Source organism: Schistocerca serialis, chromosome 3 (genome assembly GCF_023864345.2).
Source record: "Schistocerca serialis cubense isolate TAMUIC-IGC-003099 chromosome 3, iqSchSeri2.2, whole genome shotgun sequence".
Lineage (NCBI taxonomy): Eukaryota > Metazoa > Arthropoda > Insecta > Orthoptera > Acrididae > Schistocerca > Schistocerca serialis.
The window spans coordinates 736,334,326-736,406,414 of record NC_064640.1 but is presented as its reverse complement, the minus strand read 5'-3'; positions in this window follow the sequence as shown (position 1 = coordinate 736,406,414).

Sequence of the window (72,089 nt, the reverse complement as noted above, 5' to 3'; positions counted from 1 at the left end):
ACGGAATCGATCTGAAATCCCTTGTCGGTAGTACTCAGCACTTCATGCGAATAAAGAGCTAGTTTTCTTTCACAAGAACAATGTTTTCTAAATCCATGTTGACTGTGTGTCAATAGACCGTTTTCTTTGAGGTAATACAATGTATGTTCCAGAATCCTGCTACATATCGATGTTAATGATATGGGCCGGCAATTAAGTGGATTAGTCCCACTACCTTTCTTGAATATTAGTGTGACCGGGGCTACTTTCCAGTCTTTGGGTACGGATCTTTCGTTGGGCGAACGGTTGTATATGATTGTCAAATATGGAGCTAATGCATCAGCATACTCTGAAAGGAACGTAATTGGTATACAGTCTGGACCAGAAGACTTGCTTTTATTAAATTATTTAAGTTGCTTCATTACTCCGAGGATGTTTACTTCTACGTTACTCATGTTGTCAGCTGTTCTTGATTCGAATTCTGTGAAGGCTTTTTGGAAGGCTGTGTTTAGTAACTCTGCTTTGGCAGCACTGTCTTCGATAGCATCTCCACTGCTATCGCGCAGAGGACGCATTGATTGTTTCTTGCCACTATCATACTTCACATACGACCAGAATCACTTTGGATTTTCTGCCACATTTCGATACAAAGTTTCGTTGTGGAAACTATTATAAGCATATCGCGTTGAAGTCCGCGCTAAATTTCGAACTTCTGTAAAAGATTGCCAACCTTGGGGATTTTGCGCCTGTTTAAATTTGGCATGTTTGTTTCGTTGTTTCTGCAACAGTGTTCTGACCCGTTTTGTGTACCGAGGAGGATCAGCTCTGTTGTTCGTTAATTTATTTGGTATAAATCTCTCAATTGCTGCCGACACAATTTGTCAAAAAAAAAAATGGTTCAAATGGCTCTGAGCACTATGGGACTTATCATCTATGGTCATCAGTCCCCTAGAACTTAGAACTACTTAAACCTAACTAACCCAAGGACATCACACAACACCCAGTCAACACGAGGCAGAGAAAATCCCTGACCCCACCGGGAATCGAACCCGGGAATCCTGGCGTGGGAAGCGAGAATGCTACCGCACGACCACGAGCTGCGGACCACAATTTCTCCGAATTCAAACCACATCTGGTCTACTCCTATGTCATTAATTTGGAAGGAGTGGAGATTTTCTCTCAGGAAGACGTCAAGTGAATTTTTATCTACTTTTTTTTGAATAGGTATATTTTTCGTTTACTTTTGGAGGATTTGGGGGTTACAATATTCAATATCGCTACGACAACCCTGTGTTCACTAATCACTGTATCCGTTTTTATGCTCGTTATTACCTCAGGATTATTTGTTACTAACAGTTCAAGTGTGTTTTTACAACCGTTTACTATTCGCGTTGGCTCATGTACTAACTGATCGAAATAATTTTGAGAGTATGCGTTTAACACAATTTCGGATGATGGTTTTATGCGATCTCCGGAAATAAACATGTATTTTCGCCAACATATCGACAGGGAATTAAAGTCACCACCAACTATAATTGTATGAGTCGGGTACGTGTTTGAAATCAAACTCTAGTTTTCTTTTGAACCTTTCAGCAACTGTATCATTTGAATTTGGAGATTGGTAAAAGGATCAAATTATTATTTTATTCCGGTTGCCAACAATGACGTCTACCCATACTAACCCACAGGAACTATCTTCTTTAATTTCGCGACAAGATAAACTACTTCTAACAGCAACAAACACACCACCGCCAACCGTGTTCAGACTATCCTATCGCAACACCGTTAGGTGCTTCGCAAAAATTTCGGCTGAGCTTATCTCTGACTTTAGCCACCTTTCAGAGCCTATAACATTTGAGCATCAGTGCTTTCCATTAGCGCTTGGAGGTCTGGTACTTTCCCAACACCTAAATACCTAAAATACCTCCCAGTTCATGCCACACAGCCCCTGCTTCCGGTGTTGCCACCTCCTGCGTATAGTGGACACCTGAGGTATTCAGCGTAACCCGAGACCCAACCACCCTTTGGCGCAAGTCGAGGAACCTGCAGCCTACATGGTCGAAAAACCGTCTGAGTCTACACGGTCGCAGAAGCGTCTGAGGCTCTGATTGAGACCCTCCACTCGGCTCAATACCAGAGGTCCGAAGTAGACCCTGTCGACTATGCTGCCAATGGCAAAGTCTGTTTTCATCTTGCAAGCAAGACTGGCAGCCTTTACCACTTCTGTTAGCCGCTCGAAACCAGAGAGAATCTCTTCTGATCCAAAGAGATACACATCATTGGTACCGACGTGAGCCACCACCTGCAGTTGGCTGCACCCTGTGCTCTTCATGGCATCCAAAAGGACCCGTTCCACATGTGGAATGACTCCACCCGATATGCACACAGGGTGCACATTGCTTTTCTTTCCCTTATTGTCAACCAAGCCCCTAAGGGGCACCATAACGCGTCTAACGTGGGAGCTCCCAACTATCAATAATTCCATCCTGTGTGACTGTCCGAATCTTGCATGCTGAGAGGTTTCCTCTGAAACAGGACAGGCGACAGCATCTGGCTCTGCAACAGTGTCAGCCACAAACCTGTTTGTCAGACAAACTGAAGAGGAACTTTGAAACTTCCTGGCAGATTAAAACTGTGTGCCGGACCGAGACTCGAACTCGGGACCTTTGCCTTTCGCGGGCAAGTGCTCTACCAACTGAGCTACCCAAGCAGGACTCACGCTCCGTCCTCACAGCTTTACTTCTGCCAGTACCTCGTCTCCTACCTTCCAAACTTTACAGAAGCTCTTCTGCGAACCTTGCAGAACTAGAACTCAAGAAAGAAAGGATATTGCGGAGACATGGCTTAGCCACAGCCTGGGGAAAATTTCATTCTAGAAACTGGAGAGGCCTCGCGTTCGGCCGCCTTGGTAGTCTTCCGCCACCTGCTACGCCCTGGGGCGACCTCCTACTCGACTACAGGTGATGGGTCAACCTCAGTGCGAGCAGTAACTGGGCTGTCCACCGGTGAGAACCGATCGGAGGACTCGGACGTGCTTAACGTCCGTTGGATCCCAACGGCCGGCCCACAACGGTGGTGCCCATCAACTGCACCCTCAAGCTGTGTAACAAAAGCCATCAGAGCCCGAAGCTGAGAGCGAAGTTTCACCAACTCGGCTCGCATCCGCACACAACAGTCGCAGTCCCTGTCCATACTAACGACCGTGGAAAACTAAACTATGCAGATAAACGGACTATCGGCAGGTGCTGCGCAACTCTACTGTAGACCCTGACGAAATCGCAGGAACTGTGTCTAATAAATTAGATTATCATGCAGAGATTCATAAACCTATCTACCGAAACACTTAGGTGAAACTACACTCCTGGAAATGGAAATAAGAACACATTGACACCGGTGTGTCAGACCCACCATACTTGCTCCGGACACTGCGAGAGGGCTGTACAAGCAATGATCACACGCACGGCACAGCGGACACACCAGGAACCGCGGTGTTGGCCGTCGAATGGCGCTAGCTGCGCAGCATTTGTGCACCGCCGCCGTCATTGTCAGCCAGTTTGCAGTGGCATACGGAGCTCCATCGCAGTCTTTAACACTGGTAGCATGCCGCGACAGCGTGGACGTGGACCGTATGTGCAGTTGACGGACTTTGAGCGAGGGCTTATAGTGGGCATGCGGGAGGCCGGGTGGACGTACCGCCGAATTGCTCAACACGTGGGGCGTGAGGTCTCCACAGTACATCGATGTTGTCGCCAGTGGTCGGCGGAAGGTGCATGTGCCCGTCGACCTGGGACCGGACCGCAGCGACGCACGGATGCACGCCAAGACCGTAGGATCCTACGCAGTGCCGTAGGGGACCGCACCGCCACTTCCCAGCAAATTAGGGACAGTGTTGCTCCTGGGGTATCGGCGAGGACCATTCGCAACCGTCTCCATGAAGCTGGGCTACGGTCCCGCACACCGTTAGGCCGTCTTCCGCTCACGCCCCAACATCGTGCAGCCCGCCCCCAGTGGTGTCGCGACAGGCGTGAATGGAGGGACGAATGGAGACGTGTCGTCTTCAGCGATGAGAGTCGCTTCTGCCTTGGTGCCAATGATGGTCGTATGCGTGTTTGGCGCCGTGCAGGTGAGCGCCACAATCAGGACTGCATACGACCGAGGCACACAGGGCCAACACCCGGCATCATGGTGTGGGGAGCGATCTCCTACACTGGCCGTACACCACTGGTGATCGTCGAGGGGACACTGAATAGTGCACGGTACATCAAAACCATCATCGAACCCATCGTTCTACCATTCCTAGACCGGCAAGGGTACTTGCTGTTCCAACAGGACAATGCACGTCCGCATGTATCGCGTGCCACCCAACGTGCTCTAGAAGGTGTAAGTCAACTACCCTGGCCAGCAAGATCTCCGGATCTGTCCCCCATTGAGCATGTTTGGGACTGGATGAAGCGTCGTCTCACGCGGTCTGCACGTCCAGCACGAACGCTGGTCCAACTGAGGCGCCAGGTGGAAATGGCATGGCAAGCCGTTCCACAGGACTACATCCAGCATCTCTACGATCGTCTCCATGGGAGAATAGCAGCCTGCATTGCTGCGAAAGGTGGATATACACTGTACTAGTGCCGACATTGTGCATGCTCTGTTGCCTGTGTCTATGTGCCTGTGGTTCTGTCAGTGTGATCATGTGATGTATCTGACCCCAGGAATGTGTCAATAAAGGTTCCCCTTCCTGGGATAATGAATTCACGGTGTTCCTATTTCAATTTCCAGGAGTGTAAGTAACTCGCCCCTCATTAGGAAGTTGTAATATGTCTCAAAATCGATTTATTTTCCGACGCAAACGAAAACGCTAGAACTATGGGTATTAAATATTAAATAAACACACAGCAACTCAAGAAACTAAACTATTAAAGTACACAGATGATACTATAAAATTCGTTCCTGGTTAGGAACTCGTAAAAGTCATAAACTCGGCTACGTCCCTGTTTGACTCCTAAAGCCAAACAGATCGTCATCTAGCGCATCCTCAATTTTCTTTTCCATCCTTCTGTATATTATTCTTGTAATCAACTTGGAGGCATGAGCTGTTAAGCTGATTGTGCGATAAATCTCGTACTTGTCAGCTCGTGCCGTCTTCGGAATTGTGTGGATGGTGCTTTTCCGAAAGTCAGATGGTATGTCGCCAGACTCATACATTCTATACGCCAACGTCAATAGTCGTTTTGTTGCCACTTCTCCCAATGACTTTAGAAATTCTGATGGAATGTTATATATCCCTTCTGCATTATTTTCCTTAAGACCTCCAAAGCTCTTTTAAATTATGATTCTAATACTGGATCCCCTATCTCTTCCAGATCGCCTTCTGTTTCTTCTTCTATCACAACAGACAAATTTTCTCCCTCTTAGAGGCTTTCTATGTATTATTTTCACCTTTCTCCTCTTTCCTCTGCATTTATCAGTGGAATTCCCGTTGCATTCTTAACGTTACCACCCTTGCTTTTAATGCCACCGAAGGTTGGTTTGACTTTCATGTATGCTCTGTCCTTCCGACAGTCATTTCTTTTTCGATGTCATCACATTTTTTTCTGCAGTCATTTCTTCTTAGCTTCCCTGCACTTCGTATTTATTTCATTCCTAAGTGACTAGAATTTCTGTATTCCTGACATTCCCGGAACATTTTTGAACGTCCTCCTTTCATCAATCTTCTGTTATCCATAGTTTCTTCGCAGTTTCCTTCTTTGTACCTATGTTTTCATTCCCAACTTCTGTGATAGCCCTTTTCAGAGATATCCAATCCTCTTCAACTGTAGTAGCTACTGAGCTATTCCTTATTTCTGTATCTACAGCCTTAGAGAACTTCAAGCTTATCTCGTCATTCCACAGTACTTCCGTATCCCACTTATTTGCATATTGATTCTGCCTGACTAATGTCTTAAACTTCAGCCGCCTCTTCATCGCTACTATATTGTGATCTCAGTCTATATCTGCTCCTGGGTACGCCTTACAATCCAGTATCTGATTTCGGAGCTTTGGCCGAGCGGTTCTAGGCGCTTCAGTCCGGAACCGCGCTGCTGCTACGGTCGCAGGCTCGAATCCTGCCTCGGGCATGGATGTGTGTGATGTCCTTAGGTTAGTTAGGTTTAATTAGTTCTAAGTCTAGGTGACTGATGACCTCAGATGTTAAGTCCCATAGTGCTTAGAGCCATTTGAACCATTTCAACTATCTTACTTCGGAATCTCTGTCTGACCATTATGTAATCTAACTGATGTCTTCACGTATCACCCGGCCTTTTCCAAGTATACCTCCTCTTGTGATTCTTGAACAGGGTATTCGCTATTACTAGCTGAAACTTTTTTACAGAACTCAATTAGTCTTTCTCCTCTCTCATTCCTTGTCTCCTGTAACTTTTCGCTTACACCTTCCCCTACAACTGCATTCCAGTCCCCCATGATTATAACACTTTCATCCCTCTTTACATACTGTATTAACCTTTCAATATCCTGATACACTTTCTCTGTCTCTTCATCTTCAGCTTGCGACGTCGGCATGTATACCTGAACTATCGTTGTCGGTGATGGTTTGCTGTCGGTTCTAATAAGAACAACCCTGTCACTGAACTGTTAACAGTAACACACTCTCTGCCCTACCTTCCTGTTCATAACGAATCCTACTCCTGTTATGCCATTTTCTGCTGCTGTTGATATTATCCTATAATCATCTGACCAGACATCCTTGTCTTCTTTCCACTTCACTTCACTGACCCCCTCTATATCTAAATTGAGCCTTTGCATTTCCCTTTCGAGATTTTCTAGTTTCCCTACCACGTTCAACCTTCTAAAATTCCACTCCCCGACTCATAGAACGTTATCCTTCCGTTCCTTATTCAATCTCTTTCTCACGGTAACCTCTCCCTTGGCAGTGCCCTCCCGGAGATCCGAATGGGGGACTATTCCGAAATCTTTTGACAATGGAGAGATCATCATGACACTTCTTCAATTACAGGCCACATGTCCTGTGGAAACGCGTTACGTGTCTTTAATACGGTGGTTTGCATTGCTTTCTGCATACTCATGTCGTTGATCATTGCTGATTCCTCCGCCTCTAGGGGCAGTTTCCCATCCTTAGGACAAGAGGGTGCCCTGAACCTCTGTCCGCTCCTCCGCCCTCTTTGACAAGGCCGTTGGCAGAAAGAGGGTGACTTCTTATGCAGGAAGTCTTCGTCCGGAGAAGGGAATTCAATATTCCGAGACTCACCGTGTCAAAAGTGTAATGAGAATAACCAATTTCAGGCATTAGCTCTCACCACGGATAGCACAGTGGCCAACGACCTTCGCTTAGCGACCGACAGCAACGGCATTTGCGTAGAGTTGACAGTGCTAAGAGACAAGCGGAACTGCGTGAAATAACCTCAGAAATCATTGTGGGACATCCGGCGAACGTATCCGTTACGACATTGCTGCAAAATTTGATGTTAATGGGTTACGCCAGCAGACCACCGACTCGTGTGTCTTTGTTAACAGCACGACATAATCTGTAATGCCTCTCCTGAGCTCGGGACCACATCGGTTGGGTCCTAGACGACTGGAGAACCGTGATGTGGTCAGATGCGTCCCGATTTCAGTTGGTAAGAGCTGATGGTAAGATTCGAGTTTGGCGTAGACCCCACGCTAAGCCATGGACCCAAGTTGTCAACATGGCATTGTGAAAGGTGATGATGGCTCCATATTTGTGTGGGCCGTGGTAACGAGGAACGGACTGGGTCTTATGGTCCAACCGAACCGATCATTGACTGAAAATAATTATGTTCGGCTATATGAAGACCATTTGTAGCCATTCAACGATGGAATTTTTATAGATGACAGTGCGCCATATCACCGGGCCACAATTGTTCACAGATAGTTTGAGAAATATTATGAACTATTCGAAAGAAGGATTTTGTCGCCTAGATCACCCGACATGAAACGTATTGAACGTTTTTGGGACATAATCGAGAGGTCAGTTCGTGCAGAAAATTCTGCACCGACCAACTTCCGCAATTATGGTTGACTATAGAGACAGCATGGCTCAGTATTTCTGCAGGGGACTTCTAACGATTTCTTGAGTCCATACTAAGTCGAGTTGCTGCTCTACATCGTGCAAAAGAAGGTCCTACACGATATTGGGAGGTATGCCATGACTTTCTTAACCTCAGTATTCGTTGGTGAATTGTGACATGTACACTATACAGGGTATTTCAGAAGTCATGGTTAATATTCAGGGATATTATAAGAATGATCATTCGAAACGAAAAAGTCAATAAAAAATGGGCTCTTAAACATATACATTCAGTTCCACATGAAAGTGTACGCTGTTATCTGTATGAAATAAAAGACAATATTATAAATATATGTTTACATGGAAATACATGATATTACTAATGTCAATGACCTAATAGTTAATCGAATCGTCGCCATTATCGATTATAGCTTGTACCTTAGCCCTCCCTCCGGTAAATCATCCATGTTTCCTGTTGGATCTTTCCACTTGTCGCTTATAGTGTGCCTAAGGGATGTAGGGTTCTCGGAATGCTATACAACAATTCAAACAAATAACATTAGCAGTTTTATTTCCATTAAGCAAATTGACAATACTTAACACTGGAGTTACCTTGGTGTCGCAAGTGACATGCAAAACAATAATAGTCTTCGCTATAGACAAAGTCCAAGTAAGCACTTGATACGGATCACTACAATCTGTTCTGCGAGCGCCTTTCTACAACCGTCCACTAACGTCCGTATTCGGAGCCGATCTGAGCGGCCGAGGCCGGCAAGAGCGTCGCTTGTATTCACTTCTTGCAGATGTCGCTCCTGGCACCGGCCGCGGTGGCCAGTCTGCTCTAGGCGCTTCAGTCCGGAACCACGCGGCTGCTACGGTCGCAAGTTCGAATCCTGCCTCGGGCAGGCTTCAGGTTAGTTAGGTTTCAGTAGTTCTAAGTTTAGGGCCTCAGCTATTAAGTCCCATAGTGCTTAGAACCATATGAACCATTTTTTTCGCTCCTGGCGCGGCGCAGTCCTTGTCAGCGGGCTATTGGCTGACGTTTCCTCACCCCCTCCTCTGGTCTTGCGTTCTCCCTCTTCGTACCGGCGCTTGTGGTTACGTCAGAACATTTCCAACCTCTAAATATCGTTTGATCCACTTCACAACGAATATCTTTGACTTTCTAAGAAGTATAGCACCGTCTCCATATGAAAGCTTAGATCCCATTGGATAATTTACAAGGAACACTGCCTCGTGATGCTTCAGATATTTTGCACTCATTTTAAACTGCAATTGATAAAACAGAACAATCAACTCGCACACTGTTTATCTATACACTGTGCAAAAGCGCACTGATTACAGATTCTAGACCACTACCAGAGGTGTCTCTTCGGACGTGACATTTAAAATTATGGTGTACACCGTCTTGTGGAACTGAATGTACCTTAAGAGCTATCTACGAGCAATTCTTGATCTTAGATACTGTGAAAAAGTCTCTTCTACTGGAAACTTTTTGCTTTCCTTATTTAGGGAAGTGGTAGCATGAACGAAAACAAGAAAAATGTCCAATAAACATGTGCCCTAAAATGCATACCTTAAGAGCTATGAGCACTTGTTCATTACAGGGTTTGTGTTGTAAAGGAGCGAAGATGAACAAGTGCTTATAGCTCCTAAAGTACACATTTTAAAGCACATGTTTACTGGATTTTTTTTTTTTGTTTTGGCCCATACTACTACTTCCCAAAATATGGAAAGCAAACAGCTGGCAGCAGAAGAGATTTGTTTCACAGTATCGAAGATCAAGAATTTTTCATAGCTCTTAAGGTATGCGTTTTAGAGCCCATGTTTACTTGACTTCTTTGGTTCGAATGATCATTCCCTATATGTCCCTGAATATTGACCATCAATTGTGAAACACCCTGTATATTACGCATGATGGGTAGTTTTTAATAAAGCACTTGTTTTTCCTTTATATTTCAAAGACGCTGTGTTAATTTTAATTCCAAATCAAGTTGTAGTTTAAGGCTATTATTTTCTCTTACGGCACTCGATAGTTCCGTTACCGATACACTGTTATTTTAACTATCACTGCTTTTTCGGTCTTAAGTGCGTTTTGCGTTTATTTACGAATCATCTCCTGTGGTCGTTATGGAAATATGGATACACAACATGCCTGTACATTATGGTGTTTATATATTAAAAACAGCATTCCTTTATAAACTTGGTGTGCAATTTACAAAAAGTATTTCTACCTCTTGTTTGCATATTCTGCAAACCACTGCTTTTTCCTTTGTTGATAGCGATGGTTGAGGTCGAAGAATCTTGGCTGTACGTTACACTTCAAAGTTTTCTTCTTTGTCGAAATCAGTTTTCCTTAATCTTCATTGACATTATTTCCGCTCACCTCACTTTGTCGAACTTCCCAACAGAAATGAAACAGTAGTTACATGTGTTCTGTACGCAACACAGTGTTGAATGTACATGTGTGTGTGGGTGATTATGTGTGCACGGGTTGTGAGTGTCAGTTAGAGAATATGTGTTATATGCTGAGCAGAGTTGTGACTAGAACGTGGTGGTGTGGTGAAATAAGTTTTGGTGGTGGTGGATGAAATAGTGATTGTAGGGAAAGCAACTGGGAGTAGATGGCAGCGGCGAATGGTAACTGAATTGTGAATTGCAGTGAATGGGTGACTTATGTAAGGGTGTCGTCATATATCTATAAACACGGAGGAGACAAAAACATGGGATAGCGATAAGCACACATACAGATGTCCATAGTAACGCGTACACAAAGTATAAAAGGGAAGTACGTTGGTGGAGCTGTCTTTTGTGCTCAGGTGATTCACGTGAAAAGGTGTCCAGCGTGACTATGGCCACACAATGGGAATTAACAGACCTTGAACGCCGCCTGGTAGTTAGAGCTAGGCGTATGGGACATTCTATTTCGGAAATCGTTAGGGAATACAACGTTCCGAGACCACCGTCTCAAGAGTGTACCGAGAATACCACATTTCAGGCATTACCTCTCTCCAAGGACAAGTCAGTCTCCTACAGTGTTCACTTAACGACCGAGGGCAGCGGCGTTTCCACACAGTTGTCAGTGCTAACAGACAAGCAACATTGCGGGAAATAACCGCAGACATCAATGTGGCGAATTGTAGCGTTAATGGACTATGGTAGCACATGACGGAGGCGACCCTTTGCTAGCAGCAAATCATCGCCTGCAGCGCCTCTCCAGGGCTCGTGACCATATCGGTTGGAGTCTAGACGACTGGAAAACCGTGGCTTGGTTATATGAGTTACGATTTCAGTTGGTAAGGGCTGATTGCAGGGATCGAGTGTGGTACAGACCCCACGAACCCAGGAGAGGCGCTACAGGCTATGTCGTACTGTTAGCAAAGGCACTTGCATCGATTGTCTACTGCCATAGCCATTAACGCCACATTTCGCCGCATTGTCCTAACGGATAGGTTCGTCCCACATTGATTTCTGAGGTTATTTCATCCAGTGTTGCGTGTCTGTTAATACTGACAACATGAAGCAAACGCTGCTGCTCTTGATCGTTAAGAGAAGCCTGTCAACCACAGCGTTGTCCGTGGTGAGCGGCAATGCCTGAAATGTGGTATTCCTGGCACACTCTTGATACTGTGGATTTCGGAATACTGTATTCCCTGAAAATTTCCGAAATGTAATATCCCATGCGTCTAGCGCCAGCTACCATTCCGCTTTCAGAACCTGTTGTTTCCTGTCGTGTGGCCATAACTACGCCGTAAATCTATTAACATGAATCACCTTAGTACAAATTACAACTCTAAAAATCCACTGCCATTTTATGTTGCGTACGTGATCCTACCGCCATCGTCTTGTGCGCATATCGCTCTCCCACGACTTCTGTCACCTTAGTATACTGGGTGATTTTTTCCACCCTGTAAAACTTTTAGGATTGATCGATGAGAGGATACAGAACAAAAAAGGTCTGTCTCACACTTAACATCGGCCACGCTGCATGCGAACAGTGTCAAAAGCAGCGTTAATACGCTGCTCCAGTGTCTCCACATCTGCAATGGGCTCTGTATACACGATACTTTTGAGATGGCCCCATAACCAGAAATCGCACGGGTTGATGTCCGGTCAACGAGCAGGCCACGCAACTGGAAACCCCTCTTATGATCCATCGACCAGGGAAGAGAGGATTGAGATGCATTCAGACGTCAACGGTGAAGTGGGGCTGGAACACCATCATGTAGTAGCAACATGACCCTTCGAATCATCAATGGCACTTCTTCCAGCAAGGGAGGCAAAGTCATCCGCAAGAAACGTCGATAGTTCCAACCTATTACGCGACGTGGAAGGAAGAGTGATCCCAAAATACGGTCACTAATTATCCTCGCCCACAAATTCCGGCTGCGCCGATGTTGACGATTCACTGTTTCCATAACATGTGGGATCTGCATACTATCCCACAGATGACTGATATGAAAGTTGAAGATACCACTGCGCTTGAAGATATCACTTCGCACCATCTGTGAACACGATGGATGACACAAATCCCGGAATCATGGTTGCATGATGAAGAAACCAGAGACAAAACTTCTCCCGACATGGAAACTCTGTCTATAGTAAGCCCTGCACTCCCTGCAAGTGATAAGCGTAGTAACAATACTCATGGAGAATGTTTAACACGGTTGTCGGGCTTACGCTGTAATGGCGGGTCAACTGCCTGGAAGAGACACGGCGGTCACCTCCTTCCAAGTCTGGTGTCGGAACATTTCGGGTAAGTCCTTCATGATTTCCTGCTTCTTGAAACAACCCTGTCTCAAACGGCGAAACACTGCTGCAAACATTGAATGCTGTGATTGTTGTCGGCGGGGATAGGTCTCCTGATACAACGTTGCTGCTCGTCGCACGTTGCCATTTGCCTTTCTTAAGTAAACACCATGTCGGCAAGCTCTCGATTCGAATATGGAATCATTTTGTACAACGCTGGATCACATCCACAACAAGGTGAGTCAGCAAAAGAAATGAATCGGACACCACATTACCAATTACTGTGGCAGGAGAGGGCGCAAGGGCATGACGTATGAGAAACAGTATCGCCCTCTAGAAGGAAACCATGCATACTGCAACTGTGGCTGCATGCGTATTAGAGCGCAGTGTCTGTAACAAAGTAACATTGAATAAATGCTCTCTAGTATGGAACTCATGTATTTCCTAACATAAGTTCATTTGACCTTTTTTGTTCTGTATCCTCTCATCGATCAATCCCTGGAATATGTATTCGTTGGAAAAAATCACCCTGTATATCTCTGGGAATTACAATTACGAACAACGTAAACTGGAAGGATCACACAGGTAATTTGATGTAGAAGGCGAAGGAAAGTTTCGTTTCATTGGCAGAACATTCAGAAGATTCCACAGGTCTACTGAAGATAATGCCTACAACTACGCATATCTGTCCTCTTCTGGAATATTACTGCACGATATGGGATGTTTACCTAATTGTATAGACGTAGAAAAAGTTCAAAGAAGGGCAACTCGTTTTGCATTATCGTGAAATAAGGGAGAGAGTGTGCGGAATATTATACGCGAATTTCGATGAAAGTAATTGAAACAAAGGCGTTTTTCATTGCGGCGGGATCTAAAAACATTTCAGTCGCCAACTTCCTCCGAATTTGAGAATATTTTGACGATGCTCACCTACCAAGGGAGAAATGTTCCCAGTAATAAAATAAGAGAAATCATAGATCGTACAAAGAAGATTGAAATATTCCTTTTTCTCGGACATTTTTCGAGAGTGGAACGGTAGAGAAATAGTGGAAAGGTGGTTCGATGAACCCTCTGTCAGACACTTAAGTTTTAAATACAGAGTTGTCATGTAGACGTAGATGTAGATGTAAGACTTCCGCTCAGTGTTCATGACACCTGAGAGACTAAATTGCGTCGGCAGTGAAGAAGCTGATGTTAATACACGGAAGTCGATGACGAAGTCGAGTGTTGAGATGCTGTATGTACTCCGTAGAGCAACATCGTTTCTGCAGCTATCAATAGCAGAAACCTTTCGTTTGACAATTTCTATGGTTTCAAATATTCATTTAAGTGTTTTCTTAAAGCTCCAGTGATCAAATAGTTGTTTCATTTCAAACTGTTCCTTGATCCCTGAGGATGTCCTATCAACTGGTTGCTTCTCTTAGTCAGGCTGAACCACAAATTATTTTTTCGTCAGATCGATACAATACCTATTCATTAATTATTCAGTACATTCATTTAATTTTGAATCTCCTTCTGTAGCACCAGATTTGAAAAGCTCCTGCTCTCCTCTGTCTTAACGGTTTATGGCACTAGTTTCACTTCCATACAAGGCTACACTCCAGACAAATAGATTCAGAGAAGAATTTCTACCATATAAATTTATATACCATGTTAACAAATTTTTCTTTCTCAGAAACGCGTTATCGCCATTACCTTTCTGCACTTTATATACTCTCTCCTTCAGTCATCGCCAGTTACTTTCCGGACCAAATAGCAAAACTCATCTACTAGTTTTACTGTCTTATTTCCATTAGTAATTACCACAGTATAACCTGATTTTATTCGACTACATTCCATAACCTTTAATTTACTGTTGTTAATAATCATGATGATCATCTTATAACCTCTTCAGCAGACATTGTTCATACCGTTCAAATATTGTTCCAACTCCTTCACCGCCTCATCCGGAAATACAATGTCATTGGCAAACCTCATCGTTTTCATTTCTTCTAGGTAAACTTTAATTTCTTTACAAAATTTCTCTTTTCTTTTACTGTTCCTCGATGTACAGATTGAATAACATCGCGAAGAGTCTGTAACGCTATTTCGCTCCCTTCTAAACTATTGCTTCTATCTCATGCTCCTCGATTCTTAAAACCGCAGTCCGGTTTCTGTACGAGTTGTACACAAGCCTTTATTTCCTGTAACTTACCCCTGCTAGCTTCAGAATTTCAAAGAATGGACTCCAGTCAACATGGTCAAAAACTTTCTCTAAGTGTGAAAACACTATGAACGGAGATTTGCGATTCTTTATTTTCTAAGGTAACTCTCCAGGTCACTGTAACGATGCGTGTTCCTACATTTCTCCAGAACACAAACTGATCTTCCGCGAGCTCGACTTCTATATATGTTTCCATTCTTCTGTAAATTATTCTTGCCAACATTTTGTAATCATCACATATTAAAATGTTTGTAATTATGGCGCAATTGTTCCCATATGATTATTGTGATATATCCGGATGACGGCTTTCAAACATGATAACTGAGGATAATAACTCCCTCCGAACAGACCTCGGAAGGCCCAACGGTTCCGACCAACCGCCGTGTCATCCTCAGCCAACAGGCGTCCCTGGATGCGGATATGGAGGGACATGTGGTCAGCACACCGCTCTCCTGGCCGTTGTCAATTTTCGTGACCGAAGCCGCTACTCAGCAATTAAGAAGCTCCTCAATTGACCTCACAAAGACTAAGTACACGCCGCTTCCAACAGCCCTCGGCAGACCCGGACGGCCACCCATCGAAGTACTAGTCAAGCCCGACAGCGCTTGACTTCGGTGATCTGACGAGAAACGGTGTCACCACTGCTGTAAAGCCGTTGGAAATAACTGAGAATAAGTAGTCGAAAAGCTAAAAGACATCTATTGAAAGAAAATGTGAATTTGTCGTTCACTGAAACCACAAGGAAACAGTTGTAAGCATTACTGCGTGGGAGGCCTACATAAAAACTCTCCTCCTTTTAATTTGTTGTGTAGGTTTCAATGGCGGTCGAGAAGTATAGTCATACCTACAGTTTGTACTATTTGCCTAGTTAATGAAATGGGTATAAAACTCAGCTGGAAACTCCTGCAGTTACTTTGCACTCCCCAGGTGGGTGAGCACCTATCAAATTAATTTTGTTGTTGTGGTCTTCAGTCCAGAGAGTGGTTTGATGCAGCTCTCCATGCTACTCTATCCTGTGCAAGGTTCTTCATCTCATAGTATCTACTGCAACCTACATCCTTCTGAATCTGTTTAGTGTGTTCGTCTCTTGGTCTCCCTCTACGATTTTTACCCTCCACGCTGCCCTCCAATACTAAATTGGTGATCCATTGATGCCTCAGAATATGCCCTACGAACCGATCTCTTCTTCTAGACAAAGTTGTGCCACAAAGTTCTCTTCTCCCCAGTTCTATTCAATACCTCCTCATTAGATTATGTGATCTACCCATCTAATCATCACCATTCTTCTGTAACACCACATTTCTAAAGCTTCTATTCTCCTTTTGTCTAAACTATTTATCGTCCACATTTCACTTCCATACATGGCTACACTCCATACAAATACTTTCAGAAACGACTTCCTAACACTTAAATCTATACTCGATGTAGTAAATTTCTCTTCTTCAGAAACGCTTTCCTTGCCATTGCCAGTCTACATTTTATATCCTCTATACATCGACCATCACCAGTTATTTTGCTACCCAAATAGTAAAACTCGTTTACTACTTTAAGCGTCTCATTTCCTAATCTAATTCCCGCAGCAGCATCACCCTATTTAATTCGACTACATTCCAATATCCTCGTTTTAAGGATGGATTATGCTTACTCTCCACTACACGGGACTCTTAGAGCCACTCCAGCAGTCTGAATACGGAGACTAATGTAGATTGGAACTGAGAAATTTGCAGGGAAAGTTGGGCAACGCTATGATTTTCCACTTACTTCCGGGTGTGTGCTAAACCATCCCTCTATATTCACTTCATCCTTTCTTTTCAGGTTGATGAAATATTCTGAATGATTCCACAAAGACGTGACACTGAGTAATGAAAATTCGTAGTTTGAACCCAGTATTGATGTTCGGCGCCTATGTCACGACTGTTCTCTTCTTCCACGTTCCGATCAGTCTACCTCTGGCACCACGGAAGTAATGCGGGAAGGCAAGCTGCAGTAGCTTCTTGTTGGATTAGAGGTAACGCGTTCGACCTCTCATGGGGCAGAGGCTTGAGACGTCGCTTTGTGTCCTACTGGGAAACACTGCAGTTTTCAAGACATTTTCTTCCTATTCTTTATTCGATTTACAAATGCCCCGAAAGAAATTCAGTAAAGAAATGGTAACAGAAGACCATAATTAAAGATCTGCATCATACGCCATCCTACATCCTCGTTTCAATACCTTGCGTAAGTAAGCGTGTGGGTCTCCTTACTTCACAAGAAAGGATATGGAAGCACTTAAAGGAATGATTAATGACAGTGACTTTTATTTTGTTCATCATTTAAGGAAACATTATCCCAGACAAAAGTTATGGAAGCTGTAATCACTCTGTTTTCAGTAACCGTGGACACCACGAGATCTCGAAGAGGATACCATACCAGCAGAGGGTTCGAAACGTTGATCGTATAGATGAAATTTGACATGACTTAACAAACCAGAGGATTTTTACCTTCAATAAACACACTGACTAACAACTGTCTGTGATAAATGTGCAGGTGAAAAAAATGGTTCAAATGGCTCTGAGCACTATGGGACTCAACTGCTGAGGTCATTAGTCCCCTAGAACTTAGAACTAGTTAAACCTAACTAACCTAAGGACATCACAAACATCCACACCCGAGGCAGGATTCGAACCTGCGACCGTAGCGGTCTTGCGGTTCCAGACTGCAGCGCCTTCAACCGCACGGCCACTTCGGCCGGCGTGCAGGTGAAAAATGATTGTAAAGCAGAACTGTACGATTGTTTATACCCTTATTTTTGCATCTACATCTAACGAGATACATTTTCCTTCTGTTACTGTGTGAAGTGAATAATTTGTTTATCATGTTTCCTTATAGTTCTATTTCCACTACCATGTTTTCACATTATTGCGAGAGTCCCAATGTGCTGCCTGCACATGACACCTGATGCGCATATCAAAAGCGCGCAGTGTATTATTGCTACCTGACGTTTGGGTAAGCTGGTTTGGCAGTTACTTTCTCTTTATGTTATGGGAGCCATCACGGCGACAAATGATACTTATTGCATTGGACACAACTAGTAAAAATGTGAAGATGGCTTTAGAGGCCGGAAACGGTTATGCCCACATGGATCATTTCCCAACAGCGATGAAATCAAATAGTTAACTTTTTCTTTCATTCCACATACTTTCGTCGTAAGCTAATTTGATAAGTGCATTTCACTTACATTTTCTGGTACATTTTAACTATGGTGATGGATTATATGCAACAAAGATTCTCACGTCGTATCTACACGAACAGTTGTTACATGCCTAACTTTGCCTGCCCTTTGTCAAAGCTTTATGACGCATGCCTTAGCAGTTATTAGGTTCTCACACCCTCCCACACTCGAAATCTCCCAAAAATCACCTCTATAAAATCCAGTAGAATCTCTCTTGTGTCACTTTCATTCGGCTTATGGTCATCTAACTTCGTTCATGCAACACAAAGTTAGATAACCTGTCTGTATTTCCGTCAAAGACGCACTGCGGCACTTTCACTCGGCATATCATACTCTTTTTCCATGGAAACTCACACTGTAGCTATGAATAGTATTTTACTAGCCAAAACGAGAGCAGTAGCATACGCTGTTGCTGTTGCTGTGGCTGTGACACGCAGTGATCACCTCGGTGCCGGTGACCGTAGTCGGTGCCTGCGACCATAGCGTTGGGACGCGGGCTCACGAGCATGAAGGCGTTCAGAAGTGAACACCCAGGCTGCACCTCTGTCGCAAAAATATTTTTGCGCTAGCTTGCCATTTGTGGCGTGCTATTGTGTGAAATTGTGATTTTTTCTTACGCTAGACATATAATTTTAGTACACAGGCGAAATGCAGCATTACGAGGGAACTACAACGCGCATATTAGCGCCGACTACCGTAGGACCACTAGCAGACACGACATCGGCGGCTCTAATACATGACAACATTTCCTCTAGCAACTTACGCATCTAACACCGTGTGATGTTTGCCACTTACGGACTGCTTATGTCTTAACCACGGTGCAAAATGGCCCGGCGACTTGATGATTATGTCAAATACGGCACTGTTTCGAAAGCTATCGAAGTGGCATACTTTAGAAGTGCAATTTAGACTTTAATAGTGATTCATGTTATTTCTCCACGGCTGTTGTATGTAATTTAAAAAAGTGTGCCATTACCGTCAATATGATACAACGCAGTAACATCGCTGTCGGCGATTGCTAGAATCATGTAATGGTATAAGCGGTAATTTATAATCTGTAGGTAATGGGTTCGAGTCCTGCTATTTCTACAAATTCTAATTCGTTGAATGAATTTTTAGTTTATGAGAACTACGCCCATTCTTTCCTCGAAATATTGACAGTATACATTTGTATGTAACTTCCAATGCTCGCTTTAAGAAGGCAAGGACGAATTGTCTCAACCAATTTACATCATATAAATACGTTTCCTTTTGAATATGACTTCCACCTTCTACTGATAACTACTTTGGATTTTTAGCAGTTCTGTACTCTTAAGTGTTAAACACGATTTCAGTGATACATTCGTACAGCTACAGATACACAAATTGTGATACTTCTTAGGCTAAATACTTACTCAGTCCTATCAGACGGAAAGACCGACCTGAGTCATACCGTGTGGACTTTTCGAACCTCTTCCTATCTTGTCAATGAACTTTTCTTATTCAGGAATTGTATGATCGTTGTTCCTTAAGACGTTTTATAAGAAAATAAATACCTTCACCTACACCGAAAGTTAAAAGAAATCTTTTTAACAGTACCAACCAGCTTATTGCAAATTGGTTACTGGCATGTCCCTTGCAGATGGGGATTTAACTGTCTAACAGAGAAATCTCGTAGAAGGGAAGGAGGAAAGAAAAGAAACCTCCCACTTTGAGAGAATATGTGATTTTATTTCAGTGAGTCCAATATGAAGAGAACGAATAATAAAGTCGGAAGCACGAGCACACTCTTGTGTCAGTTGCAAAAATCTGCAGTCCGCAAGCATTTCACATCAAAGTGCTGTTACCGTGTAGCTGTAGAGCCCAGTAAGCCAACTACCTATTGTTAGGTGAGAAAGAGCACTGCAGACAGACTTCGCCAAATCTGACTGAATAGTAATTGTACGGTCGCTGAGTCGCATGTTACGTTTCCCAATGGTATTTTATTATTCTGTATTATTGAAGCTGGTACTAAATTTCAGTTTATTGAAACGATAGCACTTGATCTTTTACTGTATTTTCTTCCTTATACTACTTGAAATAGGAAACTTTGAGCAAGTCATCTGGAAACAATGACCAAGACATTTAACGGAAGACAATAACATGCTCTGGGTTTTCAACTGGCATTGATATTAAGTTTTAGCGTTTTACACGCGTCCTTGCTACTATGTTGGAAGTAAATAAGGTAATGCAGCACCTTTTCTGTTGTCAAGTAACGTCTTCACCAAATGATTTTGGTATATCTCGAAATAAGAAAGTTTTGAAGGGGTTAAAATTTCCAAATGGCTTCTAATCGGGACTATGATGGCGAGAAGCGTCTTCACACCCGGCTGACATGAGATTTGCAGAATAACAGGCATGTAAGAAGATTGCTGATAATTAACCAGTTACTACAGATCGAGTTTCTCTTTACGAGTCTTATTTATAAGATCTTTTTAATCATAGTGTCAGAAATTAAGTGCGGATAATCTCTTTTTAATCATAGTGTCAGAAAGTAACTGTAACCGATTTGCAATTAAAACGGCATATACACTGGTTTTAGCGGTTATATCAGTACAGTAAAAATACCATTGAATTTTGGGTTTTGTGGAGGTATTGATCGTATCGAAAATACACATTACCTGACAAAGGCAGCTGTTGAATGTAGATGCGGTCGAACCAACTTGAAACAGATCCAGAAAACGAATGTACTGGACAATCTGTACTACACTTCCGCGACTCAGAACGCTTCAACAGTGTCGCGCATCTTCAATTACAACTCAAATTATGAGTGTTACATACATGTTCAGGTGGACTGGCTGAAATCTGATTGTGGCAAGGAATAGGCTCGATTCCCACATCAGGCACCCACTTTTAACGCGTACGATCCGATCTTCTTCCTTTACGGTAAGACAGGACGACATGTCGCACCTTACTTCAGAATCCGTATTAAACATGATATCCATTCGCTACCGGCTGGCGCAAAGCTAATTTAGGTTGGGGCATATAGTGGTGGAAGATGTGGCAAGCAGAATCTCTGTCGTCAGTAACCTTCCTTACACCAGAAATTTTATTTTATGAACCAACTGATCGTGTAAGGACTCTTATTTGACCTGAAATTGAGACGTAGAATATTTTTGTGTTGGACTACAATTCTAACTCATATCTCCCAGTTCCCGTTATTTGGCTCTCTCAGGACGACACAGCTCCATCGTTTCGTTCTTTTCCCAAAGATCGCAAACTCCTCTAGGTTTCCACGAAAGGATTTATCAGGATTCGAAACTTGGTCCAGCACAGAAGCATTCGTCATTTCATTCAAAGCCTTAACATGTACAAACAGAACTACCATTGATAAATAAATTTTATGTCTAACGCCTCTTCGTGTATTGTCACCAATCACGATAGACGCTGGTTTCAACTCCCATGTAGAGAGTGAATTTTTCATCACGTCATTTCAGATTAAAAGTTTTCATCACATGATTTCAAATTCCAACACTCCACTTCCAGTTTCTGGTGAAACACAGTTACATGGAAACGGCTTTCCGTTTGTAGTTAGCAACGAAAATATGTGCTGGTTTCGACTCCCAGTCAACAGAGATTTTCGAATAAAATCGTTATGACTTCAAGCAAGCCAGTCCTAGAAAATAACACGACCTCGTGGGCATATGTGCAGAGTTGGACTCCCAGTCAGCACAAAACCTTTCGTAGCGCTCTTTTTCGTTAGACATGAGCACATGTCGCTGCTGTGGAACAAACAGTCGAGATTCATGGTCAGAAAACAAACGCGGAACGTGACGAGTTCGAATTCCAGTCAGATAAAAAATTTTTTACCGTGAGGTTCCATAGAGCGCTTGAAGCTACTAACAGCTTTTTTCTTAACTGGTTACTTCAATAACCACTTTATACAAAACCATCCGCCGCAGGAACGACAATTAGCAAGGCGACGCCTCCGCTCTGGGTCGTATACAAGGTAGGTTCCCTTCGGAGTATGCTGACTAAATAGTTGCACAGTTAGCAATCAAATACAACCGCTCGCTTGTCGAATGATCCGTGCCTAACGACTGAAAAGTTGCGCAAGTCACACAAATGTTGAAGAAAGGATATAGGAGTAATTCGTTCAATTACAGACCCATAACACCGACATCGATTTCCAGTAGGATTTTGGTAAATATGCTGTGTTCGAATTTTATGAATTACTTCGAAGAATACGATTTCTTGACAAATAGTCAACATGGAATCAGAACATATCGTTCTTGTAAAACACAACTACTTCTTTATTCTGAGGAGGTAATGAGTGCTATGGACAGGGAACGCCAACTTCATGCCATATTTTTAGATTCCCAGACAGCTTTTGACACCGTTCCTCACAAGCGACATCTGATCGAATTGCGTGCCTGCGAACTATCATCTCAGTTGTCTGAATGGATTCGTGATTTCCTGTCAGAAAGATTAGGGTTCGTAGTAACTGACGGAAAGTCGTTGAGTAAAGCAGAAATAATATTTGGCGTTCTCAAGGAAGGCTTATAGTTCCTCTGCTGTTCCTGGTCTATATGAACGATGTAGGAGACGTTCTGAGCAGCTTCCTAGACAGTTTGCAGATGATGTCGTCGTTTACCGTATTGTAAAGTCGTTATATTGTCAAACTCAACTGCAAAATTATTAGACAATATATCTGTACGGTGCGAAAAGTGGTAGTTCAATACAAATCATGAAAAATGTGAATTCATGCAAATGAGTACTAAGAGTAATCCTCTGAATTTCGATTACACGACAAACCACACTAATCTAAACGTTGTGAATTCAGTTCAGTAACTAGGAATTACAATTATGAACATCTTAAATTGGAATGATCACATAAATAATGTTGTGGGGGAAAGCGGACCAAAGACTGCGACTTATTGCCGAAATTCAACAGATCTACTAAAGATACTGCCTGCAGTACACTTGTCCGTCGTCTTATGGAGTATTTCTTCGCGGTTTGGTATTCCGCTTCAGATACAATTGACGAAGGACTTCGAAAAAGTTCACATAAGGGCAGCACGTTTTGTATCATTGCGAAATAGGGCAGAGAATGCCACGGATGTCATACGTGAATTGGGATGCAATAAATAAAACAACGGCAATTTTTGTTGCGGCAGTATCTTCTTAGAGAGAAATAATCATCTCAATAGAGTAACAGAAATCAGAGGTCCGATACCCGTGAGATCTTCGAGGGTGGAATGGTAGAGATTTAGCTTGAAAGTGGTTCGATAAACCCTCTTTCACACACTTAACAGTGAACTGGAGAGTAATCACGTGGATGTAGATGTAGAAGTAGAAAACATTTTCGACAGCAATAATTTTTCGAATTCTCATAGAAATTTAAGAACGAAATATTGTCTCGAATTCTCTTTTTCGTATAAATATTTAATTTTGAGTAAGGGTCGCAGAATGATGTATGTGACAAAGGTTTCTTCAGATTCAAATGAGTATGGTAATACTTTTGATGTGTTGCTTATATTAAGCTTACAAGCGTTAAGGACTGTCTCGTCTTTAATAACACGTTTCCTAATGTTTGGAATATTGTCGTAGTAATTTACGTCTTGATTGATTCCCATACAGTGGCAATTTCTCAGCTAGCCGCTTGTGGTACGGAAACCATTTTGTACAGTCAAACGAATGTACCCCAAAGAGATTAGAGAACCTGCAAGAAAGCAACGCTATGTAGTCTGCATGCAAATCAGGCGAACGCAGATCAGATCGTTCAGATACTTTTGAGCATGATACTACCTTTCTGCAATCCTGATACACACTTATATACTCGCGCCACAGTACTTTTGATCCATGCTAGAAGAACCAAAACGCAATATCGCTGCCTACTCATAACATGAAGAACGGAATGGTAATACACTTACACATTTGAAGAGTAACAACACCAGAAAAATTCACACTGATTTGCCGGGAGTGTACGACTGCAACACACCACCGTATGTTACAGAGTTTGGGTGGCGTAGATACCTCCAGTTTGGTTAAACAAATCTAAATGACGAAGAACGACATGGCACACCACAGCTCTGTGAAGAACCGGGAATCAGCCTTTGTGCTGGAAGACAGGTGTACCACAATCGAGGAGACAGTCATCAGTCAGAATTCAACATCTTGTACGACGTTTTAAACACTGCAAAGGTCACCGACAACTAAGTACCCCAAGTGCTCACACATACTCAAAAACCCCGCCGAACGGGGGCTAAGGTTGCAACTGTGTCACGTCAATCAAGATGCCTTATTTAGTCGCCTAATCACCATGGAGTGGACATGTACCTTCTGTATCATTATGACACAGAGACAAAGGAGCAAGGCCAGCAGTGGAAATGCGAGCGTTCATCACAGCCGAAAACACGTGAAGACACATCCATCGTCGGCTAATATTATGCTCAAAGCTTTTTGGGACAACTGTGGTGTCGTGCTAAGAGATTACGGTGCTAAGGGGGAACTGTCACAGTAGCATACTACCGTAATATTCTAACTAGTTTATGAAGCTGCCAAGAAGAAGCGTCACTGGAAGATAAGAGTTCCGTGCGGATGCTTTGCTACGTGAAAAGGTCCCAGCTCGTTTTGCAGAGGACACAGATGCACATGCCGCTTCTGTGCCGCATTAAATTTTGTCTCACTCCCCCGTATTCTCGTGACACAGCATCTAATGACTTCTTCCTCTGTCCTTCGGTGAAGGAACTATTACGTCGCAGGCATTGCTAGAATAACGGAGAGGCAATTTTCAACGTGGAATTTCTTCCTGAACATTGAAAATGCAGATTTCTACAGCCATGTTCTCCGGTAAGTAATCCATCCGCGGGAAAAATGTTTCGCACTGGAGGCTGAATATACACTGCCGGAAAAAAGAATCTGTACACGCTTTTAGATGTTCGCAATTAACTCAAGATTTATTGTTGCGTGAATGCATATGGAGTACATGATATGTTTACATTTACAGACAAATGGTTCAAATGGCTCTGAGCACTATGAGACTTAACATCTATGGTCATCAGTCCCCTAGAACTTAGAACTACTTAAACCTAACTAACCTAAGGACATCACGCAACATCCAGTCATCACGAGGCGGAGAAATTACATTTACAGACCAATAGCACAATCAGCTATGATGTACCAGGTATCGACACGAAAAACAATATTGGTAAGTGGTGTAGCCTCCACGGGCAGCAATGTAGGTGCGGACTGTGGGCACCAGATGATCGTATAGATAGTGACTACTCTCCAAGGATATGTTGTCCCATGTCTGTTCGACCTGTTCACGTAGTTCTGTAGGAGCTGTTGTTGACTAGCCGCACGAGTCACTTCTCGTCTCCTCATATCCTACACGTGATCGATCGCAGACAAGTTCGAGATCGTGCTGGTCAGGGGAGTATCTGCACGTCTTGCAGAGCATGTTGAGTTTCAGTGGCAGTGTGTGGGTGTGAATTATCCTGCTGGAACAACACAACATCTTCCTTTTGCCAGAACGGTGAAGGAACGGGTCTAACAACATTCTGCATGTACCGACTGCGCCGGCCGGGGTGGCCGAGCGGTTCTAGGCGCTACAGTCTGGAACCGCGTGACCGCTACCGTCGCAGGATCGAATCCAGCCTTGGGCATGGGTGTGTGTAATGTCCTTATGTTAGTTAGGTTTAAGTAGTTCTGAGTTCTAGGGGACTGATGACCTCAGAAGTTAAGTCTCATAGTGCTCAGAGCCATTTGAACCATTTGTATCGACTGCTGGTTAGCATCCCCTCCAGAAATACCAAAAGTGAACGAGAGCTGTAGCTTATCGCACCCCAGTCCATAAGGCCCGTGGCGGGATCAGCGTGTCTTCGAATAATGGACTTTACGAAACTCCGCTCACCAGGTCTACGTCGTACGCACAAACGACCATCACTTGAGTGCAGGAACAATCTGCTTTCATGGCTGAAGACCATGGAGCGTGATTCCAACTTCCAAGTAATGCTCTGACGGCAACAGTCGAGCCGTGCACATGAATGGATCGGGCTACAGGTGTGATCGCATATATCCCCACTGTTTGTAACCGGTTCGTGACAGTTCATGTTGACATGTCTAGTCTCAGAAGCCCTCTTATCTGTGCTGTAGTAGTTGTACGATCTGCCATTGCTGACCTTAAAATACGATTATCTTGGCGGGCGTCTGTACTGCATGGTCGTCCAGAATCATGTCTACGGGTGTGAGAATGTTCACGTGACCACTGATACCAGCATCGTTGCACAATTGACGCAGCAGATCCAACTTGTGTGGCAATTCTCCGAAAGGAGCATCTCACCACTCGGAAGACGGCAGTTTGACCCCTTTCAAACTCTCTCAGATGGCTGTAGGAAGCACTTGTGCCTTTCCGTAACATGGTTGCCTGTTTGCTTCACTTGTTTGCACCTCACTGACCCTCCTGGCTGTGAGCATTCCCTATTATAATATAGACACAGGTGGCACTCTGGTAGCTATGCCACTACGCTATCTGTTGGCTGAGAATGCTCAAATCGTTACAAGTGCAATAACTATACCCCAGGTGGCGTATGCCGTAATCGGATCAAATTCTACGTCCTCTTTCCACGTGTACTAATTCCTTTCCCGGCAGTGTATATAGTAGAAGTAAGAGCATCATCATCACATTTCATGGTGGTAAGTTATATCTGTAATGTCTCTTATATGTGGTAAATATTTATTTTGCGAACGTAAAGAAATTAAGTACTTACATTTGCATCTCAATGCGTCGGGGGTCAATTGTCCACGTGGACTGTACGGTAATGATGAGCTGTGAAGAAGTTGACGGCTCCTGTATCGGCGCTGCCACTGCTGGTGTGGGAGGCGTGGGTGGTGGAGGTGGACTTGGCAGAATCGGCTGCAGTGGCCTTCTCCGTGGCAGCGCAGTCGGCTGCTGCAGCACGATCGCTACTGGCAGCGCCTGCAGCACAAAACCCACTACCTGCTGCAACGTATAATCCCAAATCTAACAAAGTATGCGAGTCGGTGTTGGTGTCATTCAAGCCTGCTCAGACTTCACACATCTACGAACTGTGACAAAGCAACGTGGCCCAATTCGTACTATTTTCCAATCGATTCACAATTGTGGGTATACCATAAAATACAACTAAATTTTACAACGTCCATATTGTAGAGAAATGGAACACAGAATTTTTTAGAGAACAGAACAATTTTCTCCACCAAATCGTGTAACGTCGGAAAGGAATTTTTTTCCCTAGAAAAAGTAATATGACTTTATATATGTATACGAGAACAACCAGAGGGACCACGAGCACACATTTCACTGAAAATTTCCACGTTCAGAAACTGACTAGTAAAGCATAATAAATGTTGTAGTACATTGGCTACATGAATAGCCAATAGCTGACAAAATGGTTTTCACTTTTGGATAATGCATTGAAGTTATGGACCCGAACATAAAAAAAAATGTTCCTATATTCACGAGGTGATACAAAGCAGATTCTCTGATGTGAGAGAGCGTTTACGTTCTATTCGATACACTCAACCCAACGGAGAGATTTTGGGCAGTCAATAAACTCTGTCGTTTATACTTCGCCAATCGAAATTGTTTTCAAAACAATGATCACAAAAGTCTTGGCGCTGGTGAATAGGGGCTCAAATTTGGCAAAGAAATAATGAATGTCAATTTTAGAAACGGTTCATATTGATTGTATATTGTTGTCTGTATCAAATAGACTGCAGATGAAAAATTAAAACTTTGGAAAAAAGAAATTCACCATTAACATAATCTAAGCACATCCCGTCACAGTGATAGAGAGTTCTTACCAATTCCTATTAACAGTCTTCATCTTATTCACAATTGTTTACAAAGTACTACGACACGTACAAGCAATTTTAACAATATTCGGGATGTCTCACTGGGTTTATCATCGTTTTAGGAAGTAGGGTGAATCTGAATAATATTTAGAATTTCGGGATTTGCAGACCAATACGAAGGCGAAAATAAACATTCATTAGAAAACACTGATGAGTGTTCCAATTCTTACATTACAACTGGCGGTCTTTTAATTTTTGCTCTCAACTGAACTTCAAGCGCTAGATTACGTATTATTGGTAGCTGGAAATCAACTGAAAATGTCAACTTTTATCATAAGTTTGTATATTTGTCGCTTATTCCTGTATAAAATTTAAATATTATTTTTTGAAATTGCAACCACTGTAATTGTATTATTTTCTTTGTCTCTCTGGTCTTGGGGGAATAGGGGAACGAAATTCCGACACGATGTTAATCTGGATTCTCAAATTTCTAATGGTCTTCATGAGATGGCTTCTAATGAAGAAGGCTTGATCTCGTCATCAAGAACAGTTGTTATTCCTTACGAGTAGTAGGTGACGACAGTTGTGCATCCTTGGGAAGAAAATTAGTTGTGTTTATATGAATAACTGTGTTTTATTGTTCTGTTGACACCTTGTTGGTTTGGAGATGTTTCATCTCATTAGATACGACCTTAAATGTTTAATTTGAGATTGTCTTTCATTTATTAAATTTCACATGATTCACCTTTTTGTTATATTCAGTTGGGCAGTTTTTGTTGTGCAACTATGTACATATAAGCGATGTCAGACACATCAAATCAGTCAAAAAGAAATAATTTTAAGTCGCAGTACCGTAAAAAACGTTTGTGATAATGATGCAATTATTCCGTTCCAAACGTGAAAAAATATCCAAAATCTTACATGCCTACGGAACTAATGATTACCGAAGTCAGTTTCACGTATACAGCTGTGAGTAATTAGCAGTAGTTACCTTCACAGCATTACTGGATTCAACAGCACGCGCTTCTGCTACGGAGCCGTTCAGCGCCTCTGCTTGTGTATCATGCTGCGGTTGCTCTTCCTCTTGATGGCGTTTGTTAGTGCCAGAAATCTGATCCTTGCTGCAACGTTGCGTTTCTTGTCTTTTCTCTAATTCCTCAAGCTTGGCTGCAGTGCAGTTTTCCTTACCCTGCATATCAAGGTGATCCAGGGAAGTGCTGTTGTTGGAAATAGCACTAGTGACTTCTTTGTCGGAGTGCCTCGTGTCCTGACTCTGAGAATCCATCTGTGAAGAGCAGGTCCTGCAAAAGATATTAAGTCTCTACTGTTGCAATTCTGCATATTTAGAGAAAATACTTGGTCTTTGTCAATGAGAGATACGCAGTAGATGTCAAATATAGCAACAAGGCAAAGTTTTAAGAACCTCACTGGATACAATCTGAACGAATCAGCGTGACATTTTATTGACATCGAACAGGAGTCGAACATGATCCATTACAGCGATGTATACATCAAGAACCTCGAACATAAATAATTTTTGTTGGCTCACGTAGTGAAACAGTCGCCTTATAATGGAATTAACATTAGAATGACCACTGTAGAAATTAACGCTGACACGCAAGCATAAATCCATCACAGTTGCAGGATACGCCTGAGGTACTAATAAGCATTTCCCAGTTTAGCAACGAGGCTGCAGAAAGCAGTATTGACAACGAAGAGGAGAACAGGTCGTTCCTTCCCTCTCAATACTACGAAAGTTAAAGTCTTCATTTGTTTGGCCATAGTGTCCGTAGTTGCTTTACAATTCTTTAGGGTATTTTTGTTCTGTTGTGGCAACTACATAAATGGGTGATTTTTTTCAACAGGCGTGTTTCGCTTTATTGAGGTAAAGCATTGTCAGTGGCCTGTAATTAAGTTATTTACATTTTGATTTCCTTTTAGATCGAAAAACAGTTCGTTAAGAATAAATTGATTTGCACTTACGATGATTTTCGGTTGATTCCTTTCTTACATCGGGAAATGCCTTCTGCTAGCACATCGTTGTTTCCCTGCGTTAGACACTGATAATTTTGGTCTAAATTTTAGATGTTTTGCAGCACTATGCATTGCTTATATTTTTCGCAACACATTTTTATGCACACCACTGTATTCTGTTTGTTTTTGTACTTCCAATATGTTTTGTGGTTTGTGTTTTGTAGTGTTTGCAACATAACGTTTCCACTACTTTGTCTTTTACCTACAACATTATTTTTAAATTAGATTATTGTATGTGTGTAATTTTATTTAAATATGATTGTGCGTATTTATGGAATGTGTGAGAGTAGAGAAGGAATAGCAATGGAAGAATTTTTTTTAGGGTTGGGGGAAACCATGATAAGTGTAACACCTCGTACACTATCAGAGGTGATGACAGTCGGTCGCTGTTTATTCGATATGTGTTACGTGCGATCCGTACACTTCTCTGTCTACTTTTGACGAATGTGTAGAAAGATGATAGACGGCAATGGTGTGTGGAACGACGTCACTGGGGACAGGTATGGCATGATGGTAGCATTTTGGTTCGCCGTAGACGGAAAGAGCGGCATTAAAGTTACTGAATTTGCACGAGACATGCAGTGCCAACTCAAGGACTTACGGTGTGGTGTGCTATCCACTGTTGGTGCGTGTCCAGGGCACTGTGACCAGTGTGACCTACGTGAATAGCCTCCTGCGACTCGTAGGCATATCCTTTCTGCACAATACCCCGGACGCGATTTTTCAGTAAGACAATGCACGACCAGATGTTGCTGCACGAACACGTATCTTCAATGCGTCACAGGATGCCAGCTTTTTGCCCTGGCCCACCAGAACAGCAGCCTTATCACCAATCAAAATGTGTGGTATATGGCGAAACAGAAGTTTCAATGCCAACCACCACAGATGGACTTTGGAAGCAGTTGAATGTATTATGTATGGCTCTACCACAGGACGCCATTCGCGCCTAATACGCGACGATGCCATCACGCAGTGGACAAGTTATCAGGGTCCATGGCGGACCCTGTGCCCACTAGGCGACAAAAAACATGCTGAACCGAGGTGACTGAAATGCTAATCGTTTCTGCAGAACATACTAATGTACATGTCCTGTGAATATGAACGTCCTGTTTCTAGTCGTTCAACATATTCTGGTTTTCTTTTTCTGAACATGAGTGCACCTCATACGAGAGTGCAGGCTTTCTCTGCGAATCTCGATGATAAAATCTTCTCGGGTTGATAGCCGAGCAATGTTCTTTTTTCCTTGGCAACGTTTCAGCAAGTTTCGTACTTGCCATCTTCAGGGGAAGTGTCATGTTCGCTGACGCTGACCCTATAAGAAGAGCCTGTCCTTGGCTCGAGATGGTGCAGTTTAGACAGAACTGTCATTCCTGCGATTCCCAATGGCGGAGAAAATAGATATTACCTGTCTTCCTGATTCGTCCTTGATGATGGAAACCCGTAAAAGAAGTAAACACACTCTGCAGGGGGATTAGTAAAACTTAATGCCTCAGCAGGTCACGCCAACGCGTGGTTGGCCTGTGGTGTGGTTGTTGGCCCAGTCCCCGTATGAGTCGGTTGCGGGAGTGGCCCGCTTTCTCGTAGAACTTCCTGGCGATGGCGCGGATCCTATCTCGGAACGGCAGGATCCCGCTGTCCTCGTGGAGTTGGCGCGTCGAATAGCGCCTCGGAAGATGCAGGGCAGTCTTCAGGGCGCGATACTGTATCCACTACAAAGTCACAATGTGAACATCTGCGGCTTTCCCCCAGACCACGGCCGCATACTCTAACAGTGGTTGAACCAATGTTAAGTAAAGCGTAATACGTTGTTGCAGTGCCAATGACGACAGCGGGTTTAGGAGCGGATACAGGGCGCGAAGGCGTCCTACTGCTTTCCTTTAGACATCACGAATGTGATGCTTCCAGGTGAACCTGCGGTCTTGGGTAACCCCTAAGTATTTCACCGTTCCACTCCTTGGGATAGGTTCTCCCAGGATTTCGACTGGCGCAAGCCCAGGCGGCGGGAGTCTTCGGGTGAAGACAACTGCCTAGCTCTTCGTGGCGTTGAATTTCAGCCGCCACTTTGTTGCCCATGAGCCCAAGGCGTCGCACCCGCGTTGGATGCGGTTTCTCTGCACTTGGGCGTTCATGCTGCGATTGAACAGGGCTGTAACATCCGCGCACAACGCCAGTTCAACTCCTGCCACTTTCGGGGCGCCGGCAGTGTACATGGAGTACAGCAAGGGGCCGAGTACCGACCCCTGCTGCACCCTGCACGCATCTGCTGGTCTGTGGACGTACCGTCGTCGGCCCTCACGTGGAAGGTTCGTTTAGACAGGTACGACCGCAGTAGCGTGACGTAGGACGTCGGTATCCCGTGTTCAAAAAGTTTGAACTAGAGACCGTCGTGCCACACCGACTCAAACGCGCCAGAGTCGTCGAGGAACACTGCCCCAAGGTATTCCCTTGTTTACAGTGCTCTCATCACCGGTTCTACCACCCACAGGAGCTTTTGGGAAGTGGCATGTTCTTCTCGAAATCAGACCCGCTCTTCCAGGATTATGCCCTCCTGGGTGACGTGCTGCATCAGTTTTCTCGCGCACAGCCTGTCGAAAACTTTCGAGTGTGACGGGAGCACGCTGACTGGTTGGTAGCTGGATGCGTGGCGTGGGTTCTAGCCTGATTTCAGAATGGCTACAACCTCCGCATGTTTCCATGCAGAGGGTTAGACACCTGATCGGAGGATCTAGTTGAAAACATAGGCAATTTGCGGTGTAATCCCGGCGGATAGTTCTTCAGCAGGAAGTTTCTGACGCCATCGCTGCCTCCAGCCTTCTTGGGGTTCCGCGAGTGAAGCTGTACAGCAACTTCTTTCTCCGTTATCGGCTCGATAGCATCGCCTTCCTCCTTTGCGGCGCGGAAGGTTGGTTGTTGTTCGTAGACCCGCCGTATGTGCTCCTTGTCGATGACGTCGGTTACCGGTGTGAAGTTCGCAGCGAACGCGTCAGCCAAAGCGTTGGCTCTTGCGTCCGGGTCGCTGGCGAAGTCGTTCCCGTCCAGTAAGGGCGGTATTCGCTGCCGCCGGTGTAGGAAGGACTTTACCACCCTCCATGCACTGCCATCCTCAGGATTGAGCCTAGACACAAGGTCTGCCCAGTCTTGGTTCCGGTGTTGCTCGACTGCTGCCTTTATTTCCCGTCTCATGCGGTTTAAGCGGTGCTTCGCGTCTGATTGGCAAGTGAGCTGCCATTCACAAAACAGTCGGTTCTTCTCGGTGATCCCGTCCAAAACATGGCGCAGTAGCTGTCGCTAGAAGTTTCGTCGCCCTTGGAGATATCTTGGCGTGGCTTCATCTGCTACTCGAAGTATTCTTCGGGTGAAGTATGCTAGGGTGGTGTCTGCTCCTACCTCTGTGGGGTTTGGCGCGTCCTCGAGGAGTTCGAGGGCCTTCGTCCGAAAGCGCTCGGTGTCCATCCTGCGATAGCTCGGACGGTTCTCTGGAAGAAAAGCTCCGACCACGTCGAGGCCCAAAATGACCGGTACCTGGTCGGAGGACAGGGCGTTTCGCGTCTCGGTGGCCGCGAATTGCCCAATGCCCTTGAGAAGATCACGTCTGGTTGCCCCCTACAGGGAAGATCGTGGCGTCAAATGGCCCCAGGGTGAGCGCGCCGTTACGGTGAACAGCGCGGGTGAGGTGGCGCCTACTGTGGTTGACAGTTCGCGAGTTCCATTAGATGTGTTCCGCATTGAAATTCCCAGCAATGAAAGCTCGCCCCTCCAACGACAGCAGGGCGTCGAAGTCCGCTTCATCTAGCGGTCTGCTAGGCTGCCGGTACACCGACACGAAAAGAATCTTTTCGGCGATGGTGTTGACTGCCACTCCTGTGGCCTCCAGCGCATTAAGCGCCGGCAGTTGGACCCGGTGGTCGTGCACTTACTTCTTAACGTAGATGGCAGTGCCGCCGTTGTGGGTGGCTCTGTCATCTCGGTAGCAGCAAACATTTGCTGCTCGCACGTCGATCCCGGGATTGAGGAAGGTCTCCTGTGCAAGGCAGATGTCGACCACCTCATCCCGTAGGAATTGGCGAAATTCGCCCTGCTGGGGGTAGAGGCCCCTGACGTTGAACGTGTAAATGGTTAACCGATAAATATGGTTGTTTATCAATTTTAAGGCTGGCTTCTCCCGGCGGTGACCTGTAGAGCCGCCATCACTGCTCCCACGAGAACCCGTAAATGAGTCGTCATCTGGTTGAGCGACCGCAGAAGCGCGGCCAGGTCAGTGGTGTCTTCCTTCGCTGTTTCGGGAAGGTTTGACTCCATCGCGACGTTTCGCGTAGTCTGCAGCGGGGCAGCGTGCTGGGAACTCCCTGCGCGGACGGCAACCCTCCTTCGTTCCTTGGGCGCCGGCAAGCCGGCTCCCTCGACAGTAGGCGGTACCGCCGGCGAAGCAGCTGCGACGGCTGCGGTGCCAGTGCGACCTCCCGTGCGAACGGCGCTGGCCTCTCGGAGGGGGCGGCTGGCTTCTCCTTAGTGACATCCGCGAAGCTGCGACTCGGGTTTACGCGGCTGGCGCGACTCCCGCGGTTGAATGCGGCGCATCCTCGGTAGCAGGCGACTTGATCCCCGTTGCAGTTGCAGCACTTCGGCGGTTCTTCCTTCTTCTTCGGGCAGTCCCGTGACTGGTGCTCCTCGGCGCACTTGCAGCAGCACTCAGGCATTCTGCAATATTTTGTCCCATGATCCAAGCGCTGGCAGTTGAAGCACTGGGCTCTCCTGCCTTTCGCAAAGAGCGGTCCGACTTTTACGTCGAAGTCGGCAATGTTGTCAATTTGAAAAATTTCCCGGTTGTCTACGTTGTCTATCAATACCACTAGGAACAAGGGCATGTCCCTGTGAGCCATGGGTGACCGCATTAGGCCCACGTGGTGGATTTGTAAGCATATTTCCTCCGGCTACCGCTGTAGGATTGCCGGTTCCACCTTCAACGGCAGGTGGCGAAAGACGACCTTCAGCAGCTTCAGCTGTTCAGTACTCTGCGTGAAACAGTGCCACTTCTCGGTTTCGCAGAGGTGCATGAGTTTCGTGTGGTCCTCAATGCATTCTGCTCTAATCTTGTAAGTGTCGGTTCCCGCGACGATCTTTCTTGGTTTTACGACCGAATACAGGTTCTCTTGCAGCTTACCATAGTCCTCGCACCAATGGATGGCGATCGGCGGCGGGCGACGGGGCAGTTTCATCTCCGTCAGTCTCGGCTACTTCCGACAGATCTGCATACCGGTTTGCAGCCTGTACCTGTTCCGGCGCCACCAGTTAGAACACCCTGGCTCTCGCTGTGTGGCGCCGGGAGGGCGCGATGAAGCCTTCTTCATCGGGTTTCCTCCGCGATGCGGTCGTCCTGAGGCGCGCCCTCTTCTTCTTCCGGCTGGCGTGACCGGAACTTGGCTGGGGGAGAGTGTGTCCTCTACGGCCGCGTCTGGGCGCTTCCACAAGATTTGCTCGGCCTACGCAGGCTTCTCTGGTGTTGCCAGACCAGCTACTGGCGACGGCGTGACGGCTTCTGTAGACGGCGTGACTGGTGCGGGTGCGACTACTGGCGCGGCAGCTGTCGGGGCGGCTGCGACATGTGCTTGGCTGTATCAACCCACGGGTACCAACGACCGGAGTCTCGAAAGTACCTCCTCACTGCCCTCTCCTGTAGCCATGGCCTGACGTTGCATCTGGCAGCAACTGTGCTGAGGGGTCAGCCTGGCTCTGCGGGTCGTCTCCGTCCTGGGAGTGTGCGGGAGCGACACCGAACATTCGCAGAAATTTCCACGTCCATCCGGCGGCTGCGCGCATTGCTCTCGCTCGTCGTCTTCTCCGGGGGGGGGGGGGGGGGGGGGGGGGGTCAGATGCTGCCGTCGTCCGGGAAACCTCCTTTGGATGGTCATCTGACACACCCTGCATCTCGCCGAAGCGGTCCTCTCGTTTCTGCTCCTCCTCCATGTTGTGGCCCCCAACACGACAACTTCGCTCTTTTAGAAAGCGACGACAATTTTGCTTTCTTTGATAGGGGGTCACGTCACGTGGATTTTGCCACCTGAGTCCCTAAAGGCCCTAGCAGGCTGATGTCAATTGTTCAAGGACGCTGGTGGGGGAGGACACAAAAGGTGAGTAGCCAACTGTGTGAACCCGCGCGACCGGTTGCTATAAAATCACAAGCAAAGTGTTGTGTAGATCTAAAGGTTTCTGGGACTCTACTATTAAAGAGGCAGTGGAGAAAATGATCAGTGATAACCTGGTCAACTGGGATAGTGGCTTCCAACTCGGCACCGCGTGGTACACAACATTATCTAGAATAAGACGAGAGCGCACCGATGGAGGCAGGTCGGTGGCGGCGGATGGGATAAACAGACCGCACCGAGACGAGACGCCAGGGCCGGGTGCCCGCGCCTCCCCCCACCATGCGCCGCCGCGTCGATTCCACTCGCGCCTGATTGGCCCGACCAGCGCCGAGGATGCAGAGAAGCCCGTGGTCCTGCGGCTATAAAGATCCGGACACGACGTGAACCCGACACAGGTACCGTAAAGACAGGCCAACCCAAGGCGGAGGAGTGGCCATATATGTGAAAAGAGGGATCCCCCACCACCAGGTATTCTTACCAGCTACCAACAAAATCGAAGCTGTGGCGGTGGAAGTAACCACTGCCACTGGACCCCTAACAATAGTTGCAGTCTACCGACCCCCACATAACCAGATAGATGAGGGAGACATAGCTGCTCTAGGGCAAATTGAAGGCAAACTCGTAATAGGGGGAGACTTCAATGCCAAACACCCTGACTGGAATTCTAGAGTAACCTCCAGAGCAGGCGCCAAACTGCAACAACTAGCGCGCACCCACCACTTCGAAACATGGGGTCCAGTCGAGCCCACACATTTTCCGAAAAACGGAAGCAGGGCCGATGTGTTGGACATAGCTCTCACTAGGAGGATCGCAGGATTTGAGACCGCAAGGACAATCAACAGAATGTCCTCCGACCACAACCCAGTGATTCTAGAGGTCGATGTGGGAGAATGGGTAGCACTCCCACGGTACCAGACGTCTTACAAACGCACAGACTGGGAGCGATACCAAGAAACTGTCGCCTCTGATATCGCTCGCGCTCCGCCACCTACTGCCGAAACAGTAGAATAAGCGCTACAAGACTTGACAGGCACCATCTTGCAGGAAGCGGAAGAGGCCACCCCACCACAAAGGGATGGCCCTCCACCGCAAATACAGCTCCCGGAACACTTGCTAGCTCAAATCCGACACAAGAACAGAGTGGCAAAAGAGTGGAAGATCACCAGAAATCAGGCCACCAGGAGGCTGCTCAATCGTCTACAGAGAGAACTGAAGGTAGCGCTCAATGAGCACAGAAACCAGCAATGGCAAAACCGCCTCACAGCTCTCAAAGTAGACGATCATACACTTTGGCAAGCAATCAAACAATTCACAAAAAGACGCGCTAGGATGCCGCCACTGCACGGCGAGCGGGGACTGGTCTACAGCCATGATGAGAAGGCCAACGCCCTCGCCGACTCCTTCGAGAAGCAGTTTCAAACGGCTGAACCCCAGGATGAGCAGTATGAAGAGGTAGTCAGTCGTCAACTTGCCGTCTTCCTCAATGCTGAGGGGGACCCAGAGGACGAACCCATACTTTTTGCCCCCGAGGACGTGGCAAGAGTAATCAGGTCCCACCCTACAAAAAAGGCGCCAGGGCACGACAGTGTCACAAACCAGTTAGTGAAAAAACTCCCATCCACAGCGATCACACACCTCGCGAACGTCCTCAACGAGATTACTCGTTCCCGCGAGTTCCCAGCTTGCTGGAAACATGCGGAAGTGGTCGCGATACACAAACAAGGAAAAGACCCTCTATTCCCGCAGCACTACAGGCCGATTAGCCTCTTGCCAACACTCAGCAAGATCTATGAGCGCCTCCTGCTAAAACCCATACAAGAACATATTACCAGAGAGCAAATTCTGCCGGATTTCCAATTTGGATTCCGGCAGAACCACTCTGCCCCACAACAGGTCATGAGAATGGTTGAAGCAGCCACAGAGGGCCTCAACCACATAGGCTACTGCGGGATAGTGCTACTAGACGTAGCCAAAGCCTTTGATTCAGTATGGCATAGAGGGCTACTCTACAAGTTGTACTCACAAGGGTTTCCAGGGAGCATAGTTCAGCTAATCAAGAGCTACCTCACAAATAGGACTTTCTCCGTCAAAGTAGAAACTGCCACCTCCAACAGAAGGTGTATTCGTGCCGGGGTGCCACAGGGATCGGTCCTGGGGCCCGCATTGTACAGTCTGTACACTGCGGACACTCCAACGGCCCCCCTGGTGCACACCGCGCAGTACGCAAACGACACAGCCTTCTACACGAGAAATGCGAACAAGTATCTGGTCATTCGTAGGCTACAAAGGGTTTTAGACGACACAGAAACCTGGTCCCGTCGCTGGCGCATCACCATCAATGCGGAGAAGACGCAGGCAATGCTGATTACCCACAGGCTCGGAAGGCGCGAACCTCCTCAACGTCCCCCCCCCCCCTCCACCTCCACCTAAATGGAACCCAACTCCCATGGCGCAGAACTGCCAAGTACCTTGGCGTAACCTTGGACTCTCGTCTTACGTGGAAACCTCACATAGACGAGGTCCACAGGAAGGTCTGCGCCAGAATGTCCATCCTATACCCTATCCTGAACACAACCAGCTCCCTTCCCTGCCCAGTAGCAGTAAATGCATACCAGGCCCTCATCAGGCCGGTAATGGAGTATGCGTGCCCTGTCTGGGGATACGCGGCAAAGCAGCACCTGGACAAACTCCAGAGGCTGCAAAACCGCGCCCTCAGAAGGGCACTGCATCTACCTCTCGGATTCCCCACAGACGACCTGCACGCCGCAGCCGAAATCCCACTCCTGAGAGAGCGTTTCCAGGATCTGGCAAGGGTCTTCTATGAAGGTACTTCCAGATCCGGAAATGCACTCATCCACTCCCTAGGTCGGTATGACATGTCCCGCGATAAACACAAGCGCCCTATGATGATCTTCGACGATTAAGTCGAAGAGAAAATCCCAATACCCAATCTCTAATCCAGTTCCTTCCCGTATATCACCAATCATCTCGCCTACCTCAGGCAAATACCAGACACACTCACAACAATTCATCACATATCATAGACACCATAAATATATAGAAAAATCACACACACATGTACACAGGGGAGTAAAAGCCAAAAGGCTACAAACTCCCCCCCACACTTCCCCAAAGAGGGGAAAGTATTAGATGAAAGCAGCAGCAGCAGTGAACCCGATACTTCGCCTGAAGATGGCACGTAAGAAACTTGCTGAAACGTTGCCGGAGAGCAACGCATTGACTAGTCTCTCAACCCGAGAAGATTTTATTATGAGTGTACCTCATATGGATCGCAGAATTTCATCCAGTGGATGAAAATTTTGGGAACTGGTGAAGATTGGCTTCACAAAGTTATAGTAAAAGTGTTACGTGTGAATTTTGGAGAGGGCTTGAATACACTTCCTGATATAGATAGGCTTTGTGAACTGTACTGAAACCTTAGTCATGTCCACAGTGACTAACCCTTGATTCAAGATGGTAGCACGCTTGAAATTTGGCGTGGAGATATTATATCTTGCGCAATAACGCCCATCCCAACCGTAAATTAAATGAATTTCATCGTATTCCCCCAAATTTTCCATTTTCTCGCCAAAATTGAGTTTCTCAGTTATTTATAAAGATCGTTTTGGGAATCAGACATCGCGGATGTCCTCATTTCAGTGTTTAAATCAATATACTCCTTCAATCAGCACGATCTGAGACACTGCTACAGATGTCTGTAGTGCTTGTTCCCCATCGTTGTCATTAAATTTCAATAGTTATGAGAAACATAAGATTAATGATTTTACAACCGAAGTGCTTCGGACACCTTCAGGTCTCTTTGGTGCGCCTGAATGACGAGGTACTTCGGCTGTGCTAGTCGCTCTGTTTCGGGTGTTCCCCATCGTTGTCATCAGCTTGGGGACGGAATCTTTGTATGGGAAGAGGCGCTTCGGACACAGCGGCGAGGCGGCGAGCGCGTCTTGCAAATTTGCAGAAATTCCAGGTCTGCCTCCAGGACATCCCTCACCTGATTCCTCAACCACATTTACAATCTTTTTATTCAATCTGGCGATTTTAGGTTTGGACATCCATCGGTACCCTGAAATCGGCAGATACTACTGCACGGCTTACTCACAAAGGTTGTTTGTATACAAGTACTTTTCATTGTATTTAACCCAGTTTTCAGTACGACAATCTCACGACTTTATCGTTTTTATTTATTAAATTTCAATAGTTATGAGAAACATAAGAGTAATGATTTTACAACCGAAGTGCTTCGGACACCTTCAGGTCTCTTTGGTGCGCCTGAATGACGAGGTACTTCGGCTGTGCTAGTCGCTCTGTTTCGGGTGTTCATCAGAGCCGGGCTTGTATCTATGTTTTGGACGGACATGTCGTACTCTATATCGGAAGTTGTCAGAAAAGTTACCGTACTATTAAGAAAGCTATGTCGAGTGTTGTAGAAGATAGTGTAAAAAGTGATATTTTAAAATAAAAATAAACAGGACACATTAATGAGAGGTGTCACCCACCATCATTGTCAGAACTACAGATCTAGCCCTCTGTAGATACAGACCTGAGCAAGTGGCATCCCACAAAGGAAGTACAAATACAGATTCAAGATTGAAATGACAGCATAGCAGCCTCCGCCACGACCGATGGGCTGTCTTCTGCACTGGGAACACAACTTTAGACGACGATAGGTTGGTGGAAAGAACGGTTAGGGACTCTTATTTAATCTCTACAGATTTCTCCAGCTTCCAGATCTGACTTCCAACACGACCACGTATAATTTATACGCTACCTACTAGAAATACTATGCGGATACATTTGCGCCTATGTCACGAATCGGTCACAAAGACATGTATCTTTAGCGTAAACAAGCATTCAGATTTTCTTATGTCACAACCATCTGTGACAAATTAAAACTGTGTTTGAACTTTTCACAGCTTTTGAATTCAGTGGTACTCTGACAACAGACAGATCACCTCCCCTTCGGTTTCTATGTAACGTAGCATTCACTAGCTAGTGTTCCTTTGTACTGTCAGATAAGCACCGGATTCTGTCTTTTACAGAATAAATAGTTTAGTACTCGTTTCGGCCATCAACGGATGCATAACGTCCAACAGAACCACTTAAACGGGAAAATATTCTCATCTGCAGACTTAAAACCCAAGAAGTGTCCGCACGAGTCCAAAAATGAGATTGCCGACGGTTCCGCCACGCAGTCGTGCAAAATAATGTTTCACTATCGTCACGTTCGCATAGGTACAAACAATATGTGCCCAGTGGAGTGCCGATATTGCGATTAATAACTGACGTGGGTAGTAGTGTAGTCAGAAAAGCGATAAGCAACGTCCGTACATATGCACTATGCGGGGCAACACTATGCATCCTACTGGCGGCAAAGGCGATACGTCATCGTTTTAAGTGATAAGGGACGACTTGCTGTTGCAGTAGTGGTTCAGCGCACACCTGTCTTGACTCTTACCTGCGCACTGGCTGCTGAAAATCTGCTCCAGATCACCAGCCAACCCGCTGTATGCGCAAGTACCCTAGAGCAGTGCATGAGCTGGACTAAGATACTCAAGCAAGAATGTCAATTTTCGTTTCTCCTTCTTTTTACTAACGAATATCAATCTTCCTTTAACAGAATCAGAAAGCCCTTGAAACGACGATAACAGTAGCATAACGATTGTTAAAGATAGAGTTTTCGTAAAACATCTGAAAAAGTGCTAAAATTCACAGCCAAGGCCGTCGGGACGTGTAAACAGAGTGAAACGAGGCTCCGTTGTTATATGCAGCAAGAAGGTAGACCGAGACTAGTATTATAAAACGTATTCCTTTTGGAACCTACTGTCGACGGTTATGTAAAGGATGAGCCAGACAATAGGAGATTTTACTTTATTATATGAGCCTCCAACTAGTAACTTCATTACTCCATTACGGCCAAGCCACGGCCGGCAGTGTTAGCTGCCTGTAAATTCTTTCGTCCCACGGTCTAGTAACAGGAAGTCAGCACCGAGAAAGGGCACCTTGTTCACGCGCCTCTCTCGTGTGCTGACGAGGTAACGCCGTCCCAGGCGTCGCTTAGCAGGCAACGCTCTGGAAAGTTCCATGCCGCCCGCACGGTTTGCTCGGTGTTGACCAATCAGGGTGGAGGAAGCCGCGTGGTGCGTCGAACATACCCGGCCGCCCGTCGCCGGGCCCCCCCTCTTGTATTCTTGCTCACCCGCGAGTCGGATGCGCGCCCTGTAGCACTGATCATCTCCCGCTTCTCCCGGTGCTGCGGCACTGTGGACTTAGTTTTGCCAGACAACCACTTCGGTAGCTTCGCGAACAATGTTCGCTAAATTATAAGCTCTGGCTCACCCTCACCTCCCTAGGCCTGTGTATCCCCTTTCGACATGTTTCAGCCAATAAATGGCCTTTCTCTAAAAATTACCCTATTATTCCACAACGCCCACCGCCTGCCCATACCCGCCATCCTGTACAGTTACGATTTTTTGTAACTGGAAGTGTACCTTGCATTTAGTGTATGAGAACGGAACTGGTAAGACTCGTTCAAATATGTGTTTAATATATGTTGCATACAGAGACAGAGATTGACGTAAGAGCCGCACTTGGCAGTTTTAACATCACAATAGCAGATTCTGATCGCTTTATCTCATAATCTTAGCACATTTTTCAGATCAGTTTCCAAAACATTTGAACGCCATCATTATCAAGAGTTATATCAATGTGTACGTCTTTTCAAGAGCTTTCGAATTTCTTTTAAGATGTTCCATTTTAAAAGATCATAATTGGTCCAGGATTTTGCATCACATGAGAAATAATGGCATTTAACATGTAACAAAATTTTGTGTATCTTTGCATAGTATCATTCCCTGAATCCCTCCTTTCAATATATTGCCCCACTATGAAACAAACGGTGGTAGGTCTTACACACCTCAACATGTATCTTTTCTGTTCGTTCGGAGAATGCGCACAATAAATAAATGCTCATTGAAAGCTCACGGAAGTGCACGAGACTGTACTTGTTGTCCTGTTTATGAGTTAGCGTTCCACCAGGATGAGGAGATGGCTATTGTCGTACTATCTAAAATTTAGCTGCTTAGTGTTGCTGTTGTTAGTGAGTGTGCATACAGTGTGGCATCGCGTTTGTTCCATGAGTGTTCTTAGAGTGTATCATCAAGATTTTACAGTTAATACCGGTGAGGAAGTGATCGAAGTGTGTGAAGTTTGCTGCTAAAGGGATCTTGCACCTATCTAAAAGAACAGAATTTTTGTTATTTATAAATGCTTTTCAGCAATGATTTTGCATTTGAGATGACACAATCGTTAAGACACTAAACTTGAATTGTCGACGAGTGGAATTGAAGTCCTCATCGTGTAAGGAATAAATAATTTTATCGTTGTTTCTTTCTGAAAAATTCGGGATTATTCGTCCCCTATCCTGATGACCATGCTGTTCACGACACCTTACTCTTTAAAATCTTCCTATCTTTCAATTAGCACTAAGACTACCGCTGAGTTAAGTGTCTCAATCTGATGGATGGACCACTGTCAATAATGTGGATGCTGCCACTTTGCGGACCGGTATAACTTTTAGGGCACGAATCTTACACCAGTTTCAGTGATCAGGACTCGAATGTGACGATCGCTCCTCCTCTCTATGGCTAAAGACTCATTATAAAAATTATAAAAATTTATTCCACAGGCAGGTCTCAAACCGTCGAACTTCGACTCAAGTGGTGCGCACAAACGTTTTTCTTAACACGATGGATAGACCTGGACGAACAGGATTAGTTGCCATCACGTCATGAGATTTAGCGGACAAGTTTGATAGTCAAACCTTGACTCATGGATACAGTTTAAAGACCAGGACTTGACTACGACGACCACTCCTGCTCTCGGTGGCTAAATAGTGTTTACAAAAACTTCTTCGGTTAGCGGATTTCGAACACTCCTACCAAAGACTCCTACTAAACCGATGATGGCCACGGAAAGAGGTATAGGTATATAACAACGTACGAATAGCGTCAGAAATAAAGAACAAGGATTGAGAAACCAGTCTCTGAGCTACAATTGAACTAACTGAAATTATTACAGAAAGTGTCAAATCTTCAAACACGAATACTTTCTAAAATGTGTACAGTGGTAAGTGATTAACACGTCACTGTACAGAGGCAGGTATGGATATGTCTAGTTAGACAGCTTCATTTGGTCTTTCTTGAGCTTAACTGGTGTATCTAGACTATTGTGTCAGCATCCATTTCGTAGGCGTCACAAGAGTTTCAGTCTGCTAACAGGCATGTAAATCCGTCACAGGCGTTCTGAAAGGCTAAATGTAGTGTTTCTGCATGAAGATGCGCTTCAACCTACCCTTTGATGGCTATGAAGTATTAGACACTTGTCTATTGTAATGAGCGTAATCCGGTAGTCTGCACTGATGAGAGGCCTAGCGGAAAAACACAAAGTGTGATGATTTGGGACGCAACTCTATTGAACGTACTATCACAGTGTGTATTGAATGTCAGCAATCTGAGCAACAATCGCATCATCGTGATGGCTTTAGAGACTGTGGTACCAATCCTCCTTCAGCTAGTACCACATGTTATATTTCCATAGAATTATGACCGAAGCTGTATGGTGAAAATTTTTGAGAATACTTCAACGGACAGTTATGTACCGTTCCTTTACATTCGTCTGACATGACAGCAGAGGAAAATGTTTGGAATATGACTGGTTAGCAGGTTCTCCCAGAAACCTAACCCTAATTTCTCGTATCTTATCTTCGTGGTCCTGATGCGAAATGCATGTTGTTGGCAGAACAATTGTTCAGCAGTCAGCTTCAGATGTCGGTTCTCTAAATTTTCTCAATCCTGTCCCTCAAAGAGAATGTCGCCTTCCCTCCATGGATTCCCATTTGAGTTCCCGAAGCATTTCCGTGACACTTGCGCGTAGTTAGAACCTACCGGTGACAAATCTAGCAGCCCGACTCTGAATTGCTTGTATGTCTTCTTTTAAACCGACCTGGCACGGATCTCAAACACTCTAACAGTAATTAATAATGGGTCGCACTAGCGTCCTATATGCTGTCTCCTTTACAGATAAACCACACTTTACTTAAATTCTCCCAGTAATCCGAAGTCGACCATTCGCTTCCCTTACGACAATCCTCACATGGTCGACTCTGATACCAAGTTCTTTGAGTGCGATTTAGCAAACACTCTGCCACTCCGAAACACGACGATTAGAGGTTCTTATACAGATGCTTCGAAACATACTGAACACACAGAACAAGAGAATATGTAGCGCTGCTTCATCGTAATTATTTGTATGTTGTCATGGAGGTTCTAATACAGATGCTTCGAAACATGCTGAAAACACAGAACAAGAGAATATGTAGCGCTGCTTCATCGTAATTGTTTGTATGTTGTCATGTATCTAGGATGTGGTAAAGTACACATTTCTTCCACGTAAGTCCTTCTTTATGCTGCAGTTTCACAGACGTCAGTAACGATATAGTACTCGGGGCCCCGGGTTCGATTCCCGCCGGGTTGTGTATTTTCTCTGTCCGGGCACTAGGTGTCTGCGTAGTCCTTATCATTTCATCATCATCATCATTCGTGATAGTGGCTAGATTGGACTGTGTAAGAATTGGGACTTTGTACGGGAGCTGATGACCATGCATTTGAGCGCCCCACAGACCGAACATCATCATCATCATCACGATATAGCAAAAAGATATTGCTTCAGCAGCACCTGAACTGCAAATCTGCGGGTTGAGAGCAAGCGCAAATTCGTAAGTTTGTGGCAGTGGCTACTGAGGCAAGTAAGACGAATGCAAGAAGACAGATACACTGATCAGCCAGGACATTATGACCACCGACCCGTTACAGATATAAACTCGTTCAAGCGACAGCGGCATCAATTAACGGGGAATGACTGCTAGTCATACACACACACACGGTGAATGTAGTATCAGTGAGCGTCCTGTCCGTGTGTAGAATGAGGAAGGCACTCGATGTATCTGAGTTTGACCGAGGGCAGATTGTGATGGGCCGGAGGCTCGGCACGAGCACTGCGGAAACCGCACGACGTGTCGGGTGTTCGAGGAGTGCTGTGGTGAGATTCTGCAACACGTGGCGGAACCAAGGTGAAACCACGTCCTGACGCAGTGAGGCTGGGCGGCCACCACCATTACAGATGTCGGACGCCGTAGGCTGGGCGGACTGGTAAAACAGGACTGACTGCGAACTGTGGCGAGTGTCTGAACACACAGTGCAACGAACACTCGTAACGATGTGCCTCCGCAGCTGACGACCCACGCATGTGCCAATGTTAACACCACGATATCAGCAACTACGACTGCAATGGTCACGTGATCACTGGCACTGGACGTTGGCGCAGTGACAGAGTGTTGCAAGGTCTGAAGAATTCCGACACCTTCTTCGTCATGCCAGTGGGAGGGCGCGAATCTAGCGTCTTCCAGGGGAATAGCTCCTTGACACCAGTGCTGCAGGATGGAGATAAGCTGGCGACGGCTCCTTTATGCTCTGGGAAACATTCACATGGGCATCCATGAGTCCAGTGGAGCTCGTGCAAGGCACCATGACGGTCAACGAGGATCGTATATTGGTAGCAGAACACGTACACTCCTTCAAGACGATCATGATTATCGACTGCAGTGGCATTTCAACAAGAAAATGCGCCATATTACAAGGCCAGAAGTGTGATGGAGTGTTACGAGGACCACCTTGTCGAGTTCCAGTTGATGTGCTAACCCCCAGCCCGCCACATCTAAACACGATCGAACACATGTGGGATGTGATCGAACGTAGCGTCAGAGTTCATCGCCTCCCTCCTTCCCCCTCCCTGACCCCACGACCCCCGGCCCCTTCCCCGGAATTCACTGGAATTAGGTGACTTGCGTGTGTAGATGTGGTGCCAACTCCCTCCATCGACCTACCAAGGCCTCACTGCTTCCATGCCACGACGCGTCGCAACTGTTTTCCGTGACAAAGGTGGACATACCGACTATTAGGTAGGTGGTCATAATGTTCTGGCGGATCAGTGTGTATAGAGTCAATGATCAATAAAGAGGGCTGTAAAATTAGTTCCCTGAACACATCTGATCCAATTAAAATCTATGAGCAAATCCATCATGTAGCCATACATAAATTATAGAACCGTACAAGTAAAATACATGTGATTAATAATTGTGTTTAATTGAGTAACTGTCCGCCACGGTAGCTGAGTGGACAGCGAGCCAGCTTGTCATGCCCGGAGGGCTCGGGTTCGATTCCCGGCTGGGTTGGAGATTTTCTCCGCTCAGGGACAGGGTGTTTGTGTCGTCTTCATAATCATCATTTCATTCTCATCGACGCGCAAGTCGCCGAAGTGGCGTCATCTGAAAAGACTTGCACCAGGTGATCCGGTCTACCCGCCAGGAGGCCCTCGCAACACGACATTTCATTCCATTAACTACTCAAGAGATGCAGCTTCTAATTAGGGATACAAAGGCTTCACGGTATAACTTGACTAAAATAAGGTTTAAATTGATACGAAACGTTTTGAGGCGTCAAGGAATGATTAATTTGTTAATGGAGGGAGGCGTGAGGCCTACGGACTGCAGATGTAGGCTGCGACTTCAATGCATTAAGCAGAATCAAGTGATTTTAGAATGCTGTAGTTACGCAGATATGAAAAGACTTGCACGAAATAGACTGGTGTGGTGAGCTGCATCAAAGCAGACTTCGCACTGAGGAATACTACAATGACAAATGTAATTCAATGCCCATAAAGAAATGAATACTTACGGTTGCATCTGGAGTATCCCCTGCTCGATCGTACACGTCGGCTGAGGGATGATAGCAATTTTTGGCTGAAGTAATGTCACCGGAACTAATGGTGCCTCTGGTGTTGCATGAGGCGGCGGTTGAGTATCCAGTTGACGTGGCGGCGAATAGCCTGGCTGCTGCGACATTACGTGAGCCGCGAAGAAGCCCGCTGCCAACAGCTGCGACAACAGCACACACTGCCTCTGCACACAAGCTGCTCACCAAACCAGGAAAATGAATGCTTCAGATTTAGTACATCAACACATTGAGAAGAAACTACATGCCAATTCGCTCCTGGCACTGGTTTCAAGGCCACTCCCCACCTACCACTACGTCAATGTATGCCAATGCGTCTGGGTGCTCGAGACAAGTGTCCGAACCTGCAGGTAATTGTGCCTCTGTTCATTTGTCTACAGGGAATCGTCGGCTACAGCCTTACAGTTAGTTCAGCTACGAAACCCACTTACCTCAGACTGTGCAGCATACAAAAATGATATATTATCGAAGTTCATCTGTATCAATATACGTCAAGATAGCATCTGTTAATCACAGTTTTCAAGTTATTCCAGTTTTTGACGAATTATGGTTTATGCTTTAACTCAGTTCCTCACAAATAAACCTAACGTTAGCCTTACGAAGTTTATTAAGTACTGAAAATTCATTGTGTCGATAATATAAAAGTTAAAACCATTTAAATCACAATAAAATCAAACACCAGTATGCAGTTTCCCATACTTCGACAGTGTCCTACACAATTTTGAAGCGTGCAGCGTCTGAAATGCAACTAGGTCAGCATCACGCACTCGTGCGTTGGAGTGTATTAATATATTTCCAATGACCAAAGTCTGTGGAGAAACCTGCTACAGAATGTCTGAATAGACGCTATAATTTTAACTGGATGTTGGTCAACCTAGCAGTCAGTACCTATTAGCATATCCGTGTAAAAGGACGTTCATTCAGTGGTGCTCGACCCGCACATTTTCGGCTCGACTTCTGTTCCTGGTAGAAATTTTCCTAGCCACTATTTGGTTTACAAGGGAACTGAGGAGGTGAAGTGAGGTCAGTTATCACCAAACTTCGCATTGTTTCTTAGGTTAAATTTTAAATTTTCCGTAGTGTTTCATGAAGAAAGAAATGTGACGCTGTAGATTGTGTTCCACCCAATACATAGGTGGGCTACGTTCATCGTCCCCCTTGTTGATGTTCAAAAGTAGGCTATGTGCAAGCAGCCGGTTTCCTTCTATCTCCTCATCATCAAATGACAGAACACTATACTGTATCTCAATATGCACTTAAGACAGTCATCTACGCTATACACATAAAATCACGAGACAGCTCTCACCTTTCGTGAAGGATACATCTGTGGGAAGGTTGCTATGTACTTGACTAGTATTAGTGGTTGAAACGTCCTACTGATATAGTAATAGTAATTAACTTTATGCAGCCCTCATGGAATAGTATGACCAATTCACTCCATTTTGTCATAAAATGGCTCTGATCACTACGGGACTTAACATCTGAGGTCATCAGTCCCCTAGAACTTAGAACTATTTAAACCTAACTAATCTAAGGACATCACACACACCCATTCCCGAGGCAGGATTCGAACCTGCGACCGTAGCGGCCGCACGGCTCCAGATTGTAGCGCCTAGAACCGCTCGGCCACTCCGGCCGGCCCATTTAGTCATATTCACATTTTGCAGAGACTAGGTATTGTGAGTCGATGCACTGAAAGTTGCTTTGAATGAGTCACCTCGAATTTTGTCTAATCTCAGGTCTAATTAGGCCACTATGAACAAGTTTAAGTAATGGTTTTCTAATAGTATGTTAAGTGTTGATACTTAGTCAAATGCGTGTGTGTTTTTGTTATCTTCGAAGACTTTTAGAAACCTGGGTTTTTAATACATGTTATTCGGTTTCAAATGACAAAAAATACCTACAATAAAAAATATGGAATGTGTTGACACTAATTTAAATGTGTACACTATTTACCAGCTATTACTCTATTGCTCTTTCACGGAAACTGGCTGAACCAATGAAGTAAATTAGTTGCCTTGATTGGGCTGAAGACACACGTTTTTATTTTTCAAGTATTTCGTTTACGGTGAGTATTTATGGCTTCTGTCTCTACTATAGTGAACTGTGAAAGATAAGGTTCAAGTTACACTGAAAATAAAATATGTATTACAATATCCGAGGATTTTATCACAAATTTTCTGTAAACGGCCGGTTGATAGAAACCATCCGTTATAAATAGTCCACAAGCCACCTTGCAGTGTGTGTCGGGGGTATTCTATTTATCACTGCAGGCTCCATTCGGTGCAAATAATGTAAACTTTTCTAATGTGGCGCTGAACAAATTTTCTAGGGGTCTTAAAGTCAACAATGTCATACGAAATTACTTTTACATTACTTTACCTCTCTAGCAGTCAGATTAAAGCCAAAGAAATTCGTGCTATCAAAATTTCCCCCAGTTCTGTATGTTGATCAGGATGATACATTCCATTCACAACAGCCATGCATTGTTGCTAATATTGCGAATGAGTATTTAGTAAACCTTTAGCGACAAACGTATTCTTGAATATCATACAGGCTGGAATCGGTTCGAAAGCGGGGACGTCAGTATCAGGATATAAATTGAAATATAGCAAAAAAATTTGTATGGAAGAGGAGGCTATATAAATTGATCGTTTTCTAGCCGATAATTCCTCAAAACATAATTCTAGTGTACCGACCGGTGTGGCTGAGCGGTTCTAGGCGGTCTAGGACCGCTCGACAGCTACGGTCGAAGGTTCGAATCCTGCCTCGGCCATGGATGTGTGTGATGTCCTTAGGTTAGTTAGGATTAAGTAGTTCTAAGTTCTAGGGGACTGATGGCCTCAGATGTTAAGTCCCATAGTGCTCAGAGCCATTTGAACCATTTGAGCCATAATTCTAGTGCTTATGAGATGAACAATGCTGATGCTGATGGAACGAAACTGAACTTTTACAGATTAATCGATGATGGGTTTTCTTAGAAATACAGGTTTACACTGTTGTTAAGTGAGGAACATACATTTCCTCGTACTTGCTATTTTGAAAATACTGACACCAAAAAGCAATATTTTTATATTGTACATAATAATTCATTTACAATATATTACAATAACATTTCTTCCTCTTTATGCCAAGGTATGGTGGTTAATGTTTGCTCCTAACAGTTACAATGAGAGACTGTCACTCGTCGATTACAGATACCGTCTCTGAACATTAATCAAAATGTCATTTGTCCCAGCTTCGAATAATAAAAATCTTAAGCAATTGTTTCCGAATACTTCCATCAGATTAGTGACAGAAGGCATTCCATATGTTAAAAATTGCTACATATCACATAATCTCTATGAATTAGACAATGACAGTCTACTATAGATGCAATATGGACGTCAAATCAAACTAGACGTAGGTACTAACGCACTATTCCAACTTATAATTATTGACATTGACACGCACCATATGTGCAGATAATTTCACCAATGTTCTATTCGCATGTTAGTTGAGGATGCCAATACAGCCCAAACAGCTGTTGTAATAATGAATATTACACTTTTTGCTCCTAGTCTGGACCTTTCTTTCCAGAATGTAATATTATGACGCGTATTACGTTGCGGGCCCAATCTAACGGAAAAAAAGGAATGTAAGGAGTTTGGAAGTGGCAGGGAATTTAGAGATCTGAAATAGGAAATGGAAAGATACATTAGAGGTATAATGTGGGTAAGTGAAGCGGAATGGAAAGACGGCAATGATATCTAGTCAGACGATCGTAAAGTAATATCAACAGCAGCGGAAATTGTGTAAACGGAGTGGGGTTTATCGCGAATAGAAAAGTAGGAAAGAGAGTTAGTTATTGTGAATAATTTAGTGATAACTGTTGTGGTTGGAAGGAGAACCAACACCGGGTTACTAGAGGAAGCCGAAAGGCACGCGTTTTAGCTCACGCAGGCTGGTGTGAGGTCTGGAATAGGACAAGGAAATTAGAATTTAGAAAAAACGGACGTAGCTGGTGGAATACTTAACTTTAATCCATTAATGATGAACGTCGCTCTTGACGGTACATGATTCAGTATCAATAGTAACTGGTAATGGCGCCTTGCTAGGTCGTAGCAAATGACGTAGCTGAAGGCTATGCTAACTATAGTCTCGGGAAATGAGAGCGTAATTTGTCAGTGAACCATCGCTAGCAAAGTCGGTTGTACAACTGGGGCGAGTGCTAGGAAGTCTCTCTAGACCTGCAGTGTGGCGGCGCTCGGTCTGCAATCACTGATAGTGGCGACACGCGGGTCCGACGTATACCAACGGACCGCGGCCGATTTAAAGGCTACCACCTAGCAAGTGTGGTGTCTGGCGGTGACACCACAATAACATTATTCGTCTTAGAATCGTCGGCAAACCTGCGATAAAGTAACAGTTCAGGCATACACAGATAGACCAAATAACTGAAGTATCCGGAAGAGGAGGAGGAAAGTTCGCAGATTGAGAGGGTATATGATGTTACTTCAGTGATTACTAACCGTCCAACTGGGATGCATACACTGATTTTGGAGGGAAGAGTGTCATAAAGCCGTTGCATTTACTCCTCAGGAATGATGGGTCACAACTTTTGTAACTGGACCTTGATATCCTGCATACTGGCGCTCGGACAAAGATGGCATCCGAGCTGATCTTGCACTTGTTCCATCGGAAACAGATCTGGCGATATCAAGCTGGCCACGAAAATACATCTGCTTGGCGCAGATATATCATAGAAACACGTTTCATGTTTGGACAAGCATTGTTCTTTTGAAAAATAGGATGCAGGTTGTCCGTGTCGAAACGTTGTGGCATCAGTGCTTCCTCAATCACTACCAGCCGTCACCTAAGGTCTTACTCGGTGGTCACCCACACCGTGACACTAGGAGTAACAACGCTGTCCCTTTCCAGGCCCTGGTCATCCGGGGTAGTGCAGAAGCACGAATCGTCCTTCAACATAACGCGACGCCACTCATGAATGGTTCATGCTTACAATTTACGGAACAATGTTTCAGGGTGTCCATTACTTGTTTACGGATAGCAGGCGAAGACGCGAAGGCGTTACGATGCGCTTGCTCCGCAGTAAGGCGATACTCCGTCTTGGTGCTCACACGTGGTCGATCGGAACCACAAAGCCGAGTATACTTTGCCTAACTTTTCCATGTAGTCAAACATCGGACCACTACCACATACGAACGCCGCACAAATCTGAATACTGCTGGATTCGGCGAGAGGCCTCTTTCAAATTCTGTCAGGTACTGCTACCAATGTCTCACAAGCGTACGCAGCACCCCCAAGCCCTTCGCAGTAATTAATCGATATCTGACGCAATTCACGCCTCTTATATGCCCTACCAAACATTCTAATAACACTGAACACGAACGACACTAATCCACTCTAATTGCTGTCCTACCTATGCCAGAGAATAGCAGCTCTGATCATTTACATACTCCCCGTTGGTGTATTTGCTTACGAAGTTACATTGACATCCTGTCATATCTTGCGGGTTCTTTACTTCTTTGTCAAGTAGAACGTCACAAGCAGAAGATGAAGGTATAGAGGAAGTATATGAGGATCTTCGCCGCGCGAGGTAGCCGTGCAGTCTAGGGCTCAATGCCACGGTTCGCGGGCTCCCCCCGTCGGAGGTTCGAGTCCTCCCTCGGGAATGGGTGTGTGTTTTGTCCTTAGCGCAAGTTAGATTAAGTAGTGTGCAAGCCTAGGGACCGATGACCTCAGCAGTTTGGTCCCATAGAAACTTACCCTAAATTTCCAAAAATTTCCAAGATCTTGAACATGTAATTTGGTTTGTAAATGTAAGTGAAAAATATAACACTCACAGGTGATTGGGAAACTCTAGTATGATGAGGATTAGAAAATTTACTGGAGAATATGGAATCCGTAGTAGGAATGAGAGCAGAGACAAATTGAGTTCTGCAATGAATTTCAGCTAGTAACAGCGAATACGTTGTTCAAAGATCATCAGCGGAAGAGGTATACTTGGATAAAGTCTGGGGACACACGAAGATTCCAGCTGTATTACACCATTAATAAATCAGATCTTGGACTATAATGCGTACAAAGGAACAGATAAAGACTCGGATTACAATTTATAATCGACTGAAATTTCAGAAAACCACCTTGAAGAATAATTATCAATTGGAATGGGATATTGGAGTACTGAAAAATGACGAGGTGCATTTGAAGTTCTCTATGGCGGCAGATATTGCGACAATGAGTACCACAGAATGCAGTTCAGTTGATGATCAATTGGCATGTCGGAAATGGACAGTCACAGAAGTTGAACAACGAATATAGGTCATAGGAAGATGACTTCGAAGACGCAGAACAAATAGTTAAACTGTTCGGCGAAAGAAGTATGTGCAAAAGTGTTCAGGGAAAGACTGGACTGCAGCAGCATAGATCACACAGGAATGAAATAAACAGGGAGTGCAGGGCAGCCAAGGCGAACTGGCTGCGGGAAAAATGTGAAGAAGTCGAAAAAGAAATGGTCATCGGGAGAACCGATACAGCATATAGAAAAGATAAACAATATTAGATGAAATTAAAGAAATGGTTTTAACGTTAAGAACGCAATTGGAATTTCACTCTTAAACGCATGGGAGAGAGCAGATTGATGGCAAGAGTATACTGAAGGCATCTCTCAGATGGAAGAACTGTCTCATAACCTGATGGAAGCAGCAATGGACGTTGATATAGAGGGCATAGGGAATACTGTACGAAGGTCAGAGTTTAAGAAAGCTATTGGAAGAAGATCTACTGTCAGATAAATCGGAAGGGATTGATAACAGTCAGTCGGAATTTCTAATACCATTTTGGGCAATGGCAACCAACGATTGTTCAGGCTAGGGTGTAGAATATAAAATACTTGAAACGTACGATCATACTTTCGGAAAAACATCATCCACACTATACTGAAGATAGTAACAGTGTATGAATGTGAAGCCTATTGCACAACACACTTAAAAGCTCATATATTTAGGTCGCTAACAAGCATAATATACAGAAGAACGGAAAAGAAAATTCATGACTGGTTAAATAATGATCAATGTGACTTTTGTACAGGTAAAAGCATCATAGGGACAATTCTGACATCGCAGTCGATAATGGATTGAAGATTTAAGAAAAATTTAGACACTTTCATAGGCTATGTTGACCTATAAAAAGCATTCGATAATTTAAAAAGTTACCAGGGACTTAAAATTCTGAGAAAAAGAACAGTAAACTACACCGAAAAACGAATAATATACAATGTACAAACATCAACAGAGAAAAATAAGAATGGAAGACCAATAACGAATTTCTCTGATTAGAAAGGGTGTGAGACAGGGATACAGTCTTTCATCCCGTCTGTTCAACCTGTACACAGAAGAAACAGTAACCCAAATAAAAGAACGGTTTAGGTGTGGGATTACAGTTCAGAGTGAAAAATGACAGTGAGAAGCTTGGCTGATAACACTGCTATCCTACGTGAAAGTGAAGACTACGAGATTTGGTGAATCGATTAAACAATGTAATGAGTACAGAATACGGACTGAAGAGAAAATGTCAGTGATAGGATTCGCAAATAAAATTGTTATCCTCAGTATAAGTGAAGACGACAGGACATGATGAGTGGATTGACCAGTGAAGTGAGTACAGGATGGGGACTGCCAGTAAACTTTAAAAACGCGAAAATAATGAAGAGAAGGAAAAATGAGAGTTGCGATAAACTCAACATCAGAACTAGTGACCACGAATTATATGAACTGAAAGAACTCTGCTAGCTTCATAATCTTTTTTCTCTTTTTCTGGTTCCTCTGTCCAGCATCAGCGCAGGATCGGCATAGTTATTAAGAGGTTTGGCATTTAATTTAAGGGGTGGCCTGATACCACTTCCTCTCGTCAACCTGTTACCCCACCCCCACCCCCACCCCCACCACAAGGCTAATGTGTACTCCAGCTGCCTGAGTGTTGTATGGTTTATGTGAAAACGTTCGAAAGATTTCTAGGTGTTTATGAAACGTTTGAGGTATGTTTGGATACCAGCCCGGTATTCACCCGATATGATGTGGGAAACTGCCCTAAAATCACATCCAGCCTGGCCAGCACGTCAACTCTCATCGCTAATCCGCCGTGCGAATTCGATGCGGAACCGGAGAACTTGCCCCGTCCAGGAAGTGACGGTTTAACACACGTGAGTAGGCGGGCATGTAAGGAATGCTCCTAGCTTAAAAAACAAAGTAACCTACGACGGACAATGCAAGAACGACATAACAAGTGGACTAGAACAGGCGAGGATACCTGGACAAAAGAATTCCAGAACCATCTAATATAAGCCTTAATTTGAGAAAGAAATTTCTGAGACGGTACATATGGAGCACAGCAGTGAGTGCTATTGAATCCTGGAGTATGAGAAAACTGGAAAAGAAGATAATCGAAGCATTTAAGATGCGTTGCTATAGAGAAATACTGAATAAATAGTAGAAGTGGTTAAATAAGTAGTGAACAGGTCTTCTCCAACATCGGCGAAGAAAGGAAAATCTGAAGAACAGTGACAGGTATAAGGGAATGGATGATAGCACATGTACTGAGACATCATAGCTTAACTTCCATGTTGCTAGATAGATTGTAGGGGAAGACAGTGACTGGAATACATCCAAAAAATAATTGCATACGTAGGGCGCAAGTGTCACTCTGAGATGAAGAGGTTGGCCCAAGAATGGAATTCATGACAGGGCTCATCAAATCAATGAGAAGATTGATGACTGAAAGAAAAGGATAACTAAAGTTGAAATTGAATTGATTAATTATTCCAGTGTACGTAAAATATGTAGTCTATGAACAATATCTATCAACGAGAAATAGAATGAAGTCCGATTTCAGGAAAAATATATGTCGCTGCGTCGTTCATATTCCCCGAGTGGCGTCTGCGCTGATTTGAAACTCTGTCAAGTTAAAATTGCGTGCTGGATCGGTAGCCGATGGCTGAACCTTTGCCTCTTGTCAGCTGTTGGGCTACCAACCAAGCTATCAAGGGACGTCTCACGACCCACCGTCGTAGCTGAGGGACAATCCGCGTTGACACTTTAACAGATAGGGCAACTTCATTCACGGTGTGGTCATGGGTTCGCCCAAATACAACAGCTCCCTCTGCCATTTCGTCATGTCCCCATGCCGGCCTAGCCTATGCGCCGATTCCATACTAGCGACTAACACATGCAAACCACTTCTCTGCCAGGACTTAAACTTGGTGGGGGATGGTCACATGATCACCTGGTACCAGCTCTGCACCAGCTATAGGGCTCAATAACTACTAGTGAGCTCTATTAAAGGGGCTAGTAGTATTTTGTTCAGCATGTACCGACCGCCACTCAATCTCGCATCCCTGCTCTCCTGGATGGCGTACTGTCAATTGCTCCATCCTCTGTCCTAAAAAGCTTTTGGTTATTTCCTACGGTATTTTTCTGCTAGTTAGTTGGAGAAAGGTTTTTATCAACTTGTTGAATCAACCCAGCTCACTTAAAAACGTTTCCAGACAAAAAGAGTGCATTCTGGAGAGTTCTGTTTAACAATACCAATTTTGTGCCACGTTTTCATTTGAAATCCAGAAGCCGTTTCCTATAAATTTTCAGCAACGTGAAAGTCATTCTTCAAATTGATTTTGAAAGTTAGCCTAAAAAGCTGTTATACGAGAAATCACGGGAGCACCGTTTTCTCGAAAAAGACATTTCCAACGTACATAGAATGGGCAGATACACCGAAGGCAAAAACAGCAACATCAAAAAATAATAGATATGGAGTAAAGAAATTTCGGGAATACATTATCCTGGTAACATGTTTGACTGATTAACACTGCAAGATCAAAGTTAATGTACAAGCGAGATAATCCATTGCAACTTTGAAATGCTAGTACAATAACAATCGGTGTAACCGCCAGAATGTTGAATGCAATCATGCAAACGTTCATGCATTGTATTAAACAGATACCGGTTGTCAGTTTGTGGGATTGAGTTTCATGCCTGTTGCAGTTGTTCGGGCACTACAGAGACGGATGATACTGGGGTTGTCGTTTGATGATGTCCCATATCTGCTACACTGGAGACAGATCTGCTGATCGAGCAGGCCAAGACAACATGTCGACACTCTGTAGAACATGTTGGGTTATAACAGTGATATGTAGACGAGCGTTAAACCATTGGAAAACACCCCATGGAATGTTGTTCGTGAATGGCAGCACTGCAGGTCGAGTCACCAAACTGAGTTTCAGATTTGCAGTCAGGCTAAGGGGGATAGCCATGATTGGTTGGTTGGTTGGTTTGGGGAAGGAGACCAGACAGCGTGGTCATCGGTCTCATCGAAATAGGGAAGGATGGGGAAGGAAGTCGGCCGTGCCCTTTCAGAGGAACCATCCCGGCATTTGCCTGGAGTGATTTAGGGAAATCACGGAAAACCTAAATCAGGATGGCCAGACGCGGGATTGAACCGTCGTCCTTCCGAATGCGAGTCCAGTGTCTAACCACTGCGCCACCTCGCTCGGTGATAGCCACGAGAGTGCTCCTGGTGTCATACGAAATCGCACCCCAGCCATAACTCCAGGTTTAGGTCCAGTGCGCCTGGAACATAGAAGAGTTTGGTTGCAGGCCCTCAATTAGTCTCCTTCTGTGCACGCTACAGGGTAACTGACTCGGAGCTGTCCTTGATATAGCCGATTTGTGACAGTTCGTTGTGTTACTGTGGTGCCAACTGCTGCTCAAATTGCTGCTGCAAATGCAATTTAGACGCGCCAGAGCCATACGCCGAACACGATGGTCTCCCTCTCGGTAGTGCCACGTGGCCGTAGGGAGCCCAGTCTTCTTATGACCGTACATTCTCGTGACCACGGCTACCAACAGTCACGTAAAGTGGCTACATTCTTGCCAAGTCTTCCTGCAATATTTCAGAAGCAACATCAGCTTCTCGTTGCCCTATTACACGATAACGTTCAAACTGAGTGAGGTGTTCATAACGGCGTCTTTGTAGCCTTAGAGGCATTCTTGACTAACATCACCTCACCACGTTCAATCTCAACGGCAACTAGCGCTCACGAGCGTTACAGTGTATATTTAAAGCGAACCTGATTTGCATGCTCATAGAGATGCTACTAGCGCCACTCGTATGCGACTGGTACGAAATATCAATAGACATCATCCTCCAGACGTACTCAGACGTACTCCTTGACAATCGTCTCCCAAAGAACCAAACGAAGGACTAATTTGAAATCTTTTGTTAATGGACAGATCATCATGACACTTTTTTTCAATTACAGGATACATTTTATGTGAATACGCAATAAACTTCTTTAATGCAGTGGTTGCCATTGCCTCCTACATCGTCATGCCGCTGATATTTGCTAATTTCTCAGGCTTTTGATGGCAGTTTCCGACATCAAGGCTCAGAACCTCTGTCTGCTCCACCCTCTTTGACAAGGCCGTTGGCGGAAAGGGGGTGGTGAGTGCTTACACCGGAAGCCTTTTCCCGCCATTGCATATAATTTTCGCTAAAAATTTTGAGCAATAATTTTGACAGAGCCCGGGACACTTTACATTTTGATTTTCATTCAGAAACGGCAGCCGTAAACGTCGAATGACAATCTCTTATCGTACTTGTTTAAAGCACACATTAACAGTCATACCACGGGGAAAACAAGAAATATGCCTTGGTAACAAATTCTAAATAAAATTATTGTATATAATTCAAAAACATTACTTTTGGTGTAAATATATTCAAAACAGTACTTGCGAGGAAATGTATGTGCTTGATTACAACAATTAATCTTTATCTTTAAGAAAAAATACACTCCTGGAAATGGAAAAAAGAACACATTGACACCGGTGTGTCAGACCCACCATACTTGCTCCGGACACTGCGAGGGGGCTGTACAAGCAATGATCACACGCACGGCACAGCGGACACACCAGGAACCGCGGTGTTGGCCGTCGAATGGCGCTAGCTGCGCAGCATTTGTGCACCGCCGCCGTCAGTGTCAGCCAGTTTGCCGTGGCATACGGAGCTCCATCGCAGTCCTTAACACTGGTAGCATGCCGCGACAGCGTGGACGTGAACCGTATGTGCAGTTGACGGACTTTGAGCGAGGGCGTATAGTGGGCATGCGGGAGGCCGGCTGGACGTACCGCCGAATTGCTCAACACGTGGGGCGTGAGGTCTCCACAGTACATCGATGTTGTCGCCAGTGGTCGGCGGAAGGTGCACGTGCCCGTCGACCTGGGACCGGACCGCAGCGACGCACGGATGCACACCAAGACCGTAGGATCCTACGCAGTGCCGTAGGGGACCACACCGCCACTTCCCAGCAAATTGGGGACACTGTTGCTCCTGGGGTATCGGCGAGGACCATTCGCAATCGTCTCCATGAAGCTGGGCTACGGTCCCGATCACCGTTAGGCCGTCTTCCGCTCACGCCCCAACATCGTGCAGCCCGCCTCCAGTGGTGTCGCGACAGGCGTGAATGGAGGGACGAATGGAGACGTGTCGTCTTCAGCGATGAGAGTCGCTTCTGCCTTGGTGCCAATGATGGTCGTATGCGTGTTTGGCGCTGTGCAGGTGAGCGCCACAATCAGGACTGCATACGACCGAGGCACACAGGGCCAACACCCGGCATCATGGTGTGGGGAGCGATCTCCTACACTGGCCGTACACCACTGGTGATCGTCGAGGGGACACTGAATAGTGCACGGTACATCCAAACCGTCATCGAACCCATCGTTCTACCATTCCTAGACCGGCAAGGGAACTTGCTGTTCCAACAGGACAATGCACGTCCGCATGTATCCCGTGCCACCCAACGTGCTCTAGAAGGTGTAAGTCAACTACCCTGGCCAGCAAGATCTCCGGATCTGTCCCCCATTGAGCATGTTTGGGACTGGATGAAGCGTCGTCTCACGCGGTCTGCACGTCCAGCACGAACGCTGGTCCAACTGAGGCGCCAGGTGGAAATGGCATGGAAAGCCGTTCCACAGGACTACATCCAGCATCTCTACGATCGTCTCCATGGGAGAATAGCAGCCTGCATTGCTGCGAAAGGTGGATATACACTGTACTAGTGTCGACATTGTGCATGCTCTGTTGCCTGTGTCTATGTGCCTGTGGTTCTGTCAGTGTGATCATGTGATGTATCTGACCCCAGGAATGTGTCAATAAAGTTTCTCCTTCCTGGGACAATGAATTCACGGTGTTCTTATTTCAATTTCCAGGAGTGTATTAACTATTAAACTGGTTTTTTGCATTCCTTCTGTGTTTTTCAATTTTAAACGCCAGCAATGTGTTTTTATGAAATTAACAGGTGGAAAATTGTCAGTTTATAAAACTTCTTCTTCAACACAAATTATCTGATTTCCTGTGATATTCCCGATTCAGCTCATCGTTATAGGTTTACTAAATATTTATTTCACTTGACAAACTTCTAGCGCAGTATTGTTGTAAATGGGTTGTATCTACCCGATCAACGTACAGAATGATTGGGACTTTTGATTGAATGAATTTCTCGGGCTTCAGAGTTAGTACTAGACAGATAAAGGAAAGTTACTCTAATCGAAAATGTCATTAACAACGCTGCGTTACGTGTTCTGATAAACTGGCTCTCAAATTCTCAAACAGGTACCACTTGAACTCTCTCTGATCACATAGCTGACAGTAACCAAAGAGCGTTGCGCTGTGGTTTGCGATGAGACATCACATATTCAAAATAAGATTTGATACCCTATTCCGAACAGTAACAAAGGCGGACTGGACCTAGCGCACGTACCGAAGAGTTCGAAAACTCGTCTAATCAACACATATGAAAGAGCTTTCGCAACCACCATGCGATTATAACTAAGAATTTAGCTGAAACATGGAAACCAACAAATTTAAACCTCCTGCCAATACCATACCAATACGTGCAACCTCCGGTCAATATCCTACTGATATCTGTCACTTACCGTCATCTCAGGTTATATTACTTATAGTTTAGCCAGATGGACAATATTGGAAATTGCCTCCAGCCACTACCGACTCACAAGTTATACGTGCTCAGGACACAAAACGACGTAAGGATCTGTGAGCTGTGTAGAAGAGAAATGGCCCGATATGAAATGGGACACAATTTGATAGAACGACCGAGACAGCAACCTTCCATCGCAAGGCAGATCGCGATGGTATCTCATTGTGAAGGACAACATATCAACAAGTGAAAAATCAAATAATATTCGTCTATGCCTTGCAACGGTGAGTTATGCGATCAGGTGGTTACGCCTATCCATAGATTTACTGTGGCAACACATTGACAACATTTAAGTATGTAGGCTATATCACAAAATAGTGATTGTAAATCGCTCAGATCATAATTACATGTATGCAAATGATCTTCTCCATTCTACGAGGTTAAGATGTTCATGAATGAAGAACAACGCAGTAATAGGGATAACATGACACACATTGAGGTACACACTAAAGAACTGCAAACACTATGAGTATCACGAATATGAAAGCTACAAAATGAGAACTAAAAAGAATTACAGGTAATTGTAATTAAAGTTAAACTTTCAAACCACTGTAGAAATAATACCACTAGTCAGAATGACATCAAATTGCAACAAAATATTATCGGAAAAGAGGGAAAACGTATGGCAGTAGAAAAAGAAATAGTTACAAAATGTAGCAATAGATGGCGCTATAAGCATCATAATTTAACAGTGATCGACTGCAAATCACAATTGAATCAACAATGCCTAAGTTGTACGTTGTACGTTAAACAAACTATACTACTCAATGTGCATGGGTGTACAGGTGTGTTACTATTTGTTACGTAAGCCCATTCACCACGGCAAGGTCATATCACATCGGATGGAAAAACTCGGTTTTTAACTGTCCTGAGGCCAAAACCAGCGTAAAAATGATCACATTGGTTTTTAATTATCCTGAGGCCAAAAACCGCATAAAAAGCATCAATCACATCGGTTTTTAAATGTCCTGAGGACAAAAACAACATAAAAAGCAGAAATAACATCGGTTATTAATTTTCTGAGGCCAAACACCGCATAAAAAACATCAGTGAAAAACAAATCGGATTATTAATTTCCGTGTGACAGGCACAAAATACGTTCAGTATGCTGTCCACTGTTTTCTGTAAGTTGAAATCGAGAAACAGCATGAACCACAACTGATCGAAGTGTTTCCAGGGTCACGTTCAGAATGTGTTGCGCAGTGCGTGCCTTCAATGTAGCTAAGCTTTCAGTCGGAACAATGAACACATCTTTCAGGTAGCCCCACAGCCAGAAGTTGGTTCAAATGGCTCTGAGCACTATGGGACTCAACTGCTGAGGTCATTAGTCCCCTAGAACTTAGAACTAGTTAAACCTAACTAACCTAAGGACATCACAAACATCCATGCCCGAGGCAGGATTCGAACCTGCGACCGTAGCGGTCTTGCGGTTCCAGACTGCAGCGCCTTTAACCGCACGGCCACTTCGGCCGGCGGTCAGTGATGTGTTCGAGTCTCTGTTAGATATGAAACATGTACACAACTATCTGCTCATGAAGGACGTAGATATTTAATGTCACTTCGAGTCACTTTCGAATTATACACAGATCCACATGTCATCATGGGTACAGTGAAATTACCTGTATTACGATGTCGATGGTGAGGTTTCCATATAGCGCTTGACGCTAATATTCGCTGTCTTTCTAACTGGTTAGTTCATTAATCAGTTTATGCAAAACAGCTTGCTAGGTGAACGAGCGAATGGGTGTTTGGAAAACCTTTCACAGATCAAGAATATTTCGAATTATCATAGAACTTTGGGAGTCCAGATATATTTGCAAAATCTCTTATTCACAAAAAAATTTAATTTTGAGTAAGCATTGCGGAACGTTTCTTTGTAAGAGTGTTATAGGCTTTAGTTGTCTCGGATACTAATGAGACTGGAAACATTTTTAAAATGTCACTCATTTTAATAAATCTAACACTACAAGCGCTGTGAACTGTCTCATCTGTAATAACATGGTCCCTGAGACTTTCAGTATCGTGGTACTAATTTGCATCTTCACTTATTGGCATATGCGATGGTATTGTCTAGTGAGCACTTGTGGTAAACGACTGTTCGCAAAGATTTTAGAGGACTTGCATGGAAGTTAAGTGATGTGTACTGCATGTAAATCAGACAGAACACAAATCAGGTCGTCTGGATAATTCTGAGCATAACAATAAAATGTTCTCCTCCGTGCCCCCCCCCTCTCCGACCCTCCCCCGCCAAGCACAGTACGATGGCTTGCTGAGCATGTATGTAGATATGGCTGTAGAGCTAATATTTTAATAAAAGCTATCCTGGCATCACTGTACATTCAAACATTCGCATATCGCGGAGATAACTGCGAACACATATAGCAGTTTCATTATAAATCGTATACGGTTGTTCTGTACTTACAATTAGAACGAACAGATATTCAGCTCCCGGGCGACACGTGCGCACTGCATCCGTCTCGCTCAAGCGACAGCTGACAACTGAGGGATTCTACTGGCCGAGAGCAACCCCCCCACTCGTGGCTACCTGCAGTAAGTACCCACTGCACAGATTACCGGGAAGCAGCGTTTGAGTCAGCAGCATGAAACGCCAAAACTACTTGGCAGACAGACCTTATCCACTATCAGCGCTGAGGCTGCGCTCCTAGTCTGAAATGCGATAACTCCCGAGATATGAAACAGTCGTTGCTGAACATTCTACATTTTTTTGTAGAAGCCAGCGAATGAAGCTCATACCGGACGAAAACAATACGTGTAATCTTATTTCGCGGCACCTCTTAAATATAACATCTGACTCGGATCATCACCCTAAAATCATTGGTTACCTTATTTTAGTTACGCCGTAAAAGTTGGGAATTCTAGCTCATTAGGTATTCTATTTACTTAATTTTAATTTTAATGCCGCACTGCTCTGCTACTACTTATATTTACCTTGTTTACGCACATACGATTCATGCTTATGCACAACAATGAACACCTGTGAAATTTTGCAAAACATGATTGTTTCCGTTAACTAAAACTGCAATGTTACATGCCTTTAATCAGTTTATTACTTGTTCCAGAGTACTTTATCTTTTAACGTATTGCAGCTACACGGTATCGTGGTAGTATCATCTCTAATTATTTCTTTTAAGCACCAGTTCATCCATCAGTCTCCTAGAACTTAGAACTACTTAAACCTAACTAACCTAAGGGCATCACACACATCCATGCCCGAGGTCGGATTCGAACCTGCGACCGTAGCGGTCGCGAGGTTCCAGACTGTAGCGCCTTGAACCGCTCGGCCACTTCGACCGGCGCCCGATAAGTCACACCTCGGACGAAACTGTGAGTTGAGTGATCGTGGCAAACGGTCTTTGAGGAAGATAATGACGAAAAATAACAGGACGACAGCTACAAAACACACTGCAGAACTGGATGTCACACTCGCGTACCCTGTCAGAACCAAAACAACACGAAGGGAGCTCCGTAAGTAAGGAGTTGCAGGGCAAGCTGGAATTTGAAAGCCACAAAGCAATCATATATTCATATATATGTCCCTAACAGGACGACGTAGTGCAGAAACCAATACGGTTGGATTGTGGAGCAATGGATGAAAGTCATTTGGTCGGATTATTCTTGTTTCATACTCTTTCCAACTTCTGGCTGAGTTTACGTCCCATGAGTGAAACATGGCGGGGGTTCGTTGATGACTTGGACAAACATATCGTGGTATTCCATGGGGCCCATGGTTATTCTTCAAGGTCACATTTTGTCTGATCGGTTCCATCTCATAGTACAATGTTTGTTTGCCATTGGTGATGCTGTGTTCCAAAACGACAGGGATCCTGTTCACACAGCTCGCATCGTCCAGGACTGGTTTTGTGAGCACGAGGATCATCTGCCGCATCTCCCCTGACCACCACAGTCACCAGATTACAATGCTATTGAACATTTGTGGTCTGCGTTGGATAGAAATGTGCGTGATCGGTATCCACCTTCATGATCGTAACAGAACTTGCCACTGCTTTGCAGGAACAACGATGTATAGTTCCCTTGAAATCCTTACAGGACCTATATTTACCCACTCCAAGACGACCAGAAGCTCTTTTGAGTGCCAATAGGTTACCTAAGCTCTATTAGACGTCGTAATACAGTGTATTTTTGGTGTTCCCATATTTTTATCCACTCCCTGCGTACCAACTATGTAGGACATGTCAGTGTACCTTGACTTTTAATTCATATAAATTATTTTTAGTGAGCAGTAATATTGCAAATAAACATTATCAAGATCTCTTTTATATTAAACAACATGATACTGATCCTGTTTCAATTTAAGAGGAACCGTGTCACCTTAAAAATAATAATCTTGTTTTGTGAAAAATATCCGGATTCGTCCCACCGGAGGGGTGAAATGAGGTACCCATTTAAATGAAAGGAAGAAGTTCTAACCAGGAAATAGTTTCCTTTTACTGCAAGAAATGTATGACAACATACAGAAATCCTTAAAATACTAGCAAGGGATAAGTACCAAAACTAGCTGCTGGCAGAGAACTCTACAGCATCAAAATATTACGAAGATATAGGCAAAGTTCTCTTTATTTGGTGGCAGTAAAAAACAAAAACACACATTACTAAGAATACGTAACGCAAACGAACTAGTTTCCTTGCTTCCCAGCATTTTAACAATGTTCATAAGCCCACCCACAACGAAAGGAAGGTTAGAGTTTAACGTCCCGTCGAAATTGAGGTCATTAGAGACGGAGCACAAGCTCGAATTTTTTCAGGGATGGGGCAAAATATTGGCCGTGCTCTTTCAAAGGAACCATCGTGGCATGTGCCTGGAACGATTTAGGAAATTACGGTAAACCTAAATCTGGATGGTCGGATGCGGATTTCAACAGTCATCCTCTCGAATGCTAAACTAATGTGCCAATCACTGCGCACCAAGACAAGGTAGAAACTGGATCCATCCACTCTTCGATAATTAGTGTCACTATAGCCTATAAAAAAATACATACGCTTCGTCTGGGTCTTCTTCGCGTGGTGATGGTGATGTTGTTGTTGTCTTTAGTCTGAAGACTAGTTTCATTCAGGTCTCCATACTACTGTATCCTGTTCAAGCCTGTTCATCTCCGAATGATTACCGCAATCTACTTCCTTTCGAACCCGATTACTGTTATTCATCTCTTGGTTCCCGCCACTGCCCCCCCCCCCACCCCTCCTGCGCCCTACTTCTCTACAGTATTAAACTGAATATCCTCTGGCGTCTCTGAACGTGTTATACCTATCGATCCTATCTTTCTTCTTTTACTCAAGATGGACCACAAATTTATTTTCTTCCTAGTTTTCTTTCCCGTACCTTTTCATTAGTAACACGATCTAGCTATCTAATCTTCAGCATTCTTCTGTGGCTTCACATTTCAAAAGTTTCTATCATTTTCTTGTCTGAACTGTTTATCATCTATGTTTCATTTCTATGCAAGGCTACACTCTAAACAAATACCTTCAGAAAAGACTTTCAAAAACTTCAATCTATATTCGATGGTAACAAATTTCTCTCATTCAGGATCTCTTTTCTAGCCATTGTCAGTGTATATTTTGTATCCTCTCTAGTTCGGCCATCATCAGTTATCTTGCTGCCCAAATAGCAAAATTCATCTTCTACTTTTAGAGTCTCGTTTTCTCATCTAATTTTGTCAACAACGCTACTTTCATTCAACTACATTCCGTAACTGTTGTTTTGCTCTTATATCAAGTTGTCAAGACACTGCCCATTACATGAATCTGCACTTACTAGTTTAATGCTGTCTCTGACAGAATTACAATGTCATCGGTGAATCTCAAAGTTTTTATTTTTCCTCCCTGAAATAATTCATTCGCCAAATTTTGATTTGGTTTCCTCTACTGTTCCGCCAAGCTGAATAACATCGGGGATAGGCTACAGCCATAAATCACTCACGTAACAGACCTGCTTCCCTTTATGGCCCTCTACTCTAATAACGGCCGTCTGGTTTCTGTGCAAGTTGTAAGTAGCCTTTTGCTACGTGTGTTTTAACCCCGCTAACTTTACAATTCCACAGAGTGTGTTACAGTCAACATTGGTAAAAGCTTTCGCTACTTCTACACATGCTATAAACGTAGGTTTGCCTTTCCTTGACCTATTGTCTAAGACAAGTCGTTGAGTCAGTATTGCCTCTCGTGTTCCTCTACTTCTGCGGAATGCAAACTGATCTTGCTCTAGGTCGTCTTGAACCAGTTTCTACATTCTTTTGTAAATAATTCGTGTTAACAGTTTACCGGCATGACGTATTACAGTGATAGTTCGGTAGTATTCACACCTGCCAACATCTGCGTCCTTTGGAACTGGAATTACTACATTCTGCTAGAAGTCTGAGAATATTTCGCCTGTCACATACATCTTGCGCACCAGATGAAACAGTTTTGCCACGGCTGGCACTGCCAAGGATATTAGTAGTTCCATTCATCTACTCCAGGGCACTTGTTTCGATTTCGATCTTTCCGTGATTTGTTAGATTGTTCTAGCAGTATCACATTTCCCACCTCAATTTCATCTACGTCCTATTCACTTTCTACAATACTGCCCTCAAGTCTGTTTCCATTGTAGACCCCTCTGCATACTCCTTCCACCTTTCAACTTTCCCTTCTTTCTTTAGTACTAATTCACCATTCGAGTTCCTAATTTTCAAACAGCTGCTTCTCTTTTTTCCAAAGCCCGGTCGCGCTGGGTAGCCGCGCTGGCTCAGGCTAGGCACCCCCATAGGAGGTTAGAGTCCTCCCTCGGGTATGGTTGTGTGTGTTGTCCTTAGCGTAAGTTTAAGTTAAATTAAGTAGTGTGTAAACTTAGGGACCGATGACCTCAGCAGTTTGGTCCCATAAGACCTTACAACAAATTCCCAAATTTTCCAAAGGCCGCTTAAATTTTCCTGTAGGTGTCATCTATCTTTCACCTAGTGATATACAGGGTGGTCCATTGATCCTGACCGGGCCAAATACCTCACGAAACAAGTGTCAAACGAAAAAATTACAAAGAACGAAGCTTGAAGGGAGAAACCAGATGGTGCTATGGTTGGACTCCTAGATGGCGCTTCCAGAGGTCAAACGGATATCAACTGCGTTTTTTTTTTTAATAGGAACCCTCATGCTTATTACATATTCGTTTAGTACGTAAAGAAATATGAATGTTTTAGTTGGACCACTTTTTTCGCTTTGTGATAGATGGCGCTGTAATAGTCACAATCATATGGCTCACAATTTTAGATGAACAGTTGGCAGCAGGTAGGTTTTTTAAATTAAAATACGGGACGTAGGTATGTTTCAACATTTTATTTCGATTGTTCCAATATGACACATGTACGTTTTTGAACTTATGATTTCTGAGAACGCATACTGTTACAGAGTGATTACCTGCAAATACTACATTAATGCAATAAATGCTCAAAATGATGTCCGTCAACCTCAATGCATTTGGCAATACGTGTAACGACATTCCTCTCAACAGCGAGTAGTTCGCCTTCCGCAATGTTCGTACATGCATTGACAATGCGCTGACGCTTGTTCTCAGGCGTTGTTGGTGGATCACGATAGCAAATATCCTTCAACTTTCCCCACAGAAAGAAATCCGAAGACGTCAAATCCGGTGAACGTGCGGGCCATGGTATGGTGCTTCGACGACCATTTAGATTTCCATCGATAAAATGGGGGCCAATTATCCTTCCTCCCATGATGCCGCACCATACATGAACCCGCCAAGGTCGCTGATGTTCCACTTGTCGCAGCCATCGTGGATTTTCCGTTGCCCAATAGTGCATATTATCCCGGTTTACGTTACCGCTGTTGGTGAATGACGCTTCGTCACCAAATAGAACGCCTGCAAAAAATCTGTCATCGTACCGTAATTTCTCTTGTGCCCAGTGGCAGAACTGTACACGACGTTCAAAGTCGTCACCATGCAATTCCTGGTGCATAGAAATATGGTACGGGTGCAATCGATGCTTATGTAGCATTCTCAACACCGACGTTTCTGAGATTCCCAATTCTCGCGCAATTTGTCTGCTACTGATGTGCGGATTAGCAGCGAGAGCAGGTAAAAGACCTACTTGGACATCATCATTTGTTGCAGGTCGTGGTTGACGTTTCACATGTGGCTGTACATTTTCTGTTTCCTTAAATAACGTAATTATCCGGCGAACGGTACGGACACTTGGATAATGTCGTCCAGGATACCGAGCAGCATACATAGCACACGCCTGTTGGGCATTTTGATCACAATAGCCATACATCAACACGATATCGACCTTTTCCGCAATTGGTAAACGGTCCATTTTAACAGGGGTAATGTATCACGAAGCAAATATCGTCCACACTGGCGGAATGTTACGTGATACCACGTACGTATACGTGTGTGACTATACATCTGTATCTTTACATTTGTAAAGTATCCACCTATGCTTAGCCCTTTCCCACTTCCTCTTAATCTCATTTTTAGACATTTGTATTCCCTTTCGACTGGTTCATTTGCTATTTGCTACATTTTTTTTATATTTACTCCTATTATCCATTTAATTCAATATCTCCTGTGACAGGCAGTGTTACTAATAGCTCTTGTCTTCGTAACTACAATGACGCAAAGGAAAGTCGCAGGACCAAAAAATAAGTACTGTAGAGTAATGAAATTTCGGAAAGCATTTCTTTAAGTAACATATTTAAGTGATTAACATTGAAATATCATAGGTTAATCTAAGGTCGAGATAAGCCATTGCGAATGTGAAACTCTGATACATTAATAACTTTCATGCATTATATTGTACAGGTGCTGTATGTCAGTTTGTGGGATACAGTTCCATGTCTGTTGGACTTGGTCGGTCAATACAGGGACGGTTAATGCTGTTCTGGGTGACGCTGGAATTGTCGTCCAATGATGCCCCATATGCGCTCGATTGAAGACAGATCTGGTGATCGTACAGGCCAAGACAACATATCTACACTCTGTAGAACATGTAAAATTACAACAGCGATATTTGAGCGAGCGTTAACCTGTTGGAAAACACACTATGGGATGCTGTTGATGAATAGCAGCACAACAGGTCGAACCACAAGACTGACGTAAAAATTTGAAGTCAGGGTGAGCGGTACAACCACGAGAGTCCTCCTCCTGTCATACGAAATCGCACCCCAGGTGATAATTCGAGGTGTAGGTTCAGTATGTCTAGCACGAGGATAGGTTGGTTGTACGCCACCAACTGACATCCTTCTAACTAACACACACCCATCGCTGGCACCGAGGAAGAATCAGCTGTCATCAGAAAACACAACAGACCTATGATCTGTCCTCCAATGAGTTCACACTTAACACCACTGAAGTCGCAAACAACCGTGGCTTTTGGTCAGTGAAATGCAAGTTACAGGGCGGCTGGCTCGGCGCTGTCCTTGAAGTAACTGATTTGTAACAATTTTTAGTGTCACTATGGTGCCAACCGTTGCTCAGATTGCTGCTACAGAGGGAGTACGTTTTCCCAGAGCCATACGCCCAACATGATGGTCTTCCCCTCGGTAGTGCCAGGTAGCCGTCAGGAGCTCGGTCCTCTTGCGAATGTACATTCTTGTGACCACTGCTGCCAGCAGTAATGTAGAGTGGTTACATTCCTGCCAAGTCTTTCTGCATTATAGCAGAAGGAACCTCCCGCTTCTCGTAGCCCTGTTACACGACCTCGTCCAAACTCAGTGAGGTGTTGATAATGGTGTCTTTGTCGCCTTAAAGGCATTCTCGAAAACATCAACTCACCACGCCCAGTCTCAAAGGTAAGTAGCACTCATGACCGTTACAGCCTGTATTAAAAAAAACTGATTTTTAGTCTCATAATGGCGCTAATAGCGCCACTCTTATGCTACTGGCGTGAAATTTGAATGCACATCATTTTTCATTACCAACTTTTGTTGATGTCGCACAACTCCTTGGTGTTGCGATTTTTTTTTTTTTTTTTTTTTGTATCAGTATATTTCTTCCTC